We start from the raw sequence: 65261 nt of genomic DNA, 5'->3' as shown, positions 1-65261 counted from the left end.
AGACCCTACCCCTGAAGTTTCTTGGCATAAGACCAACTCTAGGCTCCAGGCAAGTTAGATCACCCAATCCAAGACATTGTCCGTAGTGCCAACACACTTTTCACACAGTCTCTGTTGTTGGTATCATGTTTCTGTATTAAAGATCCTGAAATCTGCATATCCTACATTGAAGTCAGGATGTGGAGCATTCTCTCGTTTCACCTCACTGTTAAAGGGCAATACAGGAAGTCCTGTCCTGTAAGCAGGTTGTTGTTGTTAAGTCTTTTCAGTGTTAAGGGAAGACTCTTTTGAGCAGGTCGATGTCTGAGCAGTTTACCCCTTCTTTTTAATAAATAAACCAATGTTTCAGTCTTAGACATCATCTCTTAACTTACATTAAAGATGATGAGAACTTTTCACCTTACTAATGACTTTATAATGTTTTTATTATTTTAATCTGAATTTTAGTATAGAGTTAGCAGTCAACATTAGTTTCTTGTATTATTCAAGGTATAACAGAGCCTATACATACACTTTTGAAGTCTATATGTTTATAGACTTTTTTTTTTGTTTTTTGGGCCACACCTGTTGCTCAGAGGTTACTCCTTGCTCTGCACTCAGAAATCATTCCTGGCAAGCTTGGGAAGTGTACGGATGCTGGGGATCAAACCCTATCCATCCCAGGTTATCTGCATGCAAGGCAAATGCCCTTCTGCAGTGCTATCACTCTGGCCCCATTATAAAGACTAATACTTATTGGCATAGTGATAAAAATTTAAAGGAGATAATTGTTGGTCTTTAAATTCTACTTGTAGGAAAAGAGCGGGATGACAGACTTGTGAGCTGGTCTCTTTTGATCATGTGCAGCGACATTGAGAGTCTAAGATGAGTGATATTGAGAAGGGCAATTTTTACTGTATGCAGGTGATCATTTGCAGGAGTGTTGGGGGACCTTATTGGGCCTGCCATGAATAAATTAAGTGTTCAGTCTGTTGAGTTATCTTTTTGGCCCTTTCAACTCTGGTTCTTGCTTGTTTCTTTGTTTTAATTTTGTTTTTGGGCCAAACCCAGCAGCTTCCACGTGTTACTCCTGACTCTATGCTCAGAAATTACTCCTGGTAGGCTTGGAGGACCATACGGGATGCCGAAGATTTAACTTGGATCCACCATACACAGGCAAATGCCCTCTCACTGTACTATCACTCTGACCTCCTCAACTCTGTTTTTAAATCGGAAACAATAAATGTTAAAATATTTGGAAAGTATAGGAAATATCAATAAACTTAAAATAGAATACCTAACTAAAACATCACATTGAATATCAATGGCAGTTTTCAAAGATTGAGAAAGTTGACTTCTCCTATTGTTACTGAAGTACTAAACTATCCATATCAAAATAATATATATTGTGTAAAGATGTGTTTATATCTATTATAATGTTTTAACACTTATTATATATGCTGCATATACAATACACATAGTGGTAAAAGTTAATATGTGGTGCTGGGGCTCAAGCCTGGGTTGGCATGTGCAAGGCAAATGCTACTCTCTCTCTGGTCCAGTAAAAGTTAATTGAAAAAAATTATTTTGGGGGACTTGAGTCTACACTCTTCAGTTCTTAGGCTCACTTTTTATTGTGTACATCATGATCAGGGGATGAAACTATTCTGCACAACAAGCACCTTATTTTCTATCTCTCCAGTTCTGAAAAATTAAAAAGCAAACATGACAATGAAAAATGTCATGATTCAGGGGCTGGAGTGATAGCACAAAGGCAGGGCTTTTGCTTTGCATGTGGCTGCCCAGGATGGACCTGGTTCGACGCCTGGCATCCCATATGATACTCAGAACCTGCCAGGAGCGATTTCTGAGTGCAGAGCCAGGAGTAACCCCTGAGGGCCGTTGGGTGTGGCCCAAAAAACAAACAAACAAAAAAAAAACAACTCCCCTCCAGGGCATTCATAATGCTGCTCTGACACCAACATAAGCCAGTTCTAAATTGATAACCTGATGAGGAAATGGGAACAACTAGATCTAAGAGCAAGTTATCCTTCCTCACCAGCCAACAATAAGACAAAATCAGAAGACATGTCACCCTTTGATCTGTGCAAAAACCAAGATTGCTATATACAGACGACTGGTTGTTACAACCAGGACTAGACAGTACGCATCCCAGGACCAACAACAACAACAACAAAAAGCTCTAACCTAGCTTTTGGTCTACAATCTGTTCAACAAACAAGATCTCCAGTTCCAGAGGTCTGACTGAGACAACTGCAAGTGAACGGGTCTTCCAGAAACATAACGAAAGACTCTGTCCCAGGCTCCATCCTAGGAGCAACATAATGACCAAGAACACCAACTACAAAAGACGAATTAAAACGACACTGAAGAAGCAGAACTGCTAGAACCACAAAGAAAGCCTTCATCATAAGCTCCATTCCTTGAGCTGCACAGTCACCAAGATCTCTAGATACAGAGGACTGATTTTACCATCCATGACAAAGCAGAAGTCTTTCATACTCCACAAAAGCACCAAGGGGAGAGTAAATAATCATGCAAGGAGTCTATAGTTAATCTCATGACAGTATACTTCAGGGATGGAGAAACCCTCTATCTCCTAGGCCAAGGGAATTCCCTCTATAATATCCCCAATAGTTACTGTCCTTATGCAGGGGGAAAAAGAAAAAAAAAAGGAAAAAAAAAGCACAAAATAATCATTTTTCCACATATATATTTATTGATTGATTGATTGTTTTTTTTTGACGTACTTATTTTGGTGTAGATATTGAAGTTGATGTCTCCTTTTTTATTTTATATTATTTTATCTTATCTTTCTTTTTGCACTCCGGCATGATTTGAATTCAGAACCGAGACTATTGTGTGGTGCTTGTCTTTATTGCTGTAGGGATCACTGGATATTTAATTTGACATTTATGTTTGTATTATTATGGTGTTTCAATTACCTTTTTCATGTCCTCTCTCAAACTGAGGCTGATAGCCACTAGAAGGACTCTGCCCATTTTCAGCATATTTTTATTTATTATTTTTTTAATTTTTTTTTTTTTTTGCTTAATCTTTACCCCATTCTATTGCTTTTCTTTCCCTCAAACAAAACCACATAACTCGATTTATCTAGCTTAGCCTCTCAAATAGAGGGAGAAACAAGGGAGGGTACCAGGACCAAACAGATGTATGATCACTGATAGTAAGCTAGACAAAGAAGGAACCAGCTACTCTAGCATTCCGGGGGTTGATGGTGGGGGATATGGCTTGTAGAAAGGGAACGGGGGAAAGGGGAGGACAAATTTGATGGTGGGTTTTCCCCTGATTCAATGTTAATATGTACCTAAAATACTAATGTAAAAGATATGTAAGCCACTATGATCAAAATAAAAATTAAAAAAAAAAAACCAAACAAATGAAAAATGTATGATTCAGAATAGTGCTGCTCTGTAAGAAATAGAAGAAAAGATTTAGAGATTCACCTATAGACTTATGCTAGTATAGGTGGGCATTTATTATATTGAGTTTTAGACTTTTCTCCACTAGATATTATACTTGAGAAGAGAGAGTTTTAAGAAAAAGAATAATGTGCAATCCCAAATATTGCATGAGTAAATGAGAACAGGAAATTCCACAGATTTGGAACTAAAGTACTATTGACTGCGTTCTAGAGAATTGCTTTGGGAGAAAAGGGAGAATGGAAAATAGGCTCTTTCCATTCTGTTTACATTTGTTTCTATCATTTTTGTTTTTCTCCTATTACAATAAAAGAGATGTCCTTTTGCTCATCAAAGATCTGCCTCTGTCCAATGCTTTTTGAAAAAATAATTTTTTTGTATTCATATATTGATTCCCTTTAACCTTTTCTATCCTATGGTTATTTTATTTATTCTATATTTAATATTCTATATTTAAATACCACACTTTACAAATGTACATAATACAGTTGTTTTTAATGTGTGAATTTTCTCAAGCTGTAACTAATTTCTCTTTGAGCTATCTCTATCTCTATTACCCTTTATTATAATGGGGGGGGTGTTGAAAGTAGTATTCAGGAGTTCTGGGAGCCCTACCAGTGATTCTGGGTCAACCAGATGGTTGATTTAGTTCAAGTACTCAAGGATACAATCCACTGTTTCTTGGAGCTCTATATCCCAGGGCCTCTAGGACCACGCCCGATGGTTCTTGGGGTAATGTGGTTACTTATCTACAGATCAGGTACATACTAGGCCTGTTCCTTACCCACTAAGATGTCTCTCAGTTCCCCATCTTAATTTTAAAAGCAACCTTCATTCTGTGCCCTAGTAGAAACGACACAATTGACATTCCTACCAATGGAGCACTAGGGTTTCTTTATCTCCTCATCCTTGCCAATATTTCATTTGTTTTTCCAATATGTTGGTAAAAAAATGTAGGCAATTCTCATCATCGTGAGGTGTGGTTTTGATTCCCTATGAGTAAGTGATGGTGAACCAGGGCTTACTTCTGTGCTCAGAGATAATTTCTGTTGGGCTCAGAGAACCATATTTTTACTGGGAATCTAGCCTGGGTCAGCTGCATGCAAGACAATTGTAGTACCTCTCCAGCCCTGGTGAGCTTTTTCTTATGTGTCAGTGGAACATCTGATGTCTTCTTTGGAGAAGTGGATAGTTAGGTCTTTTGCCCATTTTTTGATTGTATTGTTTTTTTTGTTGTTGTTGTTAAGGTGTGTGACTTCTTTGTTTATATTGAATATGAATTCCTTGTCAGACATATACTGTGTAAAAATCTTCTATTTACTTGGTTGCCTTTCTGTTTTTGTGACAATTTCTTCCATTTGGAAACTTTTTAATTTCTTGTTGTCTTATTTGTTGATTTTGATTGTTTTTCTCATGGCAGTAGGGTTGACGTTGATGCTATAGAGTGAATTTTGTATATTTATTCTGTATATTTTCTTAAAAATTGGCATTGGTGGGGGCCGGGCGGTGGCGCTCGAGGTAAGGTGCCTGCCTTACCTGCGCTAGCCTAGGAGACGGACCGCGGTTCGATCCCCCGGCGTCCCATATGGTCCCCCAAGCCAGGAGCGACTTCTGAGCGCATAGCCAGGAGTAACCCCTGAGCGTCACCGGGTGTGACCCAAAAACCAAAAAAAAAAAAAAAAAAAATTGGCATTGGTATTCTGATGTCAATTATGTTGTGTCTCTAGTTTGCTTCATTTAAGACTATTGTTCACATATGTTCTTTTGCCATGTTTTCTCCTTAAATCTTTTGTTCTATCAATTGTTCAAGATGGAAATCTAGAATTTTTTAGTATTTATTCCTCACTTCAATAGCTAATTTATTGCCAAAAAATCTTAAATCTATTTTCAAACTATATCTTATCCACACTACTATTCTATGAACCAAAGCCACTAAATAATTGTAAAAATTTCCCAATTGGTTCTAGTTTTCCCTATATGCCCGTATGTCTTTTTTCATTTTTTTCCACTTTAAATGTTACATTTCAGGGCCGGAGAGATAAGATGGAGGTAAGGCATTTGCCTCGCATGCAGAAGGTTGGTGGTTTGAATCCTGGCATACCATATGGTCCCCTGAGCCTGCCAGCAGCTATTTCTGAGCATAGAGCTAGGAGTAACCCCTGAGTGCTGCCAGGTGTGACCCAAAAACCAAAAAAAGTACTTCAGATGGCTTCCACTGTGCTTATGACAAAAGAATAAAATAAAGCTCTCTAACATTATTTAGTTTTTCACAAGCCTTGCCTGATGTTTGATAGATTCCCTCAATCTTTTTTATTTATTTATTTTTTTGGTCTTACTTTCTCTCATATAGCTGTAGCCACATTACCCTTCATTCATTTCTTTTTTTGGAACAAACATTTTTCCACCTTAGAGAATCTGTTTTTCTCTTTGTCTTAAATCCTACTTGCTAATTATTTTTTTAAGATTGTTTATACCTCTGCTTCCTTAGAAGCACCCTTACTGAATTCTCCAATAAATTAAGGGTTTTCATATAAAATTCTTCAATTACTTCAATCCAATTTATAAGTTTTAAATTTTTATTTCATAATTTAGTCCATACTAGTCTAATAAATGCAAAGGGACAGAGATCACATCTGCTTTTTAAAAACTCTGTTATAAATTTATGTAGCACACTACAACCCTAACTCCTTATTTTAAAGAAATGAGATAAAGCATTTGAAGCATTTAGTATTATTATAACATATAAACAATATCTAATTTGACTTATCTCTCATTCTATATATTTGTGGGTACATTTACTTATATGTATATTTACATTAAGCATTTGACTTTGCCAAAATTTTATAGATTAAAAATGTTTGAATTTTAATATTTTGGATCACTATAGTCATTCCACTAGATGTCAGGCTAACCTAAAAAATTGTTCTATAATTAAAGCAATATGTGTGTGATACAATATTGAGATGAATTATTAGGTAATTCCATCTTTTTAATTAAATAAAGGGAGGTATTATTTTGTATATGTTTTTATTGTATATGTATGCTACTTTATTCTTATGAATATATTGATCCAATTTTCAAACACTGGAAATTATTCTACTTTTTTTATCATGAAAAGCATATTTTTCCTTAACTTTTCTCTCAAAATAAGATTATTTTTTAATATAATTTTTATTTTGATCATAGTGGCTTACATATTGTTGACAATAATATTTTAGGTACATATTTACATAAAATCAGGGGGGATTCCCATCCCTAAATTGTCCTCCCTACACCTCCGTTTTTGTCCTACCTCCCATTTCCTCTTCCCTCATCCCCAGGGCGTCTAGAATATGTGGTCCCCTCTGTATCTAACCTACTACTTAGTAGTCTTGCATCAGTTTGGTCTTGATGCCTCCCTTATTTCCCCCTCTAAGTGGGGGCAGGGCTAGCTAGTCCAAGTTGCGTGGTTTTGCCTGAAAAAGAGAAAATAAATAAACTGGGGGTAAGAGTCTAATACCCCGAAAATGGGCAGAATCCTTCTAGAGGTTCTCATCGTCGATTTGGGAAATGAATGCGAAAAAGAAGGTGAAACACTCCACCAGTACCAAAAGAAGTGTCAAATATCCAGTGAGGACTCCAGCTATATCGATAAGCACCACAAAAAACAGATAAAAAACAAAGCAAAACAAAACAAACAAAAAACAAACAAAAACAAACAAACAAAAAAACACGCCGTGGTCTTGAACTAAGAAACATGGTGTAGCACATAACGAAAGAAAAGAAAGGAAGAGAAAAAAAAATAAGGATAATTGGGGACAACAATTTCAATAATCACATCCAAACAGAGAAATCAACCAAAATAGCTAGGTAAATAAAAATAATAATAACAATAATAAATGAAGGTAATATATATATATATATATAATATCCAAGGTTTTGTGTTTTTTGTATTTTTGTTTTTTTTTTCCCTCCTGCCCTGGCACAGTAAATATTGGGGTCATTCGAAAAGGAATTCACTTGCCCTATGCGATATGGGATTTCTCCGTCCTTGGAGTATACTGTCATGGGATCAGCTCTAGACTTTGCTCAGGATCATTACTCTCCCGGTGGTGGTTTTTTTTTTTTTTTTTTTTTTTTTTGGTGTGTGGAAGACTTCTGCTCTGTCCAGGGTGATACAATCAGAGCTCTGTGTTTAGAGGTCTCAGTATCTGTACAGATCCTGAGGTGGGACTTATGGTGAAGTCAGTCTTTGTAAATCTAGAGGTTCTGTTACCTCAGTGCCATTTTAATCCATCTTCTGTGGTTGGTGATCTTGATCTTTGCACTGAACCTAGGATGGCATCTAGGATAGCGTCTTTCTTTGTGCTTCCAGAAGCCCCTTTCCGTTACAATTGTCTCTGCCGGACCTTTGGAACTGGGGATCATGTTTATTGTGCAGGTCTTAGTTCAAACCCTAGACTAGGGCTTTTTTATTGGTCCCAAGATGTATACAGTCTGGTCTTGGTTCTAGCAGCCAGTCATCTGTAAATCACGATCTTGGCTTTTGGACCTACCAAAGGGTGCCACGTCTTCTGGTTTTGTCTTGTCATTAGCTGGTGAGGTAGGCTAAACTGCTCTAAGGTCAAGTTGTTCACATTTTCCTCATTGTCGGGATATCATGTTAGAGCTGGCCCTTGTTGTTGACCCTGCAGTATTAAGGCTGTCCCAGATGGAGTTTGTTTCTTGCAGCTGTTGTGAAGAGCTGTGCCGTTTCTATGTCTGGGATCCAGGGTTCAAGGCTGGTTGAATGGTATCTAATCACCTGAGGTCTAAGTTGATTCCACATGACATATTTTCAAGGTAGGAGATAACTCTGTATTGTAAACAACTATGAGTTCCTATCTCTAGTAGATAAGAGCTCTTTATATATATATATATATATATATATATATATATATATATATATATATATATATATATATATATATATATATATGTAAGATTTCCCCTTTATTTAGTGTGCCTTTGCAGGGGGAAGTGGTGCTCCATTATATTGTCGGTGTATTTGGGTTGGACAGAGTGGGTAACAGAAATAGGTCGCATACCCAAAAACGATTAAAATAAAAATAAAAAAAATAAAAAAAATAAAAAAAGGAAATAAAAGTGTATGTGCCCACAAATGTATATGTAGGGCAAACGTTTAAAAAAAATAAATTAATTAAAAAAAAAGAAATAAAATGAGTTAGCGAAGTTTTTAAAGGACCAAAGTGGTGCAAAAGACTACTTTACATTTGGGGGAGAACAGGTAAAGAGGTGGTGTATTACAGGTCTTATGCCTATGTTGAAAGTACGGTTTTTCCCGTTGTCTTTTGGATTTTTCTTGTGGTGTGTGGGTTCCCAGGCATTTTCCAGTCACACCCCCTGACCTTCTTCAGATTGGTAAAAATTTGCAGCAGGGAGGTCTTGGAAGAGTTCTTGCATTGGGGATACTATTGGACCTAAGTCCGGTTTCAAGAAACAGTCCACGTTAGGGGGAGATGGTAGGGAGGGTCTCGCAGCATGAGTCCACAGGGGAGTTGGCTGTCTTTTCTTGCAGGAGACGAGGTGTGGGTTTGGCTGGGTGTCCCCTCGCCTGGGTGCTGGGTACTGGTTCGTTGGGTAGGAGGTTGATCTTGATGCCTAAAAGATTAAGGACTGAGGGTGGAGAGTTTTAATATGGTGGGAGATCTGGATGGGATTGAGGGGTGAAGGGATAGTTGGATTTCTGGGGGGGAGAAAGGGGAAGGTATATGGGAGGGTATGAAGGAAGAGAAAAGAGAAAATACCGTAGAAAGAAAGGGAGAAGAGAAAGGGGAAAAAGTAAAGAGAAGAATAGAAGAGAAAAAAAGAAAAAAGTAGAGAGAAGAAAGGAGAGAATAGCAAGGGAATGCTGGTTTGGTTGAATGTGTTCGATGACTAGAGCCTGTAGTTTAGGTCTGTATGTTGCAGGTACTGCTTTGGTGGTCTGACTGGTCTCGTGCTTCAATTCCTAAAAGAAGGTTTAACCTAGAGATAAAGGGTATGTTAAAGAGTTTTCTCGTGGCCATCTCGTAGTGCAAGCAAGGTATGGTATCTCGTGTAGTATCCTGAGTTGCCACCTTAGTTTGTCCGCCCTTTGTATCCAAGGGTGCCTGTGGACAGAAAAGCTGAGAGGTTATTTAAAATATAGTAAGATAAAGGCATTAAAACATAGTGTTAAGGTATGTTTCCAGTGCAGTCAGTGATTTCCCATGGTGTTCTATACTTGTGTCCTTGTATACGATCTCTAAGGGATTATTGTGGGCCTTTGTTGTAGAAGTCTGATTACATACCTGTTCTCTCTATGCTGCTGTCTCTGTTGTTGCTGTTTTCTTTGTGGTATACTGTATAGTCAAGAGTTTGCGTTGTTCCTTTTTCATGTATTTTGGACACTGCTCCCAAGTATATGTTGACTATTACAGTGCTCAGAGTTTCTACCCTGTTAAACCCTGTTATTTGATTGTTAGGTATTAGTTGTGTGTAAAATATATGTTCTAGGTGTTTCAGAATAGTGCTACCATTCTGTGTTTATCTTTTGTCTTCTGACTTACTTTGTTTAACATAACATGATCTAGGTCCATCCACGTTACTGCAAAGTCTGTGATTGTATCATTTCTAACTGCCATGTAATATTCCATTGTGTATATGTACCACATCTTAATGATCCATTCATCCGTTGTTGGACATCTAGGTTGGTTCCAAGATTTGGCTATTATACTGAGTGCTGCAATAAATAGTGGGGTGCATACGTATTTTGGAATGAATGTCCTTCCATCTTGTGGGTATATGCCTAGGAGAGCAATTGCTGGGTCAAATGGCAGCTCAATTCTGAGTTCTTTGAGCACTCTCCAGACTTTCCTCAATAGGTGTTGGACTAGGGGGCATTCCCACCAGCAGTGGATGAGAGTTCCTTTCATACTGCATCCCCGCCAACAAAGGTTGTTTCCATTATTTTTTATGTGAGCCATCCTCACTGGTGTAAGGTGGTATCTCATTGTTGTCTTGATTTGGATCTCCCTGATGATGAGTGAAGGTGAGCATGTTTTCATGTGTTTGTTGGCCATCCTTCTGTCTTCCTCAGAGAAGTGTCTATTCATTTCATCTTCCCATTTTTTTTATAGCTTTGTTTGGTTTTGGGGGGCTCAGTTTTCTGAGTGCTTTGTATGTTCTAGATATCAGCCCTTTATCTGATATGTCGAGTGAAAAGATTTTTTCCCATTCAGTTAATTGTCTTCTTCCGTTAATTAGGGTTTCTTTTGCCATGCAGAAGCTTTTTAGTTTGATGTAGTCCCATTTGTTTATATTTGATGCTAACGTTCTTGCCATTGGTGCTCCATTCTCAAAGACCTTTTTGATATATAGGTCTTCTAGTGTTCTGCCTATTTTATTCTCGATAAACTTTATGGATTCGGGTCTGATTTCAAGGTCTTTGATCCATTTTGAGTTGATTTTTGTATAAGGAGTAAGGTATGGGTTGATTTTCACTTTCGTACATGTGGTTTTCCAGTTGTACCAACACCATTTGTTGAATAGGCTTTCTTTGTTCCACTTCAGATTCTTGCCTCTTTTATCAAATATTAGTTGGCTATATAACTGGGGGTTTATGTCTGGGAATTCCAGCTTCTTGTTTTTCAGTATTTGTTTGGCTATCCTGGGTCTTTTGTGGTTCCAGATGAATTTTGTGAATGATTGTTCTAATTCTTTAAAGAATTGTGTCTGGATTTGGATAGGGATTGCATTAAATCTATATAGGAGTTTGGGTAGGATAGTCATTTTGATTATGTTAATTCTACCTATCCATGAGCATGGGATGTTCTTCCATTTCTTTAGATCGTCTTCAATTTCTTTCTGAAGTGTTTTGAAGTTTCCCTGGTATAGGTCTTTCACTTCTCTTGTAAGGTTGATTCCTAGATACTTAATATTTTTTGAAACTATCTTAAATGGAATTGTATTTTTAATCTCTCTCTCCTCAACTTCATTGTTTGTATATAGAAACGCTACTGTCTTTTGTGTATTGACTTTGTAACCAGCCACTTTGCTGTATTGGTTAATTGTTTCTAGGAATTTTACTGTGGACTCTTTAGGGTTTTCGATGTATATCATCATATCGTCGGCAAATAGAGATAGCTTGTGTTCCTCTTTCCCAATTTGAATTTCTTTGATTTCCTTCTCTTGTCGGATTGCTATTGCTAGGACTTCTAAGGTTATATTGAATAAGAGTGGAGAGAGTGGACAGCCTTGCCTAGTTCCTGATCTTAGTGGGAATGCTTCTAGTTTCTCACCATTGAGTATAATGTTGGCTGTAGGCTTTTCATATATGGCTGTAACTATCTTGAGGAAGGTTCCTTCTAACCCTATTTTGCTGAGTGTCTTTAACATGAAAGGATGTTGGATTTTGTCAAACGCCTTCTCTGCATCAATTGATATGATCATGTGGTTTTTGTCTTTCATGTTTTTGATGTGGTGTATAATGTTGATTGATTTGCGTATGTTGAACCAACCTTGCATTCCTGGGATGAATCCCACTTGATCGTGATGTATGACCTTTTTGATGAAGTGCTGGATTCGGTTTGCTAATATTTTATTGAGTATCTTTGCATCTATGTTCATTAGTGAGATTGGTCTGTAGTTTACTTTTTTGGTGGTGTCTTTGCCTTCTTTGGGAATGAGTGTGATATTAACCTCAAAAAAGGAGTTGGGGAGGATTCCTGTTTTTTCTATGGTTTGGAAGAGCCTATGGAAATGTGGTAGTAACTCTTCTTGAAATGTTTGATAGAATTCACCTGTAAATCCATCTGGGCCTGGGCTTTTGTTCTTAGGGAGTTTTTTAATTACATCTTCAATTTCCTCTGAGGTGATTGGTCTGTTTAGGATTTCTAGATCTTCCTTTTCCAGTCTTGGAAGAGGGTGTTTTTCCAAGAATCTGTCGATTTCTACTGGGTTCTCTAGCCTAGTTGAGTATAGTTGTTCATAATATGATCTCATGATATGTTGTATTTCTTGGGTTCTGTTGTAATATCTCCCCTTTCATTTGTGATCCTACTGATTTGGGTGTTTTCCCTCTTTTTTTTTTGGTGAGTTTTGCCAGTGGTTTGTCTATCTTGTTTATTTTTTCGAAAAACCAACTCCTGGTCTCATTGATTTTTTGTATTGTTTTCTTAGTTTCGATGTTGTTTATTTCTGCTCTGGTTTTTATTATTTCTTGCCTTCTGGATGTGGTTGGATTTCTCTGTTGCTGTTGTTCCAATTCTTTGAGGTGTTCTTTTAAACTGTTGGTTTTGTTATTTTCCTGTTTCTTGACATAGGCCTGTATTGCTATGAGTTTCTCCCTAATTACTGCTTTTGCTGTGTCCCATAAATTTTGACATGTTGTCTCTTCATTGTCATTTGTCTCAAGGAATCTTTTTATTTCTTCCTTGAGTTGTTCTTTGATCCAGCTGTTGTTGAGCAGCATGTTGTTTAATCTCCAGGTATTAGTTTTTCTCCATTGCTTCTTCTTCACCTCAATTTTGAGCTCTGTTGCATAGTGATCTGAGAGGGTATTCTAATGATCCTTACCTTTGTGGTCTTATATAGGTTGGCTTTGTATCCTAAGACATGGTCTATTCTGGAGAAGGTTCCATGTGGGCTTGAGAAAAATGTGTATTCTTCTTTCTGGGGATGGAGGGCTCTATATAAGTCTATTAGCCCTAAATCTTCTAATTTTTCATTCAGAGCTCTTATTTCTTTGCTATTTTTCTGTTTGGTGGATCTGTCCAGTGGTGATAGTGGAGTATTGAGTTCCCCTACTATTATCACATTTCCCTTCATGTGTTTCTCCAGGTTTGCCAGTAGTTGCCTCACATATTTTGCTGACTCTACGTTAGGTGCATAGATATTGACCAGGGTTAGTGTTTCTTGATCTAATGTTCCCCTAATCAGTAAGTAGTGACCCTCTTTGTCTCTGATCACTTTCTTGAGGTTGAATGCAATTTGGTCTGATATAAGAATGGCTGTCCCTGCTCTTTTTTGTTTTCCATTGGCCTGAATAATTACTTTCCATCCTTTTATTCTAAGCCTGTGCTTATCCTTTAACTGTAGGTGTGTTTCTTGCAGACAGCAGAAGTCCAGTTTATTTTTCCTAATCCAGTTCTCTACTATGTGTCTTTTAATTGGAGAGTTTAGTCTGTTAACATTTAGGAAGATTATTAAGAGAGAGGATTGTTGTGTAGTTGTGTTGTGTAGGGTGGTTTTTGTTACAATTGGGGGTTTGGATTGTGTAATTCGTCTTTGAGTAAGTCGTTTAGGATCGTTTAGTTTGCACAAATAGTTCAAATTCGTTCTTGTTTGAGAATGTTTTTAGTCTATCCTCCCATATGAATGTAAGTTTTGCTGGGTATTGGACCCTAGGTTGGAAATTTCTTTTATTCAGTCGTTTAAATATGTCATTCCACTGTCTTCTTGCTTGAATTATTTCGAATGGGAGATCTGGTTTGATTCTTATGTCCCTACCTTGGTACTTCAGGTTTCTTTTCTTCCTTATTGCTTTAAGGAGTTCCTCTTTCTCTTTGTTTTTTTGCCAATTGGATTAACATGTGTCTTGGTGTTTGTTTATTAGGTTCTCTTATTGGGAACTCTTTTTACTTCCTGTATTGGCATTGCAGTTTCCTTCCAGAGGGTGGGGAAGTTCTCCGCTATTATCTCTCTGACTACTTGTTCTTACCCTTTTCCTATTTCCTCTCCTTCTGGTATACCCACAATTCTTAGATTGTTTCTTTTGTCCTTGTTCATTAGATACTGGACTTTTTTTTCCAGTGCTTTGCCTTTTATTTCTTTGTTGGTTTCTTGATCATTTTTTGTTTGCAGTTTTCCTTCGAGTTCTTCAATGTGTTTCTCCAATACTGTGTTTCTGCTTGTAAGGCTTGTTACTTTGTCTTTTAATTCCTTCACTTCTTTTTGTATGGAATCTCTCATGTTCTTTAACATTTCTTCTTTTATTTGGCTGATTCGTTCATCCATAGATTTCTTATACTCGATAGCTAGGGTTTCTCTCATTTGTTTTTATTAATTCTTGCATTTCCTTCCTCATGGCTGCTTTTAGGTCTTCTTCACATGGATCTGTGCGTTTTGGTGGACCTGGAAACTTGCAAGGGTTTGTCACCATATCTCCAGATATTAGTGTTCTCCTTGATTTACGCATATTTCTTTGTATTTAATGGTGTGTTTTAGAGTGCTGTGCTTCTATTTTTGCCTGTTTTGATCCCCTGTTGTGTGGGAGTGGGTTCCCTCCCTGAGGGTGGTTCTAGAGGGACTTTTGGGTGAACTCGCTGAGGTTTGGTTCCTCCTGTGCTCTTTATGTGGCCTGGTTAGTTGTTTTCCCCTTTTGTTGGCAGCTAGTACTGGCCCTTTCCTGACCACAGTGGTGGGGGGCACTGTTGAGCCTAGCTCTTTCTCCTCTCCTCTACTACCTGGAAGTCAGTCTTCCTCTTTATTCTTGTCAGCAGGTGTAGTTCCGCTCCTGGCCACACTGGTTGCGGGCGCTGTTGAGCCTGACTCTCTGTTCCCTCCCTTATCTGGGAGTCAATGAAGCTCTGCTCCTCCGAGTTTCTGCGGAAGAAATTCCCCCAGTCAAGCCCTCCTGGTAGCTGCTCTCAGCCCTTGGGGGGATCTCAGCTTCACTCTGGGGCTCGGGGCTAGGTTGCTGTAGGTTACCTAAAGGTCCAGGGGGCAAGCCCAAGCTCACCCAGTCTATTCGTCCCACCTGTCCCAGCGGGGCAGGTGACTCCGGCCCACTAGGTACTAGGGAATGCCCTCCTCTGTCTACGCTCTGGTCGGGTGGGGTGAACTCTGGGGCCTGGAAATTGAGGCTATGGGTGGTGTGGTCTCTGTGCCAACAAGCTGGCCTATGCGGTGTTCTCCGAGTGCCCACGTGTGAGCGCCTTAGGAGAGTGCACTCACCCTGGGCGCCGGCGGGGTCAGGAGCGGGGGGGGGGGGGTCCCTACACCCCGGTTGGAGTGGCTCCGGCCTCTGCAGTCTATGGGGGGTGGTCGCGCGCAAGGTGGCGAATGCGGATGTCTCCGGTCGTCCACGTGAGAGCACCCCAGGAGAGTGCACTAACCCTGGGCACCGGCGGGGTCAGGAGCGGGGGTCCCTACACCCCGGTTGGAGTGGCTCCGGCCTCTGCAGTCTATGGGGGGGGGTCGCGCGCAAGGTGGCGGACGCAGATGTCTCTGGTCGTCCACGTGTGAGCGCCCCAGGAGAGTGCACTAACCCTGGGCGCCGGCGGGGTCAGGAGCGGGGGTCCCTACACCCCGGTTGGAGTGGCTCCGGCCTCTGCAGTCTATGGGGGGGGGGTCGCGCGCAAGGTGGCGGACGCGGATGTCTCCGGTCATCCACGTATGAGCGACCCAGGAGAGTGTACTAACCCTGGGCTCCGGCGGGGTCAGGAGCGGGGGTCCCTACACCCCGGTTGGAGCGGCCAGAGCCTGCAGTCTATGGGGGGGCAGATTATTTTTTATTAACATTTATTTGTATAACTTGGATGATGTGGTGAGTTAAATTCTGTTTTAAGTTTGAATCAGTAACTAATGTATTGCTGTGTAATGAATTAGTGCATATTCTTTAAAAATATTTTTTAGTGCATATTATTATCTAGTGTCTTAATGTAGCAATAAACATTTATTGCCTTAGCTTTCATTGGGTAGGAATTAAGAAGCAGGTAAATTAATTCTGTAGTTTCTTTTTTTTGCGGGAGTGGGGGAGTCACACCTGGCAGTGCTCAGGGATTACTCCTGGCTTCATGCTCAGAAATTTCTCCTGGCAGGCACGGGGGACCATATGGAACACCAGGATTAGAACCGATGACGTTCTGCATGAAAGGCAAATGCCTTACCTTCATGCTATCTCTCTGGCCCCAGGTAAATTAATTCTGGATTGAATTGTAATATAAGGTGTCAATAAAGATAAAATCTGGGGTCATAGTCATCTGAAAGTTTGACAGGGGCTGAAGGATATTTCTACAAGACAATTTACATGGAGTCAAGTTGATGCTGGAAACTGATAGCACTAGATTCCTTTATTCCTTTCTAGTGCATATGAATCTTACTCTTCTTTCTCAGTGATTGCTTTAACTCTAAACAGGGACCCTCAAAATGGTTATGTGGCTTAAAGTATTTGCTGGGTAAGTCTAAGGCTGTGAATTCAAACCATGATGGTGGGTAGAAGAAGGGGCTCAAAGTGTATCTTGGTAGCTTTAACAGTAGCCAGGGCAGGTGTGAAGCCATAAACTTAACAGTTGGTGCCACCACATGGACTGGCATGATCTGACAACTGCATTGATGCCTGGCAGGAGGCAGTAGAAAAAAATCTATAAGCAATTTCTTAGTATAGTGGCCTTGTAAATAAGAATAAATTGTTTCTTGATCTTTTGAGATCATCAACCAATATTTTATATAGTGTTTAAAATACTTAAGTGATTTCTTTTTGTTTGTTTTTGGGTCACACTCGACAACGCTTAGGGGTTACTCCTGGCTTTATGCTCAGAAATCACTCCTGGCAGGCTTGGGGGACCATATGGGATGCAGGGATTCAAACCACCATCCTTCTGCATGCAAGGCAAACACCCTACCTCAATGTTATCTCTCTGACTCTACACCAAGCATGCTTAGTGGTTACTTCTGGCTTTGCCTGACACAGTCTGGGATGATATGGGATGCCAGGGATTGACTTGTGTTGACCTTGTGCAATGCAAGTGCCTTACCCACTGTGCTCTCTCTCTGGCCCTACATTAATCTTCTTATATTAAATAAACTTTAGATCCCAGAATAAATTCAACTTGGTCATAATGAATTATCATCTTTTAAAACATGTTCTGAATTTGTTCTTTGCTAATGCTTTAAGATTTTTTTATTCTTTCAGATATATTTTATAGGTTATTCTTAAGAAACTCAAAGAAGTTTTGGAACTCTTATGACTGTAAACAAAATTTTTTCCAATTTAAGTATTATTGTCTCAGAAAAAGAGTACAATATTTATATTAGTATTTTTTTTTCATTTAATTAGATAGCAAATAAATTTTAACATGGTAGTTTCTTGAAATTATATGTTGATTTATATCATGTAAGTGGTTAGTTTTCTTTTGTTCACATTCTCATAATACCATGTTCATATATATTTTGTGACTTTTAAAGTAAAGGATCAAATATTGAATTTTGTTTTGTTTTTGGTCCATACCTAGCAGCGCTCAGGTGTGGATTCCAGATTCCTGGCTCTATGCTCAGAAATCGTTCCTGGCAGGCTCAGGGGACCATATGGGATGCCAGGATTCAAACCACTGACCTTCTGCATGCAAGGCAAATGTCTTACCTCCATGCTATTTCTCTGGCTCCAATTATTGAATTTTTATGGTCTAAAGTTATTCATATTTTTGGAGGGTAGAAAGACAGTACACCATTTATGCTATGTACACCATTAGCATAAATATAAACTCAATTGTAATTATGTGACTAAAGTACAATTTTAAAAATAAAATACATGTTAAAAATTTAAGAAGCGCCAAAGGCCTCTATAACTAGGCCTAAGAAGGGGTGCGGGACATGGGTCACCCCAGCACCCCTCTACTTCCTTCCTCCGGAACTCCAGGGCTTCCCCTGGCCACATGCCTGGGCAAGCCAGCGAGGTGGGAATAGCAGCACAATAGGTTCTGGCTTCAGGAATTACCAGGGAAGTTTCCTTACTAAACCTGTCCATCGTGAAACCACGCGGGGGCTGGTACATATTGACAAATATTTGGATATCATTGTGTTTCATTTGTTTGTCATAGTCTGAAAGCCGTCCAGGAGCTCGTTTTATTCCTTTACTCCGTCACTCCCATCTCCTGTTACCCCACATTTAACCATTTTTCTGTACAAATGATTTTTGGTTTGGCCAAGGTGGATTACATATCTTTCACAGTAATTTTTTGGGTGGAGTCTGAAGCTCCAGCAGGGAACACATCACGGCAAGACTTCATGCTGTAGGCTTTTTGGCCAAGCTAAGGGGAAGATGCAGCCTCGGTTGCCCCCCACAGCCTTCTTTCTCCTTCCTCCTGGTCCCCAGGGTTATTCCTGGACACCTGCTCAGAGTCCCAGCAAGTGGGTTCTGGCGAGGTGCAATTTAAAAGAGACCCCAGGCTTCCTTGTTCTTGCAAGGGGCTGGGAGGGGACTGATGAACTTCCAACTTCCAGAAATTAGGAAGCAAACGCCTCTCGAGGAGTTGGAAGCTTCAGCAGGCAACAAGGGGAGGACATGGCTCCATGTGCTCTTAGCTTGTCCAAATCACAGACCAAAGTGGTGTCTCAGAAACAACACCCTCCCTCTTGACTATTTCTAAAACATAAAAGGGACATGTGTATCTCCTTTGTCTATCTCAGATGTATTCCCGTAACATCTATAAGTCTTTTCGAACATCCTCATATAGTGACAATTTTGCCCAATGACTTTGTTATTTGATTGTTTGATTTTCCCCCTTTGAGAGCTGTTTTATAAGCAATACTGGTAGAATAATATCTCTATAGATTTTATGTTTGAACCAAGTTACGGGGAATGTTGAACTTTATTCGTCGGCCCCCAGATACACCAACAATATCTTGTGGCATTGCTTATCTTTTGCATAGGCACATTAAAATGGGAAAATAATACATATGCAAACAAGTTCTTATCTAATAGAGATGGGAACACAAATTTGGTAATGCAATTAGGCCTTATACCCTGAACATTGGCATAATGATTTGGCTTAGGCCTCAGAAGAATGGGCATCGCCTGAATAATGGATACCATTTATGGAAACAACCACATTACCAGGATCCAAGCCGCTACCAGGGAAGACCTACCACTGCTTTGGCATTGACTTACTCCAAAGAGTGCTCTCAACACCCAGACGACTCAGCAACAGCCTGCTTGCAGGGCAGATCGCTCCGCATTTAATGGTATTCTGAAACTAGAGGATGCTCCACATCAGCCTGACATCGATGAAAGAAATGCACAGAATCCAGAATCTTTAAATATAAGAATTTGGGGGCCGGGCGGTGGCGCTAAAGGTAAGGTGCCTGCCTTGCCTGCGCTAGCCTTGGACGGACCGCGGTTCGATCCCCCGGTGTCCCATATGGTCCCCCAAGCCAGGAGCAACTTCTGAGCACATAGCCAGGAGTAACCCCTGAGCATTACCGGGTGTGGCCCCCCAAAAAAAACCAATATATATATATATATATATATATATATATATAAGAATTTGATACCAACAATAGCTAAAGTGTGAAAAAGTTTCACTGGGACCACGGAGAATGACTCGGGTTGGACAGTCTGGTATGCCTGGAACCCAGAGTCGGTCTTATGCCAATAAACTTTTGGGGTGAGGCCTTTTTGTAGTCAGGTCAAGGATTTTTTTCCATTTTCCCCATTTTTCTGGACCTATGCAAACAACAGCAATTGCCACCTTTAATATATATATATATAATATTTTTACTCTTATCCTTTAAGGAAAAAAATACAATTTACTGAACTTAAAAACAAATAACTGTAGTAGAATGCCTGTCTCGAATACAGGCAGGGGATGGGAAGGGGGGAGGGGGATTGTTACACTGGTGAATGGGGGTGTTCTGTTTGTGATTGTAATCCAACTATGATAACGTTACTTAAGTAACAAATATATTTTTTAAAAAAAGAAAAATATCATTTCTTAGGAGGGAGTAGAAAGCATGGTATTTGAAGTAGTACAACTGACTGTATTAAGAAGTCATATGACACTGGGTTCAAAAATGAGTATATGAGGATTAAGAGGACCACCAGTCCATGGTAGGAAGCTTGTCACAAAGAACAGAGAATGCAGTTAGAGTAGAGAAGGGTCTACTATGAAAATGACTGTTGGAACTGGTCATTCTGGACAAGAACTGGGTGTTGAAAGGGGATAAAATAACATGCATGGCACCCTTCATTAACACTAGTGCAAACAGTATCAAAACATAAGAGGGAGAGAAAGTGAAGTAAAATGCCTTCCCCAGAAGCAGGTGGGGGATGTGGGTGGGAGAGAAGAGGGCATCAGGGAGGATGAGAGGGAAACTGGGGACATTGGTGGCAGGAAATGTATACTGGTGAAGGTTGTTGTACATTTTATCACTATGACTCAATCATGAAGAACTTTATTTGTGGGGAAAAATGTATTATAAAGAAGCTTGTAACCATGGTGTTTAAAAGTGAAAATTAAAAAAAACTAGTATAAAAAATTTAAGAAGCAAAAGTATTAAATTTAACACATATGTATTAAATACCTTCTCTGTCAGGACTATTCTAGATTCTAAGGACACAACAGTGCTTTCAAAGGGTTTCTTTATGGTACTTTCTGGAACTCCTAATAATGGACTCAGAATAGAACTAGGACTTTATAATTGTTTGTAATATATGTACTAAAATATTCAGGCTATTTAATTGTCATTTTGTGTTTAATATAACGCTTTTATATACTGCTTTTAATTATACTGGGATAAAAATAATAGAAAAATATTTGACGTCTTTCTTTAGGCCATTTCACATGAAAAGACTATTTCTGTAATCTTTTTGACTATATGTAAATGAGAAGCATTTATTCAATAAAGAATTAATAATTCTGTTATAAAATATTTGATATTTTTAATACATGTATATTTTCAAGTGGTTTGGTTAAATTCTGCTTTTGTTACTATACCAAATAAATTTGTAGTACATTAACGTTCTGGAAATGCACTTTAAAAAATCCACAAATACAAATTGTATTTCTTTTTTTGGTTAAGATTGTCCATACTGTGTAGTTCTCAGTGCTTACTCCTGGATTTGTGTTCAGGGATCACTTCTGGCAGGGTTCAGGAGACCATATGCAATGCAGGGGATTGAACCTGGGTCAGTCAATGCACAGTTTTAACTACTGTGTTTTTAACTTCTGCCCCAGTCCCTTTTTATTTTCTTAAGTTTATTTTTGTGGGGTCAAACCCTTGACTCTCAGAGTTACTCCTGGCTCTGTACTCAGAAATTACTCCTGGCAAGCACAAGGGATGCCAGGAGTCAAACTTGGATTGGTTGAGTGCAAGGCAAATGCCCTACGTACTGTGGGCCTCAACACTTCTCCCACACAATACCTCTTGTTTCCTTTTCTTTGGTTGTTGTTATTATGGTTATTTCTGTGAATTCTACTTGAATACTACTCATTTATTTTTAGTTATGATACTCATTGGGGTCACATATCAGTTGTGTAGTACTTGCATACTCAGGTGCAGTGTTCACTGAAGTTTATTCCTTTTAAATTATAGTGTTGACTATGGGTCACATTCTTAGTTAAGACACAAGTTATAGGCATGGTGCTTGACATGTGATCACACACATGCTCATTAGCTGTTGCACTTTATGGCAGTTGCGTTCACACATCTTTTCAATTGCAGTGCACAATGGCAGGGCACACTCCTTTTTTTTGGTACTTACGCACATTTGGCTATGGTACTATGGAAATTGCTTATAGCAGTGAAGACTGCGAAGATCTAAGCTGCCAGGCACAAACAGCAGAGCTTCCAGGACTATACTGAACATGGGTGGAACACTGAGGATTTGAATTCATGATGATATGCTTGCAAGGCAGGCACACTAGGCTGCAGACTGCACCATTTTTTTTGGCTTTAGATTATATCATATTTATATTGATAAATAGATGTTTCAAACATAGTAAGTGGTCTCATTTTAATAGTTTATTTTGATTTTATTGATCCATTTTAAGTTTAGCAACTTAATTAGTATATATCAACTCAAGGGATTAGGAAATTTATGACCCTCTTCCTTTATTCTTATATTCCATGAAATATTATAATACCAAATGAATAAATTGAATTCTAAAGAAATTTTAAACATGCATTATAGTATTGATTTTTAGAACAGACAGTTTATAATTTAAAATAAAGACAAAACCACAGCTAATCCCAAAGTTGCCAAATTGATTGCAGAAATACTGTTGCCCAGAGCTGGGACACTGGGTTCTGGTCGAAGAATAATCTTGTTTGCTTGGGCAATATTAGAAACATTTGAGGTGAGATTGCTTTCATAGATGGATTGAATTGCAATATATAATTTAGTGCCATTTTCTGCTTTAAATGGTTCTGGTTTAAATTCAAAGCATTCTCTTGAGCCAGCTTCTTGAGGCATCAGACTAGATGTATTCACTAAAGCAGCATTGTCAAAATAATTTCGGAGATCCAGGAAACACTCACTTATTCTTATAATGTAGCTACTAGCTGGAAAGCAAATAGGCATGTCTTTATATTAAAACCAATGGTATGACTTCTTGACTTCTTGTCACTATACTGCCTTTCATTTAGGAGCTTATCAGAAACATATTCTAGGTTTTGTTAATTAGTGTATTTTTGTAGTAACAAAAATTGTGCCCTAGAGAATTTAAGTACTTCAAGATTACATTTTTTTTATGGTACTGCTACTGTCTTCATTTGGATTACTGAAAGGTAACATTTAATAACAGCTACAACTTCTTAATATTTGTTATAAGGAAAAATGGAGATTAGGTCCTGACTATTTCGGGCTTTTGTGGTTAAATATGGTCAAGCGCTTTCCTTCCTAGTGTACAAATGGTTGGATTTTTTAAAAGTTTAGTTCCTATAATAAAAGAACACATTCCTTAGAAACCAAGTCTTGAACTGAAGGTTTAATTATGATTAGATTGAATGTAGAATTAACTTAATTTAGTAAATTAACTTAATTTATGGTTTTTTTTTGTTTTTGTTTTTGTTTTTGGTTTTTCGGTCACACTCAGCAGCACTCAGGGGTTACTTCTGGCTCTGCACTAAGAAATCTCTCCTGGCAGGCATGGGGACCATATGGGATTCTGGGATTTGAATCACTGTCAGTCCTGGATCTGCTGCGTGCAAGGCAAACACCCTGCTGTTGTAAGATCTCTCTGGCCCCATTTTTGTGAATTTTTAATGGAAGTAATTTTTTAAAAAATAATATCTTTATTTAAGCATCATGTTAACAAACATATTTGTAGTTGGGTTTTAGTCAGGAAAAGAACACCCTCCCTCCTTTACCAGTGCAACATTATCGTGATAGTTGTTAGTGTAGTTCTTTCTCTAAGTAATTTTTTTTCTGTTTGTTTGGATTTTGGCCACACTTGGTGTCACTCAGGGGTTACTCCTGGCTCTGAGCTTAGATATCGCCCCTGGCAGGCTCGGGGGATCATATTGGATGCTGGAATTGAACCACTTTCTGTCAGCCACATGCAAGGCAAACACCCTACCGCTGTGCTCTCTCCAGCTCCTTCTCTAAGTAATTTTTTTTTTTATTCTTCCAACACTATTTTATTTTTTTTTATTTTTTTTTTCATATATATTTTTTTTAATTTTTATTTTGATCATAATGGTTTACATAGTGTTGACAATAATATTTTAGGTACATATTTACATAAAATCAGGGGGGATTCCCATCACCAAATTGTCCTCCCTACACCTCCGTTTCTGTCCTACCTCCCATTTCCTCTTCCCTCATCCCAGGTCGGCTAGAATATGTGGTCCCCTCTGTATCTAACCCACAACTTAGTAGTCTTGCACCTGTTTGGTCTTGATGCCTCCCTTAGTTCCCCCTCTAACTGGAGACAGGACTAGCTAGTTCAATTTGCGTGGTTTTGTTTGAAAAAGAGAAAAGTAATAAACTGGGGTAAGGATCTAATACCCCGAAACTGGGCGGAATCCTTCTAGAGGCTCTCATCATCGATTTGAGAGATGGAGAAAAAGAAGGTGAAACACTCCACCAGTACCAAAAGAAGTGTCAAATATCTAGTGAGGGCTTGAGCCGTATCGATAAGCACCACAAAAAAAAAAAAACAGGCAAACAAACAAACAACAAAAAGCAAAACCAGCAAAAACAAACAAACAAAAAAAACACGCCATGGTCTTGAAATGAGAAACATGGCATAGCACATAACGAAAGAAAAGAAAGGAAGAGAAAATATAAGTATGGTTGGGGACAATTTCAATAATCACTCCCAAACAGAGAAATCGACCAAAATAGATAGGTGAATACAAATAATAACAACAATAATAAATGGAGGTAAAAAATATATAGATAATAACCAAGGTTTTGTGCTTTTTGTATTTTTATTTTTTCCCTCCTGCCCTGGCACAGTAAATATTGGGGTCATTCGAAAAGGAATTCACTTGGCCTAAGAGATATGGGGTTTCTCCGTCCTTGGAGCATACTGTCATGGGATCAACACTAGACTTTGCTCAGGAGCCTTTACTCTCCCGGTGGTGGTTTTTTTTTTTTTTTTTTTTTGGTGTGTGGAAGACTTCTGTTCTGTGTTTAGAGGTCTCAGTTTCTGCACAGCTCCTGAAGTGGGACTTATGATGAAGTCAGTCTTTGTGGTTCTAGAGGTTCTGTTACCTCCGTATCATTTTAATCCATCTTCTGTCGTTGGTGATCTTGGTCTTTGCCCTGATCCTAGGGTGGCACCTAGGATAGCATCTTTCTTTGTGCTTCCAAAAGCCCTGTTCCGTTACAATTTTCTCTGCCGGACCTTTGGGACTGGGGGTCCTGGTTATTGTGCAGGTCATAGTTCAAACCCTAAACTAGGGCTTTTTTTTTTTTTTTTTTTTTTTGGTCCCAAGATGTATACCGTCTGGTCGTAGTTCTAGCAGCCAGTCAACTATAAATCACGATCTTGGCTTTTGGACCTACCAAAGGGTGCCAAGACTTCTGGTTGTGTCTTGTCGTTAGCTGGTAAGGTAGGTTAATCTGCTCTAAGGTCAGGATGTTCAGATTTTCCTCATTGTCAGGAAATCATGTTAGAGTTGGCCCTTGTTGTTGACCCCGCAGTATTAAGGCTGTCCCGGCTGGGATTTGTTTCTTGCCACTGTTGTGAGGAACTGTGCCGTTTCTATGTCTGGGATCCAGGGTTCAAGGCTGGATGAATGGTATCTAATCACCTGAGGTCTAAGTTGATTCCACATGACATATTTTCAAGGTAGGAGATATCCCTGTTTTGTAAACAACTATGAGTTCCCATCTCTAGTAGACAAGAGCTCTTTTTTTTTATGTGTAAGATTTCCCCTTTATTTGGTGTGCCTTTGCAGGGGGAAGTGGTGCTACATTATAATGTCTGTATATTTGTGGGTGGACAGAGGGGATAACAGAAACAGATCACATACCCAAAAGCGAGGAAAAGAAAAAAAAAAAAAGGAAATAAAAATGTATGCGCTCACAAATGTATATGTAGGACAAACATTTAAAAAATAAATTAATTAATAATTAAAAAAAATTAAAAAATTAAAAAAAAATTTTAAGGTGAGTTAGTGAGGTTTTTTAAAGGACCAAAGTGGTGCAAAAGACTACCTTACATTTGGGGGAGAGTAGGTAAAGAGGTGGTGTATTACCAGTCTTATGCCTATGTTGGAGGTACAGTTTTTCCCATTGTCTTTTGGGTGTTTCCTGTGGTGTGTGGGTTCCCAGGCATCTTCCTATCCCACCCCCTGACCTTCTTCAGATTGGTAAAAATTTGTGGCAGGGAGGTCTTGGAAGAGTTCTTGCGTTGGGGATACTTTTGGACCTAGATCCGGTTTCAAGAAACAGTCCACGTTAGGGTGAGTTGGTAGGGAAGGCCGCACAGCATGAGTCCGCAGGGAGTTGGCTGTCTTTTCTTGCAGGAGACGAGGTGTGGGTTTGACTGGGTGTCCCCTCGCCTGGGTGCTGGGTACTGTTTCGTTGGGTAGGAGGTCGGCCTTGATGCCTAATAGATTAAGGATTGAGGGTGAAGAGTTTTAATATGGTGGGAGATCTGGATGGAATTGAGGGGTGAAGGGATAGTTGGATTTCCAGAGGGGAGACAGGGGAAAGGTATATGGGAGGGGTATGCAGGGAGAGGAAAGAGAAAATACCTTAGAAAGAAAAGGAGAAGAGAAAGGGGAAAAAGTAAAGAGAAGAATAGAATTAAAAAAAAAAAAGTAGTGAGAAGAGAGGGGAGAATAGCAAGGGAATGCTGGTTAGGTTGAATGTGTTCGAAGAATAGAGCCTGTAGTTTAAGTCTGTACATCACAGGCACTGCTTCGGTGGTCTGACTGGTCACTTGCTTCAATTCCTAAAAGAAGGAATAACCTAGAGATAAAGTATATGTTAGAGAGTTTTCTCGTGGCCCTCTCATAGTGCATGCTATGTATGGTATCTCGTGTGGTATCCCGAGTTGCCATCTTAGTTTGTCCGCCCTTTGTATCCAAGGGCGCCTGTGGACAGAAAAGCTGAGAGGTTATTTAAAATATAGTAAGATAAAGGCATTAAAACATAGTGCTATGGTATGCTGCCATTGCAGTCGTGATTTCCCTTGGTGTTCTATACTTGTGTTCCTGTATACGAACTCTAAGGGATTATTGTGGGCCTTTGTTTTGGAAGTCTGATTACTTACCTGTTCTCTTAATGCTGTTGTTTCTGTTGTTGCTGTTTTCTTTGTGGTATAATGTGTTGTCAAGTGTTTGTGTTGCTCCTTTTTCATGAATTTTGGACACTGCTCCCACGTATATGTTGAGTATTACAGTGTTCGAAGTTTCTACCCTGTTAAACCCTGTTATTTGATTGTTAGGTATTAGTTGTGTTTAAACTATATGTTCTAGGTGTTTCAGAATAGTGCCACCATTCTGTGTTTATCTTTTGTCTTCTGACTTACTTCGTTTAACATAACATAATCTAAGTCCATCCATGTTGCTGCAAAGTCTGTGATTGTATCGTTTCTGACTGCCATGTAATATTCCATTGTGTATATGTACCACATCTTAATGATCCATTCATCTGTTGTTGGACATCGAGGTTGGTTCCAAGATTTGGCTATTATACTGAGTGCTGCAATAAATAGTGGGGTGCATACGTATTTTGGAATGAATGCCCTTCCATCTTGGGGGTATATGCCTAGGAGAGCAATTGCTGGGTCAAATGGCAGCTCAATTCTGAGTTCTTTGAGCACTCTCCAGACTTTTCTCCATAGATGTTGGACTAGGGGGCATTCCCACCAGCAGTGAATGAGAGTTCCTTTCATAACGCATCCCCGCCAACAAAGGTTGTTTCCATTATTTTTGATGTGAGCCATCCTCACTGGTGTAAGGTGGTATCTCATTGTTGTCTTGATTTGGATCTCCCTGATGATGAGTGAAGGTGAGCATGTTTTCATGTGTTTGTTGGCCATCCTTCTGTCTTCCTCAGAGAAGTGTCTATTCATTTCATCTCCCCATTTTTTTATGGCTTTATTTGGTTTTGAGGGTCTCAGCTTTCTGAGTGCTTTGTATGTTCTAGATATCAGGCCTTTATCTGATATGTCGAGTGAAAAGATTTTTTCCCATTCTGTTAGCTGTCTTCTTGCGTTAAGTAGGGTTTGTTTTGCCATGCAGAAGCTTTTTAGTTTGATGTAGTCCCATTTGTTTATATTACATGCTAAAGTTCTTGCCATTGGTGCTCCATTCTCAAAGACCTTTTTGATATATAGGTCTTCGAGTGTTCTGCCTATTTTATTCTCGATAAACTTTATAGATTCGGGTCTGATTTCAAGGTCTTTGATCCATTTTGAGTTGACTTTTGTATAAGGGGTGAGATATGGGTCGATTTTCACTTTCTTACATGTGGTTTTCCAGTTGTACCAACACCATTTGTTGAATAGGCTTTCTTTGTTCCATTTCAGATTCTTGCCTCTTTTATCAAATATTAGTTGGCTGTATATCTGGGGGTTTATGTCAGGGAATTCTGTTCTGACCCACTGGTCTGAGGTCCTGTCTCTGTTCCAGTACCATGCTGTTTTAATTACTATGGCTTTATAGTATAGTTTCAAGTTAGGTAAGGAGATGCCTCCCAGCTTCTTGTTTTTCAATATGTGTTTGGCTATCCTGGGTCTTTTGTGGTTCCAGATGAATTTTGTGATTGATTGTTCTATTTCTTTAAAGAATTGTGTCTGGATTTGGATAGGGATTGCATTAAATCTATATAGAAGTTTGGGTAAGATAGTCATTTTGACTATGTTAATTCTACCTATCCATGAGCATGGGATGTTCTTCCATTTCTTTAGATCGTCTTCAATTTCTTTCTGAAGTGTTTTGAAGTTTTCCTGGTATAGGTCTTTCACTTCTCTTGTAAGGTTGATTCCTAGATACTTGATATTTTTTGATATTATCTTGAATGGAATTGTATTTTTAATCTCTCTCTCCTCAACTTCATTGTTTGTATATAGAAACGCTACTGTCTTTTGTGTATTTACTTTGTATCCAGCCACTTTGCTGTATTGGTTGATTGTTTCTAGGAGTTTTACTGTGGACTCTTTAGGGTTTTTGATGTAGATCATCATATCGTCGGCAAATAGAGATAGCTTGTGTTCCTCTTTCCCTACTTGAATTCCTTTGATTCCCTTCTCTTGTCGGATTGCTATTGCTAGGACTTCTAAAGTTATATTGAATAAGAGTGGAGAGAGTGGACAGCCTTGTCTAGTTCCTGACCTTAGTGGGAATGCTTCTAGTTTCTCGCCGTTAAGTATAATGTTGGCTATAGGCTTTTCATATATAGCTGTAACTATCTTGAGGAAGGTTCCTTCTAATCCTATTTTGCTGAGTGTCTTTAGCATGAAAGGATGTTGGATTTTGTCAAACGCCTTCTCTGCGTCAATTGATATGATCATGTGGTTTTGGTCTTTCATGTTGTTGATGTGATGTATCATATTGATTGATTTGCGTATGTTGAACCAACCTTGCATTCCTGGTATGAATCCCACTTGGTCGTGATGAATGATCTTTTTGATGAAGTGTTGGATTCGGTTTGCTAAGATTTTGTTGAGAATTTTTGCATCTATGTTCATTAGTGAGATTGGTCTGTAGTTTTCTTTCTTAGTGGTGTCTTTGCCTTCTTTGGGAATGAGTGTGATATTAGCCTCATAAAAGGAGTTGGGGAGGATTCCTGTTTTTTCTATGGTTTGGAAAAGCCTATGGAAAAGTGGTAGTAAGTCTTCTTGAAATGTTTGATAGAATTCACCTGTAAATCCATCTGGGCCTGGGCTTTTGTTCTTAGGGAGTTTTTTAATTACATCTTCAATTTCCTCTGAGGTGATTGGATTGTTTAGACTTTCTAGATCTTCCTTTTCCAGCTTTGGCAGAGGGTGTTTGTCCAAGAATCTGTCGATTTCTACTGGGTTCTCTAGCCTAGTTGAGTATAGTTGTTCATAATATGATCTCATGATATGTTGTATTTCATGGGGTTCTGTTGTAATCTCTCCCCTTTCATTTGTGATCCTATTGATTTGGGTGTTTTCCCTCTTTTTTTTGGTGAGTTTTGCCAATGGTTTGTCTATCTTGTTTATTTTTTCGAAAAACCAACTCCTGGTCTCATTGATTTTTTGTATTGTTTTCTTAGTTTCGATGTTGTTTATTTCTGCTCTGGTTTTTATTATTTCTTGCCTTCTGGTTGTGGTTGGATTTCTCTGTTGCTGTTGCTCCAATTCTTTGAGGTGATCTTTTAAACTGTTGGTTTTGTTATTTTCCTGTTTCTTGACATAGGCCTGTATTGCTATGAGTTTCCCCCTAATTACTGCTTTTGCTGTGTCCCATAAATTTTGACATGTTGTCTCTTCATTGTCATTTGTCTCAAGGAATCTTTTTATTTCTTCCTTGAGTTGTTCTTTGATCCAGGTGTTGTTGAGCAGCATGTTATTTAATCTCCAGGTATTAGTTTTTCTCCATTGCTTCTTCTTGATATCAATTTTAACCTCTGTTGCATAGTGATCTGAAAGGGTACTTCTAATGATCCTTACCTTTGTGGTCTTATATAGGTTGGCTTTGTATCCTAAGACATGGTCTATTCTGGAGAAGGTTCCATGTGGGCTTGAGAAGAATGTGTATTCTGCTTTCTGGGGATGGAGGGCTCTATATAAGTCTATCAGCCCTAAATCTTCTAATTTTTCATTTAGAGCTCTTATTTCTTTGCTATTTTTCTGTTTGGTGGATCTGTCCAGTGGTGATAGTGGAGTATTCAGGTCCCCTACTATTATCACATTTCCCTTCATGTGTTTCTCCAGGTTTGCCAGTAGTTGCCTCACATATTTTGCTGACTCTAGATTAGGTGCATATATATTGACCAGGGTTAGTGTTTCTTGATCTAATGTTCCCCTGATCAGTAAGTAGTGACCCTCTTTGTCTCTGATCACTTTCTTGAGGTTGAATACAATTTGATCTGATATGAGAATTGCTGTCCCTGCTCTTTTTTGTTTTCCATTGGCCTGGATGATTACTTTCCATCCTTTTATTCTAAGCCTGTGCTTATCCTGTAACTGTAGGTGTGTTTCTTGTAGACAGCAGAAGTCCGGTTTATTTTTCCTAACCCAGTTCTCTACTATGTGTCTTTTAATTGGAGAGTTTAGTCCGTTTACATTTAGGGAAATTATTGATAGAGAGGACTGTTGTGCAGTTGTATTGTGTGGGGTGGTTGTTGTTACAATCGGGGGTTTGGATTGTGTAATTCGTCTCTGAGTAAATCGCTTAGTATCGGTTTAGTTTGCACAAATAGTTCAAGTTCGTTCATATTTGAGAATGTTTTTAGTCTGCCCTCCCATATGAATGATAGTTTTGCTGGGTATTGGACCCTGGGTTGGAAATTTCTTTCATTCAGTCGTTTAAATATGTCATTCCACTGTCTTCTTGCTTGAATTATTTCAAATGGGAGATCTGGTTTGATTCTTATGTCTTTTCCTTTGTACTTGAGGTTTTTTTCTCCCTTATTGCTTTCAGGAGTTCCTCTTTCTCTTTGTTTTTTGCCATTTGGATTATTATCTGTCTTGGTGTGGGTTTATTAGGGTCTATTTTATTAGGGACTCTCTTGACTTCCTGGATTTGTCCTGAATTGTCTTTCCAGAGGGTGGGAAAGTTCTCTGTTATTATCTCCCTGACTACCTGTTCTTCCCCCTTCCCTATTTCCTCTCCTTCTGGTATACCTACAATTCTTAGATTGTTTCTTTTGTCTTTATTCATTAGATATTGGATTTTACCTTCCAGTGCTTTGCCTTTTATTTCTTTGTTGGTTTCTTGATCATTTTTTGATTGCAGTTTTCCTTCGAGTTCTTCGATGTGCTTCTCCAACTCTGTGTTTCTGCTTGTAAGGCTTGTTACTTTGTCTTTTAAATCCTTCACTTCTTTTTGTATGGAATCTCTCATGTTCTTTGACATTTCTTCTTTAATTTGGCTGATTCTTTCATCCATGGCTTTCTTATACTCGGTTGCTAGGGTTTCTTTCATCTGTTTTAGTAATTCTTGCATTTCCTTCCTCATGACCGCTTTTAGGTCTTCTTCCCATGGATCTGTGCGTTTTGGTGGACTTGGAAATTTAATAGGGTTTGTCATGTTGTCTCCAGATATTAGGGATTTCCTTGATTTACGCATAATTCTTTGTATTTAATGGCGTGTTTTGGAGTGCTGTGGCTTCTAATTTCGGCCTGCTTTGGTCCCCTTCCTGAAGGTGATTCTAGAGGATGCTGTTGGGTGGGCTTGTTGAACCTGGCTCTTTCTCCTCCCCTTTGCTACCTAGATTTCGGTCCTCCTGCAGTGGGTATTATTGCTTTTCTACTCCTTATTTCTGTCGGCGGTGCAGTTCCACTCCTGGCCACACTGGTTGCTGGCGCTATTGAGCCTAGCTCCCAATCCCCCCTCCTTTCTCTGGGAGTCAATGGAGCTCTGCCCCCTCCAAGTTTCCCTTGAATGAGTTCCCTCAGTCCGACCCTTCAGGCTCTGCCCTCGCCCTTGGGGAGTCCCTGGTCCACTCCAGGGTCCAGGGGGGTGGACTGCTCTAGATCACCTGCGAGTCCAGAAGGCTGGCCCTATCTCCCCCCGTCTATTCGGGTTGCTCAAGTTGCCGTTCCAGGTGCCCACCTGGGGGAAGGGACTTGCCCAAATCACTCTCGCAGGCGCTCGTGGTCCCTGGGATGTGCTGGGCTAGGCTCCCGCGTGAGGCAGCAGGGACTCACCCAGGCCTCCCAGGCTGGCGTCTGGGGTCTCTGGGGGATGTGGTGGGCTAGGCGCCCGCGTGAAGGAGCAGGGACCCGCGCAGGCCTCCCGGGCCGGCGTCTGGAGTCTCCGCGGGATGTGGCGGGCTAGGCGCCCTTGTAAAGGAGCAGGGACCCGCGCAGGCCTCCCGGGCCGGCGTCTGGGGTCTCCGGGGGATGTGGCGGGCTAGGCGCCCGTGTGAAAGGGCAAGGACCCGCGCAGGCCTCTCGGGCCGGCGTATGGGGTCTTTGCGGGATGTGGCGGGCTAGGCGCCCGTGTAAAGGACAGGGACCCGCGCAGGCCTTTCGGGCCGGCGTCTGGGGTCTCCGGGGGATGTGCCCAGCTAGGCTCCCGCGTGAGACAGGAGGGACTCACCCAGGTCTCCCGGGCCGGCGTCTGGGGTCTCCGGGGGATGTGGCGGTCTAGGCGCCCGTGTGAAAGGGCAAGGACCCGCGCAGGCCTCTCGGGCCGGTGTCTGGGGTCTCCGCGGGATGTGGCGGGCTAGGCGCCCGTGTAAAAGGGCAGGGACCCGCGCAGGCCTTTCGGGCCGGCGTCTGGGGTCTCCGGGGGATGTGCTGGGCTAGGCTCCCGCGTGAGGCAGGAGGGACTCACCCAGGCCTCCCGGGCCGGCGTCTGGGGTCTCCGGGGGATGTGGCGGGCTAGGCGCCCTTGTAGAGGAGCAGGGACCTGCGCAGGCCTCCCGGGCCGGCGTCTGGGGTCTCCGGGGGATGTGGCGGGCTAGGCGCCCGTGTGAAAGGGCCAGGACCCGCGCAGGCCTCTCGGGCCGGCGTATGGGGTCTTTGCGGGATGTGGCGGGCTAGGCGCCCGTATAAAGGACAGGGATCCGCGCAGGCCTTTCGGGCCGGCGTCTGGGGTCTCCGGGGCCTCTAAGTAATTTTTAAAAGATTTTTCTCTGTGTCATGTTTGATTACAATATGCAAAATATATTTCAAAAGCAGTCATGATAAGAGCTTTCAATGTGGAAGTACAAAAGAGCTCTTTATGGTTGAGGCCGGAGATGTAGCATGGAAGTAGAGCATTTGCCTTGCATGCAGAAGGACGGTGGTTTGAATCCCGTCATACCATATGGTCCCTCGAGCCTGCCAGGAGCAATTTCTGAGCATAGAGCCAGGAATAACCCCTGAGTACAGCTGGGTGTGACCCAAAACAAACAAACAAACAAACAAACAAACAAAAAAAGAGCTCTTTATGGAAAGTGTGTTTTTTCCCCTGAAGTTTAAATGGTATTTTTCTAAAGTAATAGTAAAATTAAAAATATAACTTTAAGAAATTATCTTGTGAATGAAAGAGTAAAGATTGTCTTTTCCTTTGAAAATAGAAAAGGAATATAACCCAGGAGAAGGATTTTGGAATATGTGGCCTTTTAATAGTGACAGACCTACAGCCCTTAAGTTATTAAATGTGTAAATATTGCATATAACTTTTATTTTACTTTAAAAATAAACTATAAATATTGGTTTTATTTATTTTTTGGATTTTGTGCCACATTTGGTGACACTCAGGGGTTATTCCTGGCTCTTTGCTCAGAAATTGCTCCTGGCAGGTTTGGGGAACCATATGGGATGTTGGGGATTGAACCCAGGTAGACCATGTGCAAGGCAAATGACCTACCTTCTGTGCTATTGCTCCTGCCCTTATTATGATTTAAAAATTTACTATTCTAATATAACATTAGAAAATGGTAGGCATTAGTAATTAAATTTAATGAAGTTTAAAAACAAGACAGAAATGATTATATTTTTTTAAAGTGAAGACAATTAGTTTTCAGGAACTTTAAATAAATTTGACATCTTGGCCTTGATCTGTGTTCAAATTCCAGGGCCAAATATCTCAAGCAAGTTGTTTACATGCATGCCGTCCTTTCTCTCTGAAGGATACCTTTATTTAACTGATTTATCTATTTCAAGATATATCAGGGAAAGTTTTTCCTGAGAAGCTTTTTCTAAGATAAACCCTGTGATATGATTCCTAGTCAGGGATTTATGGTTTTCTCATGAATATAATATCATTCTGTGCTTACTACATAGTACATATCTTGTCACATTGCATAAAATCGTTAACTTGTGGATCTTGTCTTCTGCACTCTACATTATGTTGCTAGTAGGGATTACTTTTTAGAAACTAATAGTATTTGAAAATCCAGCAAAACATCAATGAATAATGAAACCATGCAACATAAGTAAAATAATTTCTCACTGCCATGGAGAAAAGAAGACAAAGGAGAGCTGTTGATCTATTATTTCATAACGCACTTTTTAAGATGTGAAGCAGAATCTGACAAGACTGTTAGAATTATAAAATTTAAAAATAACTTGCATGAGTTTATTATCTCTTTTGATTTTAGTGTTCTCATATGAAAACAGGAGAATAATGGCATACAGTAGACATTTGATGTATTATTTATAAATAACATCCAAATGCTGCTGGAATTTATTACAGAACATTTAGAAATGTAATGTCTATGTAATTGTACTCCTAAAATATATAGTTTAGTAAATTAATTCCAACGAATTAAAAATTATAATGCCAAGCTTACCTTTTCCTTTATCAAGGACTTTTCCAGGGGCAGTCCATGAAAGTTGAATATTATCCTCTTTAAATTTGGCCTCAAGGTCTGTAATTTTACTAGGTGGGAACACATGAGTATTATTACCAGGAGGAGGAGCTCCTGATACAACAAATGATTCTCCAGAGGTTAGTCTGTTAAAGTCTTCGACTTGAATTTCTCCCATGAAATTTTCCACTTCTGGTTTGGGTGGATTCAGTATAATTTTACCTATCAAAAAGAGTAATTTGCTAATTTATATTAGCATACCTATTTTTTTTTAGCATACCTATTTTTGCTTATAACCTTATACTGCTGCTGTGGAGAGATTTAACAATGATAGTAGAAATTGAAACATAACAGCTATTGGTGGGAGAAAGACTTATTTTATTGGCATCATTTAAAAATTGGACAGGAGATTTTATTATTGAGATGTTATGCTAAAGTCGATCAGGAGCCATAATATTACATTTTAATCTATTTTTCTTTACTATTTGATTATAAATTCTTTGAGGACACTGTAAGTATCATAAATACTGAAGGTATGACATTTATTTTTGTAGCTCTAGCACCTAGCACAGTGCACTATGTAGGAGGCACTCTTTTTCAATGTAAACAGAATGAATTGAATTGAGGGATATGTGAGTAAAGCAAATGGGAGCATAGAGCTGTACTAGGCTAATTAATATAAATAGGCTCTTGAAACATGATTATGTAACTATATATACTTGTTTTTTATAGTGAATTTTAATTTTCATATACGTAAATTAATACTACTTACCATTTTCAACATAGCCTGGTACATACAGAGCTTTGTTCTGTGATCTTAAACTTAACCTAGACATATTTTTTCTTCCCTGGGCATGTACTTTTAAACTGTATCTACCATTTCCATGGTAATCTGTAAAATATCTTGAATAGATGCCGTCATTCTTGACGGTATCAGCACCTTGATAGAGAATTAAAATGAAATAAATAGCTGTTCAACGGAGTGGAAATGATAATATTAACTGATGATGAGCGCTAATGAAGGCAACCATTTTGGGAGATACTGCAATACAGTACATGAGCTTGAGACTGAACCATCAGGATTCACAACCTGTCTTTTGCTACTTGTTAACCCTTGATCTCAGAAAACTGTAATTCATGTTAAACCTTAATTTAATACTTGCTTATTACTACATGAAGGACTTATCAAAATAAGGAAAATATAACTTGAGAAAAATATATACAATTATATGTAACATATATAAAATTGTATATATACAATTAAAATGTATGTTCAATTCCACGGAGGAAATTTAACTTATTCATAAATTTAAAGAAGTCAAATGTGCTCATGGTTTTCTATGCAAAAGATTACTGATTAAAAAGCTTTAACAACATCAACATTAAATTTATTTTAAATAAGTTTAATGAGTATTTCATCAATATATGACTTTTAAGTCATGTGATTATAGTACTATTTTATATTTTGGGAAGCTTACACCTGACACTGCTCAGGTGACCACGTGATGCGGAAGATCAAAATTAGGGCAACACACTAAAATATAAGCCTATAACCCTTTGAAACCATCTCACTGGCCTTAATTACATACTATTTTTATTTTACTATGTTTAATTTACTTTAGATTTTTGGTCCCCACCAGCAGTACTCATTGGTTACTTCTGGCTCTGTACTCGGGGATCACTCTTGGTGTGGAACCGTATGGAGTGCCTGACGATCGAATCCAAGTAAGCCACATTCAAAGAAAGTGCCCTGCCCTTTGTACTACACTTAATGATCACTCACGGGGGGAAACCATATGGGGTGTCTGGGGATTGAACCCAGGTAAGTTATGTGCAAGTAAGCACCCTGGCCTTTGTACTATCTCTCTGGCCCCTACCATACTATTTTTTTTAAAATATTTTGTTATTATTATTTTTTATAAACATGTTAGTAATTGAGTTTCAGTTATAAAAAAAATAACACCCCCTTCACCAGTGCAACCTTCCCACCGTACAATTTTAAATTCAGGGGAATGAGTTTTCTTACCTGCACCATTGTCCCAAAGTTCCAATGTTACTTGATGTCCATCTTCATTTTCTATAATGGCTGTTACATTAATTCCTAGAACTGGCAAAAAACCTTGACTGACTCATGCATAAATGATCACTGGGCTAGGGTAATGTGCTGTATTTTGACTCATGTGAGCAATTGCTATTACTGGGAGTGTGGTAGGGCTTCTTGCTCTTGTGGTCACCGTCACTGTTAGCAGCTGAGAGTGGACATCTTTATTTTCAAGTCTGTAAATCCAAGTGCCTGTCTGTAAATTAAATGATCTATTTGAGAGACATGTTTATTTTCCTTTTCTTTGGTATATAAAGTTATATGGGAACTTAAGCAGCTTAATAGCAATGGTTTTTAGTATACTATTATGAATAATAAGGCTATAAATTATACTATTTGCTGCATCTTTATGAAATATGAACTTTTATCATCTTAATATTGACAGTATATAAAGGTTGACTTTCTCCTATTTCAATATTGCTTAATAAAGCAAGGATAAAATTAAATTTTTTCTTACCTCTGCAATACCAGGTATTCGAAGACGGGCAGACCTAATATTAAGTTTGTCTTTTTCAAAGTTTCTGGTATTATATTTCTTTCCTTTGGGATCTTGGAGAACTATGTCTGGCATTTTAGTTGTCCATGTGACAACAAAAAAAGTGTCATTCCCAATGGTGCTATCCACAGGCACGGTGCCATTTATCCACCTCTTTCCTGCAATGTTTAAGGCTTTACTTTCCAGCTATTATACAAAAACAAACAAATAAAATAAATTTGTTATAAAAGTCATTAAAATTTCCACCTAGTCATTTTAGAATAACTCAAATTATTTTTTAAGAACTTAAAATTACCAAGAGTTATCCTGAAAATTTTTCAAATAAAAAGCATTAATAATTAGAGAGAATAGAAGGATAAAAAGAAAAGTTATAGCTATGGGTCATTGAAAAGCAGATTTGGTACAGATGTTTTCCTTTTACACATTTGAAAAAGTATGAGGCAAAAGAGATTTCTATTTAAATGGAGGGCACCCAGACCCAACAGTCATATGAACATTGAGTAGAAATAAAAAATGTTCATACTTGAACACCAAATCCAAAGCCAACTACAACAGAAACTATACCCAATCTACAACATGCTAGACACAGAAGGAACCTCTTATACTAACAGCCCAAGAGGCAAAGGAGGGGTGATATGGGTTGCAGGCTGGGAACAGGGGTGGAGGGAGGACAACATTGGTGGTGGGAATGCCCTGATTAATTGTCACTTTGTACCTGAAATACTAATGTGACTGATTTGTAAACCACTTTGATCAAAATAAAAATTATTAATATAAAAAACAGAGTTTTCTATTTAGAGCAAGAACTTGCCATCTAGCATAAAAAGAAATCTATTACAAATGTAACAAAGCAAAAATTTTTTCTTCTATACTCACCTGAATAGCCTGCTGAGTAATGCTGCCACTCCTAGATGAAATTCTGCTAAAAGCATCAATAAGGCCATTTATATCTTTATTGGCAAAAAACTGAAGTCCTCCTAAAATGGAATTTCATTTAATTTTATAGTACTATTTCTAAAAGAAAAATAATATTTTGTATTGTCTTATTAATATATTATACAATTAATTACTTTTAAAGTTGTGAAAGATTAATTTCCTAGAATCTTAAAAACTTTAGTGTCATGTATGAATAATTACACATTGCTCAAAATAAGAAAGGGTGAAAAAACAGCAAAAAATTCAGCCAAGAGGCCGTAGAGATTGCACAGTAGTGATAGGGCATTTGCTTTGCACGTGGTCAACACAGGACAGACCCCGGTTTGATTCCTGGCATTCCATACGGTCCTCTGGGTTGGCTAGGAGTGATATCTGAGTGTAGAGCCAGGAGTAACCCCTGAGTGCTACTGGATGTGACCCCCAAACAAACAAAAAAAACTAAACAAAAAATAACAACAACAACAAAACCCAGTCAATTACTGGTGTTTTTGTTTGTTTTTGTTTTGTTTGGGGGCCACATCCAGCTGCTCTCAGGGACTACTCCTGGCTCTGCATTCAGACATCACTCCTGGTAGGCTCAGGGAACCATATGCCAGATTGAACCCGAGTTCATCCAGGTCAGCCGTGTGTAAGGCAAATGCCCTACTGCTGTGCTATATCAACTTTAGTCTCTCAAATATTGTTTTTAATGTTAACTGATTATTAGAATGAAGTGTCTTCCATATTAGTAAAAGTAGTCTGACAAACAGTCTGATAACAATGAAATGAAGTAATGAAATGAAATGAAACAGTCTGATAATGAAATTTAAGACATTATTTTCTAGTTATATCTAAATGTATGAAAATAATTAGAGTGACAATTTAGAATAAAGTAAAAATTAAGTGCAGAAAACATGGGACAAGAGTTTAAAAGAGACTATTTAGGTGCAAGGACTTAGAAAAGAATGTCTTGCAGAATGAGACCCTAACTTTCTCTAACTCTAACTCTCAGGACTCTAACTTTCCACTCTATAACTCATCTCCATTTCCTTATCTATCTTAATCTCTAAAATAGAGTGAGCATTATAGATACTGAATAAGAATTTTGGAGCTGCAGTTGGACTTATTAGTAACATTGGAGCTTCAATTTTGTGGTACTGGGAGAAAGTGGTGAGAAATGAATGAAGAAAGCAAATGTTGGTACATTGGATGAACTATTGTAGGTAAAAATAAAGAGAAGAGATGTGGGTAGAAAAAAGATGTTAATCTGATACATGTCAAGAAGGAAAAAGGAACACAAATTTATTTTTAGGATAGGATTCTTTTGAGCACATTTGAATGTAACAAGAAATATTTTCTGGGAAGGGAGAGACTGAATACATTCTTTTAATTTTAATTGCATTCAAAGGTTTACCTGTCATATTTGAAAGGCTCTCCAGTTCTTTGGCTGCTGAAGGTCCCAGAGCAATGGTGTGGATGATTGCACCACTTTGTTTTACTTCCTTAAAGCATGAACTTATAGCATCATCTTCCCCATCTGTTAGTAGTATGATTTCAGAACCAAAAGTGCTTTGGTTATCCTTTCTTATTACCTGATATTGAAAAACCAGGTTATTTATTACAGAATATCATTTCTTATAACTTTTAAATTAAGGATAAATTTATTTTTGATCTTTAGGTGTATACATTAGAGTAGGTAAAATGAAAAAAATTTGCCTTAAAATTCTAGGCTGAATTGGCATAAAGAAAGATGAAATATGCAATAGTTTTTAAATTTTCAAAGTCATTGCTAATAGTTCTTTTAATCAAAGTAATTAGACTACCCAACAGAGAAAAAATATTAACACTTAGAATAGTGCCTGGTGCTTAGTAAACACAATGAATACTAATATTATCATTGTCCCAGGAGATACTTGAGGTGGAGGCAGATGAACAAGAAATTCTAGAAGACTGTAAATTAGAGACATTTGCAAAGTCAGGATCACAGAAATACTGCAAAGTAAAATAGCCTTAAAAAATAATGTAGTTTGTCATTATTGAAGACCTCAGATAATCCTAAACAAAACAGAACAAAACTTGACCTCCTACAAAGAAGGAAGCTTATACATTATAGTATTACGTGTTTTACAAGTACCACAAGTTTTATGAATTTTTGTCCTTTATGAACAAAAATACTAAATCCTTTCATTTAAGTTCTGTCTAAAATACTCAGCCAACTTGAGAATAAATTTCAACTTTGCTATTTGCTAAATTGAATAGCCAATATTTAGTGTTTATAATTCTCCTTTCAGACTCTCTTTTACATAAGTTCATGAAATAGCTCAAGGCATTTATTAACATTTGAACTTTGGATTAGAAAGAAATACATTTGAATCTTAGATTTGTCAATAACTGAGTATGTGAGCTTGAGAAAGATATTTAATTATTCAAAACCTCAGTTTCCTTGTATGCATAATGAGTATGAAAATAATAACTAGGCATGAGATATAGGAGAGGAGATAAAACATGCATCACACACTGGTTTGATCCTGGGCGCCACATATATTTCTCTGAGCACTGTTAGGAGTAATCCCTGAGTGCAGAGCCAGGAATAATCCCTGAGCACTGCCAGGTGTGGTCCTCAAAAAAAAAAAAAAAAAAGAAAAAAAAACAAATATATAGTAGCTGATTGAAAACATATATGTAAGGACAAAAGGACAAAAAAGTTAATGTATAGCTAGTAAAGCATATATGCTCAATAATTGTTAGCACTTATCATTCTGTTCATAAATATCTATATGTTCATATGGATTTATATAAATAATTAGAAGGTATTTATGACTTGGATAGAGATTTTACATAATCTAATTAGATACTGCGGTAAAAGCAGTATATAAAGAAAAACATAAACCAACAAGTATAAATAGTATGGCATATTATAAATACTATGGCATATTCCTAATGTATGCATTATTATATTTTAGAAGTAAATGACATAATTATCATAATAATAATTCTGCTTTGGCTCCTTTCTTTCCTTGCATAATTCTTACAATATATACGATAGTACTTTATATTTATTTTCCAACTTTCCACAGTTGAATAAAGTATAACTTTTTGAGTAACTTAGCCAATATCATTTAGCCAAAATATAAGATATTGATATTTATGGCCTGCATGTATTTTTTTTTTTTTTTTGGTTTTTGGGTCACACCCGGCGGTGCTCAGGGGTTCCTCTTGGCTGTCTGCTCAGAAATAGCTCCTGGCAGGCACGGGGGACCATATGGGACACCGGGATTCGAACCAACCACCTTTGGTCCTGGATGGGCTGCTTGCAAGGCAAACGCCACTGTGCTATCTCTCCGGGACCAGCCTGCATGTATTCTTAAGCCTTTGCCCTTTACAAGTAGATAGCACAAGGAAAATTAACTCTTGTGTTGATTAGGGGCCAGGAAAAAAAAAATAACATTTCTCACTTTCAAGGTGAGGCAGACAGGATCAGTAAAGGAAATCAGTTTTCTGGTTTATAGGCTGAAACAAAGTTTGTTTTACACTGGAAGAAATTTACATGTGTACTGGAAGAAGTTAAATGATAGTACTTAAAAGTTGCTTTCAATATTTTTTGTTTTGTCTTGTTTTATTTTTGGTTTTTGGGCCACACCCCAGGATGCTCAGGGGTTACTCCTGGCTTTGAGATCAGAAATCGCTCCTGGCTTGGTAGGAAGAGTGCACTGAAGTGGGATGTACTTCAGATGAGGCTATCCCCATCCCCTCCAAAAACGAAAAAAAGAAAAAAGGAGGGTTGTACTTTTTTTATGACTGAAACCCAGCTACAAACATGTTTGTAATCATCTTGCTTAAATAAAGATATTAATATTTTATTTTGTTTTTTTGGGTCACACCCTGCAGTGTTCTGGAGTTACTCCTGGCTCTGCACCCAGAAGTCGCTCCTGGCAGGCTCGGGGAGCATATGGGATGCCAGGATTCAAACTGGGGTCTGTTATTTGTTGGCCGCATACAAACGCCTTATGGCCGTGCTATTGCTCCGGTCCCTAAAAAAAGTGATCTCTGTGGATGATGTCTGCACAACACACCACATATTTAGATACTCACAAGACAGGGAATGAATAATTAAATTTGTAATTTGGAGTCTTGCTTTTTAGATGGGGACTCTGGTCTTAGTGCCTTCATCAATGTGAAGAGCAGGCACTTCCAGGATGAAGTTTCCTTCCTGAGAGCAGAAGGTCAGAGGGGTAGAAGATCAGAGCATTGAGGGAACAAAGAGATTTTAGCAATAGTGGTCAACAGACAATCAAGAAACAGCTAAGAAGTGAGGACTTAAGGGAAAATAGCTCAAACTTCTGCTCTGTGGGTGCTTCAGACTAACAATTGGCTCATGTGGAAGCCTCCAAACCACTTGTGAGGACTGCTAACTTCAATTAACAGTAAACCTCAGTTACAGGTGCCTGGAATTTGAACCTTGGCAAAAGATCTGAGTCTTTTATTAGAAGTGGGGGCTGTCAGACGAATGGCTAAAGAAACTGTGGTACATATACACAATGGAATATTATGCAGCTGTCAAGAGAGATGAAGTCATGAAATTTTCCTCTACATGGATGTACATGGAATCTATTATGCTGAGTGAAATAAGTCAGAGAGAGAGAAAAATGCAGAATGGTGTCACTCATCTATGGGTTTTAAGAAAAATGAAAGACATTCTTGCAATAATAATTTTCAGACACAAAAGAGAAAGAACTGGAAGTTACAGCTCACCTCAGGAAGCTCACCACAAAGAGTGATGAGTTTAGTTAGAGAAATAACTACATTTTGAACTGTCCTAATAATGAGAATGTATGAGGGAAATGGAAAGCCTGTCTAGAGTACAGGCAGGGGTTGGGTGGGGAGGAGGGGGATTTGGGACATTGGTGATGGGAACGTTGCACTGGTGGTGGGTGGTGTTCTTTACATGACTGAAACCCAAACACAATTATGTATGTAATCAAGGTGTTTAAATAAATTTAAAAAAATATATAAAAGAAGTGGGGGCTGTAGGTAGCAGTCTGAACCCATAGCTCCCAGATCACTCTTGTTGTTGTTGTTTTTTCTGTGAAGAGTTTGGGCTGCAGAACCTATAGCAGGGTTAGTCCACAGCTGTGAGATTAGTTTGACCTAAATTGTCTGGGAAAGCCCTGAATTTGCAACTGATTTAGAAAGGAGGGTGGCTACTAATAGCATCCCTCTAGATATGATATTACATTCCCAAGAATACTCAATGTGTGATGTCCTTTAATAGAAACTTCTGTGCTCTTTGCTTTCTTCACATTTGTCCTATGTTGGAAGTAGATCAACAATCATCTAAGAGGTGCACAGATGACAAAACTAAAAGCAGTAAAACACCACTGTCCTACTATATACAGCTATGAATATATCCTGCTGCTTGTATTCATGATATAAGGTCTACATGTCAAGTTAAGGAAAGATAGCAACTTCCTCAACATATAGAATTATGTACAAAATCTTAAGCAAAGTAAACAGGAATTTTCTACAGATGGTGGAATAAAGCTAAAACTTAGGAAAAATCGCAAAAGTAATGGAACTGAGAAGCTTACTTAAAGAAGAGTTTAAAGGAAAACTTACAACATTGAATGAAACAAGAAAATAATTGATGCAATGAGGATTATATAGCAATGGAGAAAATATGGATAGTAACACTATCCTTATAAAATTGATTGCATTCCTGTATGAAAATAATAAGAACAAATTAAAAAAATACCATTTATAATTGCATCCAAAAGAATTAAATTCTTAGAAATATTCAAGGGAGGTCAAAGATTCATATAATGAAAATTAGAAGATAATGTTAATATATAAGACATTAAGAGCTACAAAGATATTATTTAAACATTGAGAGAAAATTTGTATACAAAAATACATTTTACCAAAATCAATACACAGACTGTTCCCAATTTCAATAAAAATTTCAATGACAGTTTTCTGGAAAATAGAACAAATAAAAGAAAGGTTTATATAGACTCACAAAGGACCTCAGAGCTAAAGTAATATTCAGGAAAAATGAAAATGACAGCATGTTACACATTTTAAATTTTCTTATAAAGTGATAGTAATTTAAACATGTGGCATTAGAAAAAATAATAACAGATGAGTGGAATAGAATATAAACAGGTGAATTCACAATTTATCAACATTTAATCTATGACAAAGGATATAAGATCACATAATGGAGAAAGAAGACTACAACAAAGTATCTTGGGAAAACTGGACAACTTACTTATAAAAAGGAATGAAACTGTACTAGTCTGTAACCAAAATAAAAATAATTATTTATAACTAATTTCTTTAATTGAATAACCAATGAGAGACAGCTACAAAGTTGTTCATGACTGAGTTTCAGTCATAAATATACAGCATCCTTTACCAGTGCACATTTTCTGCCACCAACATCCCTACTTTTTCTCCTGTCTTCCCTCTGCCCTGTATGTAAGACTTAAAGTAATTAAATACCTAGAAGAAAACATAGGCAAAATGTTCCATGACATCAACATTATGATCTCTATATCACTGGAGATTCAAACTCAACAACAAAGAAACTGACAATAAAAGTAATAGAGACTATATTAGATAATAACTATAGCAAAGAAAATACAATGAAAGACAGCCCTTGGCTTGGAGAGTTAGTGTAAGAGTTAAAGTCTTATATGTGGCCAATTTTGGTTCAAATCCTAGTACCATATATGGTCCGCTGAGCGTTGTCAGGCATGTCACCTGACAGATCCAGAAGTAAGCCCACCAGCTGTAGGATCCCAAACCACAAAGAAAGGTAGTCTACTGAATGGAAGAGGAATTTGCGTATCATACATTCATTAATAAAACCAAAAAGCAAACAAATTCCCAGCTCAATAAAAATAGGGATTGAATATTTGAAAACATTTTTAAATGAATAGTAGGCATATAAAATGATGTTCATTAATATTGATTGTTATTAGGAAGATGAAATCAAAGCTACATTGGAATACCACTGTAACTCATGAGAATTACATTGAAAGGAAAACCAAGTGGAGGTTTCCTCTACAATAAGAGTGGAAGGAACTTGTGTGTTTAGTATAGTGGGAATGTAAATTGGTGCCAGTTATTTTGAAAACAATTTGGCACTTAATCAAACAAAAAAATAATGCTACTTTATGGTTCAGAATTCCACCTTTGGATCTTCATATTCCTCAAATGTGAAAACACAGAAAACTCTATAATATTCCCATGTTCATTGCAAGCTTATTTACTGCAGATAAAATGTGAAAACAAATAACTGTTGATAACCTTTTGGGTAAAATAAATATGTTATTGATATACACATACACGTACTAACATGTTATAGTGTATTCATTTATTTTAAAAAAATGAAATGTCATTTTCAGCAACATAAAAGTAAAGAGATATATATATAAAACAAAATGGTATGTGAAATACAAGAATATAAATTTGATAAGCAGAACAAACAATAAAAATGGTGGACCTTAATAGAAGTAAGATTACTTGACAGGAAGAAGATGAGATGAGAGAAAAGATGGTAAGGATACAAGAAAAGGTGGTAGAGTTTAAAATAAATAATGTTGTTTAAATTATATATGTAATGCCTCATTAATAGTTGAGGAATAAAAGTAGTGGCAAATAACTAATTGTAGTTAGAAAAAATCTCTCTCTCTCTCTTTTTTTTTTTTTACCTCAAATCCTGCTTTGAGTCCATTGCAAATAGAAGTTCCACCATTAGCGCTTTGAGGCAGGTTTGCAGTAATATGTTGGTAATCGTTATCATCAGTTATCTTTCTTAGATAATTTTGGATGTAAGCATTGCTGTCAAATGTGACCATCCCAACCAAGGATCCCTTTTCAATAATTTGAATCAAATATAGTTCTGCGGCTTGATTCATTCATAACAGACGATCTTCCTGTAAGAAACACATCTAAAAATTCTGACCGTCCTCAAATCCTGACATTTTGTAAAATGAAAAGTGTTTCAAAGACCAGAGAAGTTGATAATAATTTATTACTATATTTTAGGATAACTCCTTAATTTTATTAAAGAGTTACATTGTTGAAGAACATTTAAGAAAATCAGTCATATTTGGAAAAATGTCAGAATTAAATTATTTTTTAATTTAGCAGTTCTATATCTATATCTATATCTATATCTATATCTATATCTATATCTATATCTATATTTCTCCTTGGGAAATTATTTAAAAAATTGCAAACACATATGCTCATTGAATCATGATCTTTAATAATAAAATGTTGGAATCTGGGCCAAAGAGATAGCACAGCAGTAGGGCATTTGCCTTGCACACAGCCAATCCAGGACGGATGGTGTTCGAATCCCATATGGTCCCCTGTGCCTGCCAGCAGTGATTTTTTAATGCAGAGCCAGGATTAACCCCCGAGTGCTGCCGGGTGTGACCCAAATGCAAACCAAACCAAACCAACCAACCAACAAACAAAAAAACAAACAAAAAAAAAACTGGAATCTCTAAAAAGCCTAATCATGAGGCTTTTGGACTAAATTATGGTATGTGAATTTGATAGACCTATTAAAGATTATGTCATGGAATCATTTTTTTAAATACCTGGAGTCTTTAAAGTAGGTAAAATCATTCTAATTTTTTTTGCACAAAATATCATACTTTTGAGGAGTAAAACCAATAATGAGTACAAAAACCACTAGAATAAATGATGCCGAATGGTGTGGAAATGGATGTTTTTCATTTCTCTTTTTGTTCAGTTATATTATCTCATATCTGTTAGAACTGCAAGGTGAAGACTAAATATTATAAAAGATAAATATTTTTTTTTGGTGCGGATATTTTTTAATCAAATATATTTTTAAGCACCATGTTTACAAACATGTTTGTAGTTGGGTTTCAGTTATAAAAATGAACACCCCCTTACCAGTGCAGCATTCCTACCAATATCTTACCCCCAATATCAATGCCCCTATATCTTTAATTTTTAATACACAATTATTTTATTACTGATAAATCTTCTAGTAGTTATTCAATAAAGTCATTGTATTAAAATTTATTGGTATAATGAATGTGTTTTTAGTTAACTTAGTAGAATTAAACCAAAGATAACATGATAGTTTTATGAATTTACTTTATTTAAAAGAGCTTGTCATTAACATTATAAACAACGAAATGACTTACTGAACTCATGCTTCCAGATTTGTCAAGAACTAAGCAGACCACTCGCTGTTTGGATTTGAGCAATGAAAATGTAGGATGAGGTGGTATATATTTTTCTGGCAAGGGATAGGCTTTCTGAAAATCATCAGAGCTCATAATTACATCCCATGTACTTTTCTGGTAGCACATTTTGTTTTGTAGATTTGGAGCTTCTGTATTGTGTGTTTCTTTTGTACAAAATTCAGTCACCTGGGAAAAATAAATGAGAAGCAATAATATAGTATCTGGAGAGGCATTGCCTTCCTCTCCTCTATCACCTACAGATTTCTATATTCTGACAACTAAATATTATTTTACAATCTCACATTCTGACTTCCATTTTGCAAAGTTGAGTGAAGAAAAACCATTGAAACTCTTAAGATTCTATTAGGCATCAGTCATAGCTGTGCAAATGACCATTGGTACAGATGCCTTGTAATTTCTTTCTCTTCTAAACTTTGGTGAGCTTCAGGCATTGGATTACTTTTAGTAGAGGAACATTTGTATTGATTCCTAGTTGCTTCTTAAAAGTGGAATAAAGACACTAATATTTTTATTATTTATTTATTATTATTATTATTGGCCACACCCGGTGATGCTCTGGGGTTACCCCTGGCTATGCGCTCAGAAATCGCTCCTGGCTTGGGGGACCATATGGGACACCAGGGATTGAACTGAAGGTCCATTCTGGGTCAGCCGAGTGCGAAGCAAACGCCCTCCCGCTGCACTATCTCTCTGGGCCCTAATCTTTTTAAATAGCTTATTTTTGTGAACCGAGACCACCGCTGAGAGGAGGGGAAGAAAGGGTGGGGGACAGAAAGAGGAGAGGAGAGAGCAGAGAGAGAAGAGAAGAAGAGAGGTAGAAACAATGTATCATTTTTATCAATTACCAATTTCTTCAGCTGATTAAGAATATTGTGAAATGGGGCCAGAGAGACAGTACAGATCTCAAATTCAGGCGAAGGGTTGGAAGGAGGGAGATGGGGGGTGGGCATTGGTGGTGGGAATGTTGCACTGGTGAAAGGGGATGTCCTCTTTATGACTGAAACCCAACTACAAACATGTTTGAAACCATGGTGCTTAAATATACTATTAAAAAAAAAAAGAAATTCCCTTGGGGAAAAACTTATGCTTCCTTTCCATGTTATAAGCCAGAATTCAACCTCCAGAACAATATCCCCCAACTCAGTGGGATAGACCCCCAGCAGAGCCAGGGCGATAGACCCCCAGCAGAGCCAGGAGTTGCCCACAAGCACTACTGTGTGTGAAACGAAAGACATCCTCCACAATGGATCTCAAAAAGAAGTATTCTAACAGTCTGGATGATTATAAGCTCTGGGAAACTCTGTCATTGTGGAGACCTAAAATAAATCTCTTAAAAATGTAATGAAAACAAAACAAAACAAAAAAGAAAATGTAGAGACAATTTCTCTTTTAGTGGAAAATAGAGTAAATAATTCTGCCAAAATTCATGAATAAGAATTAATATTCATTAATATAGATTCTCATACTTGTGACTATAATCAGTAGGGTACATTTCTATTTTCTTTTTTTTTGGGGGGGGCACACCCGTTTGATGCTCAGGGGTTACTCCTGGCTAAGCGCTCAGAAATCACCCCTGGTTTGGGGGGATCGAACCACGGTTGTTCCTTGGCTAGCGCTTGCAAGGTAGACACCTTACCTCTAGCGCCACCTCACCAGCCCCTACATTTCTATTTTTGAAGAAAAAAAAAACCAGGCTAATCAGAAAGGGTGGAATGATTTCCAAATACATCTTGCCATATGCTAGAGTAAATGACTGTTAATTCCTTGGCTGACTTAGTTGTCTTCATTTCTACTGGCACATATGTTGTCAGGGTCGAAAAAGGGGGAAATTTCTGAAGATTACTTTGTGATACTGAAAAAAAACAGTACTTACAGAATCAAGACTTTGCATAAACATAATAGATTCTCTTGAAGTCTGAGATCTGTCTGGGATGAATGCACATTTTGCTTCAAACAGCCCTGTTTGTGAGTCTCGTCTGCATGGCCTTGTTATGCAGCTGCCTCCTTGGCATTTGACAACCGCATTAGTTCCAGTAATACCAGTTGAACATCTAGAAATTGTTAGATTTCATTTATAAATGAGACTATCCAATTCATTTACTTTTGATACAAGTTGACACAAAACCATAACTGTTTACCATAGAGCTTATTAAGAAATTTATATTATATTATTTTCATTGTATTAATTATGATGAATAAATCTATTCTTGTCTTTGTATCTGGAGTGAAAGATGATGATATTATTAGGAATTCCATAAAGATTAAGTAGATTAAATGAGTAGAAATTGTTTCTTGTGGAGAGGTGAGAATCAATATTCTTAAAACTCTCTTACACTTCTTTGTCTGCCATATATAGTACTTGCTACATTCTTGCTACATAGGAGTATACATATAGTCCTGAATATGCAAAACAATATATAGTTTCATATTTATCACATTTTTGCAGTTTACATTTTGTAAAACAATGAATTAGGTTGAAGGAAGAAATAAAAACAAGCCATGCATAGAAATGCTTTCACAAACCTGTTTTATGATGTGTTTATGATTATTATAATGGTTGTCAAGTTCCTGTTAGAGAATTGGGAGTATGGAGAAATGATTCTAAAAGAGATTATGTTCAGCTGCTGGACTTATTCCCATTGTGTTAATATTTAGCTTCATAACATGAATTCAGTATAATAAATGTATTTACATGAATGAAAAGAGATTGTGAATCATATTTTCTAAGAGAATTAACCTTATAGAAAAATGACAGCCTCAAAATATTTGTTTTATTGATATATTTTCATGACTGATGTATTTTTAAAAAATATACAAACATTTGTTGTATAATAATTTCATATTTAGCCTTTACTTCCTATTCCAGAGATATACTTCATATATCCAGGTGATAAAAAGTAAACCCAGATCTTAGACTCTAATAGTGAATATAAAATTATACAACTACAGTTCATGTGAAAATATAACATGCACATGTTTCTGGGAAGACTAGGGAGGCTATCTAACCATAATCAAGGGAGCAGCAAGAGGTTTAGGGAAAAGGCATTTACACTAGATCTTGAAGGATGAACTAATATTGTGTGGGAGAAGGAAGTAGTACTGAGGAAATTAAGGCTGGGATTAGGTGTGCAGAATGAGGACCTGTTCTGTGTCAAATATCCTAGTTAGCTCAGTCGAGAGAAAACAAACAACACAAGGAAAATGTCGAGGCATTTTTCTGTTACCCCTCTTTCCTGCTGTTTTTAGCTTAAAGACTTGTTTCCTATTACATTCTTTCTAGACATCTCATCAATACATTAATTGGGCCTAGAATAAGACTTAAGTGTGCACTTTATATTCCTTTAAAAATTGATTTACCCAGTTGTCCTTATGAAAAATACTTTCCTCCATTTTAAGGTTAATTTGAAGAGTAAGTAAAAAGAAAAATATATTTTATATAAACCTCAAACTGTGTTTCTCATGTAAAAGTTAAAGCCACAGCCTTTTCATTTCTCCTTTGTTTAAAGTGTATTTTAATATATTCCTAAGAATCCAGAAATGATTCTCAATTTATTATTGTTCTTTATTCCAAGGTTGACTGCCTTTAAGGACTTGGACACATATCATGGGACCAGTTGGCAAAAAATAGAATGTTTTCAAATATATTTTTTTCTCAGGACTGAGGGATAGAATATCAGTGAGGGTTCAATTCTTGATACAACAGAATCTCTAGCATACCTCTGGAGTCCTCAGGTATCTCCAGCAATGCAGGGTCTGAGAAACATTATGCTCTTAGGCCTTTGTGCTGAACTCTTGGCCCAGTTGGTACTTTTTCCAAAACCAGAAAATAAAAACCATAAACAATAAAACCCATATTTCTTCAACACAGTGATACCTTGTTGCTTCAATGGTGCTCTGTCTGGAAATATAAAACGGCTTGTCCATGTTGTACTCATCAAATATTCCCCATCGGAGATGGGCCCACTCATGGACAAATACTCTGCCTATGAGAGAATGTTATTACTATAAATATGTATTTGCAATGTTTTAATGAAGTTTTAGAAATAGGCTTTAAGTATCCTTGCCTTATATCCACAACTTATCTGAGCCATGGAACTCTAGGAGTAAACACATTTCATTAGACCAAAAATATTAAAATGGATTGGTATGAGTAGAGACTAATTCTATTTAAATTATACTAGTATATTTGTAAATAAAGGTATTAGTTAATACTATTTTTCTCTTCTTAAACACAAAAATACCACAATATATACCACAATAATATATATTATTATATATATAATAATATATACCACAATAATATATATATATATTTTTCTAAGTAGAAATAGCAATAGAAATTATCTTTACCTCGGGGTCCATAGATTGGCAAATTATTTGTCAGTAAAAAATTTGGAGTAAAATATATATATTGTCCCTTCTCTCCACATTGTCCATATTGAAGTGTATAGGGATCATCTCCATATTTTACGTAAGGATTAGCAACTATGACATCTGCCTAAAAAAGTAGATAAACAAACCAACCAAAAGAATTCAGGAGTAATAGAAAAAAGACATACTCAATTTGATTTAATAGGGGCTTCACATATAGGGTGCAGGATAATAGAGTGCCAGGAATTGAACTCTAGGCTTCATCATATGATGCATGCACTTTAAACCTGAGCCATATCCCTGGTTCAAAAACAAGGGATTTTAAAAGCATGACTTTTTCCCTAATACTAAATGACAAAAGTACTGATTTCTAAAACAAAATATTATTTAAAAAAACACACAGGGAATATCAAAGAATCAAATAAACTATATTACCTTATCGTATGATTCTTGTTTTGGCATTGAGTACTCAGATTTTGATTTCCAGGTCATCGGAATTAAGATGCTTATGTTCCTGAAGTAAACCCTTCGTTTGGTAGCATGGAACAGATATATAGAAGCTTCAGTCACCATTTCCTGATAAAATAAAAATAACTTTGGTAACAATTTTGTAATAATAAGAGCATTAAAATATATACAAAATTGGGTCCGGAAAGATAGCATGGAGGTAAGGCGTTTGCCTTGTATGCAGAAGGTTGGTGGTTTGAATCCCAGCATCCCATATGGTCCCCTGAGCCTGCCAGAAGCGATTTCTGAGTGTAGAGCCAGGAGTAACTCCTGAGCGCTGCTGGGTGTGACCCCCCTATATATATGTGTATATATACACATGTACATATATATACATATATATGTATATTAATATGAATTATAAGATGCTAATTGAAGTTCCTTTTATTGCAAATATTTTAGCAAAAACTAAAAGATAGGTTATATTTTATTATATCTCTTCAAATTTGTAAACTCCCTGGTTTTATTTTATTTTATTTTTTCTTTGCTTGGACCACATCTGGCTGTGCTCAGGCTTACTCTTGGCTCTGCTCTCAGGGATCACTCCAGAGGGACTAAAGGTTTTGAAATGCTTGATGCCAGGGATCTAACCTCGGTCAGCCACATGCAAGGCAAGTGCCTTACCCGCTATACTATTTCTCCGACCTATAAGCTCTTTGTTCTTATATATTCAAAAAGCAATTCTTAAAAAAAAAATACCTACCTTGGGCCAAAACGATAGCACAGAGCTAGGGCGGTTTACCTTGCATGCAGCCAACTCCAGACAGATCTCGGCTGGGTTTGATTCCCAGCATCCTATAAGGTCCCCTAGCCTGCCAGGAGCAATTTCTGAGCTCAGAGCCAGGAGTGTGGCCCAAAAATCAAAAACCAAAAGCAAACAAACAAACAAAAAAACAAAACAAAAGAAAAAAAATCCTACCAAGACCTTTATTCAGTATTTATTATAGAGTGGAAAAGAAGTGAGGGTAGAGAATGAGATATGACAATTAAGAATGAGAATCTATTGGCAAACTGATTTTTCAGTTGAACAGAACTATTCATGATTTGGTTGGGAGTTAAAAGTTTGGTAGAAACCCAGCTAGTTGTTAAAATAAAGATATTATTCAAAAAAAGTTTGGTAAATCAAGATATTATGATACTTTTAACACTTACTTGAGTTATGTTCTCACATGATATGTATTTTCATTATTAGGCAGTAATGGAAATAAAATTATATAGTTCTCAGAGTTAGAGAGTACAGAAGTTAAAGCACTTATCTTTTATGCAGACAACCTTTGATTTGATCCCTGGTACCATATATGGTCCCTTAAGCACTGCCAAGAGTGAATCTTGGGCACAGGAGTGCTTCCCTTATCCCTAGAATAAGCTCTGAACACTGCCAAGCAGTGCCAAACACCCCCACACCTCCATTAAAACAAACAACATTTTATATGTAGTTTTCATGGGTTCAGGTCTCAGTTTTGCTGCTGCTGTATAACTACACAAATCACCTACTCTCTTTAATAAGATCTTTCTTTACTCAACAGATTATTTTTACCTTAGGTATGTGCACTTATATTTCTAGTAAGTTTTTTTTTGCACATTTACTAGATTGTAGCATAGTACAAACAGCTCTTAGATGCATTGGGAAATTTGAAAATTCACGATTCACTTAACTAAAATGTTCACTTTATTTTGGTGGTCTGTACCCATGGTCATGTATACCCATGTATTTATCAAGTGACTTAAGTCAAGAGAGACTTTTTCCTTTATTTGTTAATTTCCTTTTGTTGTTGTTGAAATCACAACTCTGTAACATTATCTTGACTTCAGGTATGCATCATTAAAATTAACATATATGTTATGTTAAATTTACCACTAATTTTTTATTTTATGGGGATCTAAGAAGATAGCATGCATTAGACAGTGACATTTAAATTATTTTTATAATAATATAAAAATTAGAAAGTAAGCCAATTAAAAATACATATTTTGGGGGCCGGATAGATAGCATGGAGGTAAGGTGTTTGCTTTGCATGCAGAAGGATGTTGGTTTGAATCCCGGCATCCCATATGGTCCCCCAAGCCTACTAGGAGTGATTTCTGAGCATAGAGCCAGGAGTAACCCCTGAGCACTGCCGGGTGTGACCAAAAACAAAAATAAAAACAAAAACCAATAAAAAACCAAACATATTTTTATAGTCATCTATATACAATTTTTGAGAGTTTTTTTGGCCTGTTTTTGGGCCACACCCAGCAGCATTCATGGATTACTCCTGTATCTATATTCAGAAATTACTCCTGACTGGCTTGGGGAACCATATGGGATGCCAAGGATGGAACCTAGGTCAGCCATATGCAAGGCAAACACCTTACCTACTGTGCTATTGCTATGGCCCCTTGAATTTTTTTTTTTTTTTTTTTTTTTTTGGATTTTGGGCCACACCCGTTTGATACTCAGGGGTTACTCCTGGCTATGTGCTCAGAAATCGCCCCTGGCTTGGGGGGACCATATGGGACGCCGGGGGATCGAACTGCGGTCCGTTCCTTGGCTAGCGCTTGTAAGGCAGACACCTTACCTCTAGCGCCACCTTCCCGGCCCCGGCCCCTTGAATTTTTTAAAATTAAAGTATGCAACAGAAAAATGATGTACGGTAATGAAATATTAAATCCTAAATATAGATTCATTATTTAAACATGAATGTAACTTTATAAAGATAAAATTTGAGAATAATTCTTCATCAGCACTAAGGCCTTAACGAGTTCAAGAAATTTTGTGTTTTTGGCTTAATATTCTTAGGAACTAATAACATTAGCATGTGATAAAAAACAAGCTGAGGAGATATTTATCTTGGTAAGGAATATTGAAAAATAAAACATTTATTTTGAGGTTTATAGGTGTTGCAAGTCAGCCCCTGATGGGGTTGACTGATGGAGGGATGGAGGATGAGGTCTTTCCCCTTTAGCTCGGAGCACGCGTCTGCTACCCTGTCTAGCCGACGGTTCTGAGGTGAAATGGCAGGTAAACAGCTCGCAGACAGTCAGGCTTGTGGAAATATTAGTTTTATTCGGTGGACAACACTGAAGTCCAAAGACTCAGCCTCAGTTCCAGCCAAAAGCCTCTCGCCTTCCACAGACCCTTGTTTTTATTCCCCAGAATCAGGTACCACCCAATGGTGGGATCAGATAACAACCAATGGTGGAAGCAGAATCAGGTACTACCCTAGGGTGGGGCAGAATGCCAGGTCACACCCTAGGGTAGGGCACAATCACCAATCAGGTTAGGGTCAGTAACATAATAATCCTCTAAAATATTTACATACACAACACATAGGTAGCAGTTATAAGATTATATTCATCAGATTTCTTGCTCTGACAGATAGGATAAGCTAATTGGAACCCAATAATTTATGGGATACAAAATATAAAATCACTGAGGCATCAACCTCAGTTGTGAGACAAGCCCATGAATTTGTCCCTACAAATAAAATGTCAATAAATTTCAATTTCAATAAAATTTCTGTTCCCAGAGACAGAGCCCAGATGAAAACTTGCAGCAACAACTCAGCAAATACTTATCCATAAGATGCAGTCTTGTACCATAAGACGCAGGCCTGATCCTCAGGTCTCAGTCACATTCCCAGGCAAAGGCCCTTAGATGGCCTCCCATGGGTGGAGGACTCATCTCCACAAATAGGCAGATAAACCTGAATAAAGACCATAACACTGGCTTTTTCACTCTGTAGTCAAAGACTGTTTCTTCCTTCTTTGCAAACCTCCTGTTTTCCTAATAAACTTTTCGTATGTATAGAATTCTTTCTGAATATTTTCACAAATCCTCACCAGTCTTCACTTGGCCTTTTGTTGTGTGCAATATAAATGATAAATATTATTCGTGCAATTTTGGAAAATTAAAATTTTTGTTTTGAGCCTCATCCAGCTATACTCAGGACTCACTGGTTCTGTCATCAGGGATGGCTCCTTGCAGTGCTTGAAGGACCTTATGTAGTGTCAATGAGTTAACCTGAGTCTACCACATGCAAGACAAGCATTTTATATGTGGTACTTTCTCTCTAGTATCCAAGTTAGACTATTATGTATGCACTGTGATAACATGAGTTGACAATGCTTATTAAAATTAAAATAATGTAAATAAAAATAATGTTGTCTTTCTCTTACCTTTATGTTTTGAATGAGTTTTTCATCTTCAGGGACACTGGGATTAATTGCAATCACAATGCCATCATATCTGTTGTTTTTCAAATGTACCATTGAACTTTTCACTGCAGGCAAGGAATACAAGGCTAGGAAGAAAATTATATTCAAATTGAGTACCATTTTGCCTATGTTGTCTAAATTCTAGGGAATGTGAGTGGAGTATTTAAGTATCAGTTAATTCAGGAAGTTACCTCTAAGCAAAAATATTTGCATAAATACAATGAATTGCTAATCTATCTGATAATTTCCTTATCTTACTCATTCTGTAGATTAAGTTGTTAAATAGCAATGGGAATTATGTTGAATCTATTTGTCATATTTTCTAAGACAGCTAAGGTGTGATGCCTCATCAAATTGAGTAATTCTTCTAGATTGTTTAGTTGTCAGCCTCATTGTGGCTTCAGTTATCATCATAATTTTTATCAAATGGTATTAGAGATATTACAGTTTTGGGATCTAAAAGAACTCTATGGAAAGATGAAGAACTGAAATAAAAAAACACCTGGATAGAGTATGTTGAAAAAACCCATTTAACAGACAAAACAAAACAATGAACTAAAGTGAGAGAGGCAATGAATTGGAGTTTATATTCTTCCTTTTTAAATGGGAGTGGCTTATGTAGTGTTCAGGAAGAGTAAAGGGTCAAGGGAAAATGGGATTTCTAGTGTTTATTTTTCTCCTGATAACTACTGTACATTTTATTTTTTCAAATAGCATTGAGTGCTTTAAAACTCCATGTAGTTTAGAAAGTAAATATGTTTAATTTAAGATTGATCCTTTATATATATATATTTTTTTTTACCAGAGAACCAACTTTCAAAGAACTAATGTGTGTGTGTGTGTATGTGTGTATGTGCATGCGTGTCTGTGTGCGTGCGTGCGTGCGTGCGTGTGTGTGTGTGTGTGTGTGTGTGTGTGTGTTACAGCTGTTTATGTTTGGGGGCTTGTCTTCACTCTTCTCAGGCTGTGTTTGGGAGAATATATATTGTATCAGGGGTCAAACTCTGGTGGGTTACATGCAAATGTATCTTATCTACCCCTTGCACTACCTTTCAAACTCTCATTGACTTCTTGATAACATTCCAAAGATTTGTCCAAGGATTCTTGTATTGTGACCAAAAAAAAAAAAAAAGTCTTTGATGAGAGAGCCTGAAGAAAAGAAAAACCGAAAGTGAAGTCAGGACTGTTTTGTTCAGGGACTAGATTTTTTTTTTCTTAACAAGTCTTTCACATTATAGTTAGGGCACATAGAGACAGTGAATCAGTCAGGGATCACTACTGACAGGCTCAGGGAACCATCTGGGATGCAGGGTATTAAATCTGGTGTGTGTGCAAGGCAAACATCCTGCAGGTTGTACGATTGCTCCAGTCCCATTCACCATATTTTAAATACAAATATATTTAAAATAGAGTCAAATATTATTTTGCTAGAATGATTTATAAATTTAATATTTTTTATTCAAAGCATTTTATTGTTTGCATATAAATATTAGAGATGTACCCCTTGACCTTATTTTTTGCTGTGTTTTCTCTGATTTCTGTTGCAGTCCTTCATTGTTGCTCCTCTTGCCCAGTCCTTTTTAAACAATGTTTATATTAACTTCTTTATCTATTTTTCTTTTGCTGTCTTGTAGTATCTCTCCTATTTTTCAAATCTTAAATCAAATGTTTCTCTGCTGGGAAGCCTACCAATTCAGTTTATCATTTTCTCCTCTGTGGCCCAGAAGCATTTTAAGGTAAGTAACTAAACCCCTACCTAAACATTCTTGCCCCAAATAGAACAGTTTTCTCTTTGGGGGATGGTATTAATAACACATTTGATGACATTTGGGGCTATTCTTTTGTTGTTGTTGTTGTTGTTTTGGTTGGTCTTTGGCCCACATCCGGTGATGCTCCAGAGTTAATCCTGGCTATGTGCTCAGAAATCGCTCCTGGCTTGGTTGACCATATGGGATGCCGAAATTGAACTCAGATATGTCCTGGGTCAGCTGAGTGCAAGGCAAACGCTCTACTGCTGTGCTATTGCTCTGGCCCCCGGGGCTATTCCTTTTTTTAAAAGGCATTATAGCTTTATTGAATAATAATGAATATCACAATATTCAATGTAATTATGGATTATCATTACAGATAATATTATATATAATGTTCACTATCATTAGAGTAGTATCTGTTATTAAGTTTGGCCTAAAAGACATGTCTGTGAAGTCCACTAATAATTCTTTGTGCCTGTATTTTATGATTTTATAATCCTTGAATAGCTTTTTAAAAACTCTACTGCAGTCTTTTCTTCAAGCCTGTGTTAAAATTTGCTTATTTCTACTCCAGAGAAGCTTATGTTCTCTCTGAAACATACTTTTCCCTCACATTTTTCTAAATAACGTTCTATAAAAGGGATTAGAGTGGTGGTGCAAGAGGTAAGGCATCTTCTACCTTGCTCATGCTAGCGTAAGACAGACCACGGTTTGATCCCCTGGCGTCCCATATGGTCCCCCAAGCCAGGAGCGATTTCTAAGTGCCTAGCCAGTGTATGTCACCGGGTGTGGCCAAAAAAAAAAAAAAAAACCAAAAACCAAAAATCAGAAAAAATTGTTATAGGAATTTTAATTTTGCTTCACTAAAATTTTGTTTGTTTGTTTGTTTATTTTGGTATTTTTTGGTCACACGCTCTGACACTCAGTGGTTACTCCTGGCTATGTGCTCAGAAATAGTCCCTGGCTTGGGGAGCCAAATGGGACACCTGGGGATCAAACTGCAATCTGAACTAGGTTAGCCGCATGCAAAGCAAACACCCTACCACTTGTGCCACTGCTCAGGCCTCTTCACTAAAATTTTTTTTATATATATAAAATCTTTAAGCACCATGATTACAAGCATGATTGTAGTTGGCTTTCAGTCATAAACATAATATTGCACCAGAGCAATATTATGCCTCCCACCTGCCTCCCTCATCCCTGCCTGCATTTGAGACAGACATTCTACTTCTCTCATTCTTTAACATTGTCATGGTAGTTTTTAGTATAGTTGTTTTTCTACCAGCTTTCACCACTCTTTGTGGTGAGCTTCAAATTGTGATCCAGTTCTTCCGGCCTTTTTGGCCCTTAACTCTATTGTCTCTGGGCCTTATGACAATAATGTCTTTAATTTTTCTTAAAACCCATAGATGGATGAGACTATTCTGTGTCTATCTCTCTCTCTCTGACTTATTTCACTAAGCATAATAGATTCCATGTACATCCATGTATAGGAAAATTTCATAACTTCATCTCTCCTGATGGCTACATATTTCATTATGTATATGTATCACAGTTTCTTTAGCCATTCATCTGTTTAAGGGAATCTGGGTTGTTTCCAGAGTCTGGCAATTGTAAATAGCACTGCAATGAATATAGGTGTGAGGAAAGGAATTTTTTTTTTGAGGAAAGGATTTTTGAATGGTATTTTTGTATTCCTGGCGTATATCCCTAGAGTGTATCCCTGGATCATATGGGAACTCAATTTCCAATTTTTTGAGGAATCTCCATATTGTTTTCCATAAAGGCTGGACTAGACAGCATTCCTACCAGCAGTGAGTAAGAGTTCCTTTCTCTCCACATTCCCGCCAGCACTGATTGTTCTTGTTCTTTATGATATGTGCCAGTCTCTGTGGCACGAGATGGTACCTCATCATTGTTTTGATTTGCACCTCCCTGATAGTGATGTGGAGCATTTTTTCATGTGTCTTTTGGCCATTCTTGATTTTGTACTGAGAAGTGACTTCTTCTTGATGCTCAGGAGACTAAATGTGGTACCAGAGATTTATACCACAGTTGCTGCCTTTGCAGGTGCATATAAGGCAAGTACCTTATCTCTTGAACTATCTCTCTGGCCCCTTATAGGCATTATGATATATGCATTTATAGTGACATAATAAATCTGTATATTATATAATTTATACAAAGTTGTGATTATTCTCAGTTGCCTCATCAAAATGTTCGATATCCTTGATACGTCACTAAATCCTTTAAGAGCCACATAGGTAGGGAGATGAGTCATGAGCTAAAGTGCAAGTATGAGGCTTTAAGTTTAATATTTGGTACCACCACATGCCCATGACTGTCTGAGATTCCTGGAACCACTAAAATTATTTCGGCTACCATAGCCAGGTGCATGTGAACAATTCAATTTAAGTGTGCGACTCCAAGAGAATAACACAACTAAAATGATATATGAACCTTATGGCCAGAAGGACACTTTGAACATGTACTTTGTACATGTACTCTTTGAGCACTACAATCAGAAGATATGTGAGCACTACAATTAAAAGAGTATTACACTAGGGCCGGACAGATAGCATAGAGGTAAGGCATTTGCCTTACGTGCAGAAGGTTGGTGGTTCGAATCCCGGCATCCCATATAGTCCCCTGAACCTGCCAGGAGTGATTTATGAGCATAGAGCCAGGAGTAACCCTTGAGCACTGCTAGGTGTGACCCAAAAACCAAAAAAAAAATAAATAAATAAAATCAAATAAAGAGTATGACACTAAATAAGCATTGAGAAGAGTGTGTGAGCACCATAACCAAGTCTTGATCATCACAAGAACATCAACAGAGGGAAGAAAAAAAAAGGATAATTAATATTAAAAAGTACTAAATGAGGTATAACTCAAAGGGCTTGAGTGCATGCTCCAACTGCATGAGAAACTGGTTCCAACCCATTCACCATATAACATTCCTGAGTTCAGTAAGCTGTAGCTCTAGTGGTCCTGAACTTGAATAACATCACAACCTCAAGGCTTAAGCAACAATAAGCCTATGCTCTCCCTATTCTCTACTCTCATCAATTTCTACTCTCCCAATGCCTGCATAATGTTCAACATGGAGTAGACATAAAATAATGCTATTAAATTAAATTTTTTTTTTTTGGTTTTTGGGCCACACCTGGTAACGCTCAGGGGTTACTCCTGGCTATGTGCTCAGAAGTTGCTCCTGGCTTGGGGGACCATATGGGACACCGGGGGATCGAACCGCGGTCCGTCCAAGGCTAGCGCAGGCAAGGCAGGCACCTTACCTTTAGCGCCACTGCCCGGCCCCTTAAATTTAAATTTTATGGATGTTTTCTTTATTTATAGTTTATTTGCAGTTTAGTGCTCAGAAGTTTTCAAATGCATTTTTTGTTTGTTTGTTTGTTTTTCGGCCACACCCATTTGATGCTCAGGGATTACTCCTGGCTAAGCACTCAGAAATTGCCCCTGGCTTGGGGGGACCATATGGGATGGTGGGAGATTGAACCGTGGTCCTTCCTTGGCTAGTGCTTGCAAGGCAGACACCTTACCTCTAGCGCCACCTCACTGGCTCCTCAAATGCATTTTTTTACTTTACCATGTTAAGTACTTGAATATTTTTTGTAATTCCTTATGAAATATTTAGGATTAATTTTTCATAACTCTTAGACACCTTTGTTGTTTTCTTTCATTCTGTGTATGCTCTGAACTTTGAAAATTCTTCCCCACCTAGGGCTCTTTCAATTAAGCTTCTTTGTCATTGTTAGGCCATCCATCTTGTGGGTATAAATACTATTTGACTTCAGACTTGACCTATCCTTACAGGAAATCCTAATTGATTTGAACTAATACCTTGTTGATGCCTTTATTTTGATGACTAATATATAATCTCAAGTCTGACATATTCTTTCAGTGTTTTAAGGTTTACTCTCTTTGTGGCAAAGTTAAATTCCCATAGAGTTAGAATGATCTCTCATCATGGCTGAAAACAAAGAGCAGGTGTTAGGGAAAATGCTTTGTATCATTTGACCCTGCTTATATGCATTGCACCACATTTTCTGAGCACACCTGGAAACCCTGAGTACCACCATATGTGACCTGGATATATAGCATTAGCAATATAGCATTTTAGCAGTTCAGCATTCTAAGGTCCTAGTATTGAACTCTTCACTAATTGTGTTGGCCAAATATAACCAGGAGTGATCCCCAAACCCCTGAGAGTTGCTTGTGAGACTCAGATTAAGAAAGGAAGGAAGGAAGGAAGGAAGAGAGGGAGGGAGGGAGGGAGGGGGGTCATTTTCTGAATAGTCAAGTCTATACCATTGATCTGAGGGTTTGTCTTTATTCCAGCATCATGGTATTTTAATGATTATTGCTTTGTAGTACAACTTAAAGTTGGGGAAAGTAATGTCTTCCATCTCCCCCCCCCAATGGTTGCTTTAATTATTCATGAGTATTTATTGTTCCAAATAAATTTCAGGGGTTTTGCCCACTTCTTTGAGGAATTTCATTTCTAAGGAATCCTTAGAGGGATTGCATTAAATATGTACAATGCTTTGGAGAGTATTGCCATTTTAATGATGCTAATCCTTCCAATCCATGAACAGGGTATATGTCTCCATTTCCTTGTGTCCTCTTTTATTTCTTGAAATAATGTTTTATAGTTTTCTTTGTATAGGTCCTTCACTTCTTTAATTAAGTTGACTCCAAGGTATTTTAATTTCTGTGATGCTATTGTTAAAGGGAACATTTTTAATGTCTATTTAATCTCTATAATTATTTGTGTATAAGAAGGCCATTAATTTTTGTGCATTAATTTTGTAGCCTGCCACTTGCAATATGAATCTCTTGTTCTAGGAGTGTTTTGGTAGTCTTTTGGATTTTCTAAATATAGTATAATGTCATATGCAAGTAATGAGAGCTTGACTTCTTTTCTTTCCTATCTTTATACCCTTGATATTTATTTCTAGTCTAATTGTTATGGCAATAACTTCCAGTACTATGTTGAATAGGAGTGGTCAGAGGAGGCAGCCTTGACTTGTGCCAGAAATTAGAGAATAGGCTTTCAGTTTTCTTCATTGAGCACAATATTTGCCATGGCTTGTGGTAAATGGCCTTGACTATATTGAGAAAATTCCTTCCATTTCAATTTTGTTGAAAGTTTTAATCATGAATGGGTGTTGGACCTTATCAAATTGCTTCTCTGCATATATTGATATGATTATGTGGTTTTTAATTTTACTTTTATTGATGTGGTGTATTATGTTTATTTACTTGTATATATTGAACATTCCTTGCATTTCTGGAATGAACCCTACTTAGTCATGTTGTATGACTTCCTTGATTATGCATTTGATCCTATTTGCTAGAATTTTGTTGGGGATATTTACATCTGTGTTCATCAGGAATATTGATCTGAAGTTCTCTTTTTTGTGGCATATCTGTCTTGTTTTGGTCTCAAGGTGATGTTAGCTTTATAAAAACCATTTGGGAGTGTTTCTATCTCTTCAATTTCCTGGAAGAGCCTGAAAAGTATAGACAGTAGGTTCTCTTGGAAGGCTTGAAAGAATTTGTCAGTGAATTCATCTTGTTTTTGGGAAGATTTTTGATTATCATTATAATTTTCTCAATAGTGATGGATCTGTTCAAATTTCTAGATCATCTAGTTTCAACCTTGGTAGGTTATGAGTCCAAGAATTTTTCCATTTCTCTCAGGTTCTCATATTTTGTGGCATAGAGTTTATCAATGTAGTCTTGGATTACCTTTTGAATTTTAGTTGTATCTCTGGTAATTTCCTCTTTTTCATTTCTAATTCAGTTTATTCTTTTGCTCTCTTCCTTTCTTTGTGAGTTTGGCTAGTGATTTATTGGTCTTTTTTATATTTTCAAAGAACAAACACACTTTCATTAATCTTTTGGATTTTTTTTTTTGATTTCCCATTTATTGGGCGAATAGAGTCCTTTGTCAGCCTGCCGCTAGCTCCAAAACACACTTTGAGCCAGCCAGCCAACTCTGGCAAAGGACCTTGAAAACCTGACTCCCCAACTATTTATTCGGCTCTCAACAGCGCCCCCACCTGGAAGGTCAAGGTGGGACAACAGGCAAAGAATAATATGGAAATATTTTCATATACAACACCCAGCTACAAACATGTTTATAATCACGTGCTTAAACAAAGACACTATTATAATAAAATAAATAAAAAATAAACCTTCAGTCCATTTTCTTTTTCTCTTCTTTTTCTTCTTCCTTTCTCCTTTCTTTCTCATATTCTTCTTATTCCTCTTATTCCTCTTCTTCCTCCTCTTCCTTTTCTCCCTCTTCCTCCTCCTCCTCTTCTTCTTTTTCTTCTTCCTCTTCTTCCTTTTTATTTTTATTCTTTTTATTCCTCTTCTTACTCCTGTGTTACCCTCATCCCCCATTATTCCTGTGTGACCTTATCTGATGGTAGGACCTGCCCATTTCTCGGAGGGGTCTTTGGTAGGTAACAAAAAGATTGCCTCAGGGGCAGGAAGGGATAGATTCAGATAGATTGAAGGATTCAGGGGGAGATGGAGGAAGAACCAGCAGGAAGAGAAACGGCTGAAAGAGGATGAAT

General features: G+C 37.7%; 1 protein-coding gene across 1 annotated transcript; it reads right to left on the bottom strand.

The window, feature by feature from the left end:
* Positions 1-22383: 22383 nt before the first annotated feature.
* LOC126007035 (calcium-activated chloride channel regulator 1-like) lies at positions 22384-57022 on the bottom strand. Its single transcript, XM_049772554.1, is given in 14 exon segments — positions 22384-22724; positions 35041-35280; positions 35831-35998; positions 37085-37355; positions 37617-37841; positions 38532-38632; positions 39985-40162; positions 46286-46510; positions 47765-47992; positions 49701-49878; positions 51702-51810; positions 52178-52325; positions 52634-52774; positions 56864-57022. Coding segments are annotated over 14 exon segments (2712 nt in total).
* Between the last annotated feature and the right edge of the window lie 8239 nt (positions 57023-65261).

Source organism: Suncus etruscus, chromosome 4 (genome assembly GCF_024139225.1).
Source record: "Suncus etruscus isolate mSunEtr1 chromosome 4, mSunEtr1.pri.cur, whole genome shotgun sequence".
Taxonomy (NCBI): Eukaryota; Metazoa; Chordata; class Mammalia; order Eulipotyphla; family Soricidae; genus Suncus; species Suncus etruscus.
The sequence above is the reverse complement of the archived record's forward strand: the minus strand, read 5'-3'. Positions and strand labels throughout refer to the sequence as shown.